The sequence below is a fragment of the Pinus tabuliformis genome, chromosome 7 (genome assembly GCF_031772625.1).
Source record: "Pinus tabuliformis cultivar Carrire ecotype Pingquan chromosome 7, CPIR1, whole genome shotgun sequence".
Lineage (NCBI taxonomy): Eukaryota > Viridiplantae > Streptophyta > Pinopsida > Pinales > Pinaceae > Pinus > Pinus tabuliformis.
The window spans coordinates 673,930,479-674,002,567 of NC_142293.1; positions in this window are offsets into that span (position 1 = coordinate 673,930,479).

Sequence of the window (72,089 nt, forward strand, 5' to 3'; positions counted from 1 at the left end):
ATATGCATGCAGTAAGTGTCGACACAGAAACTGGGATCGATAGATCCGGTTAATTTCTTCCAAGCAGAGTGCAGAAGCACTCACGGTGTCTTGATATTGAATGATCTTCATTTTGGTGAGTCTGTAATGTCTAGCAGGTTATGTACATGATGTAGTGTTAGATTTGGTTGCGCTGACCTTGTTTTAGGAGTCAAAGTTAGCTGGAATGATAGGCGAGCTTCGTGGTGAAGCACCTTCATGTAGGCCTTCACCAATAAGGGACATTGGAGGATAATAGTATGCCACCATGGATCTTGTTGAATGGGTTGAATCGACCATTAACAGAATAAAAAATTTGGCACTAGCAAAGTTCATAGAGGAGGCAAAGCTGGAACTGTTTTCTATTCTGAAATAGAAGTCAACTCTGTTTGATCACTCTTTGAACCCAACAATGTGGGGAGAACATGAAATCAAAATGGGTTCAGATAGTCACAAGATTTAATCAGTAATATGGCCTCTGTTGATAAATGACGGATTCATGTAAAAAGGTAAGACGCTCCTCTGATATTCACAATGGATTAAATGAACTCGTTGTAAAATTTCTAGAGCATTTTTTGTTTTTAAAAGCTAGGTGTGCTCGCAGATGAATATGGGTTCTATGATTTAAAAAAAAAAGAGTCTTTTAGTATAGTTGTTCATGTTGAGATTATGGAATCTAAAAGTTTTACTGAGCAAAATTTACAATATGCCAACAGTTAGCCCTTGAGGCTGCGAAAATATACTTGGAATAATCTGTGATAGAAGAACATTTTAAAAATTGTAAGGTGCATGGTTGTTTTGGATTTGATGACCCAAGGATGACCATTGGCCTTTTGTTTAGAAAAACATTGGGATTTTATTGTATAGCTCTCATACTAAGGAAACTTACCAGCTTCAGCAAACACAATAATTGTGTAACCTTATTGCAGGATCATATCATTTTATTTGCTGCAACCGGAACAAACATTTGATGTATGTTTGCATTATATAGTAAATACATTGTATTTGATGATGTTGTCAGCAATTCGCTCATAAAACGTGACATAATAATTATAATTTCCATTGTGACTCTATGAAGAGTTGTCAATACTTAGTGATGAGCGTGGGCTACTTATCATAATAAAAAGGCCATTGTTGATATGTGTTATAATGGTCACAATAATTCATTGTCGAAATGACCCATATGTGTTATAACGATAATTTATCGATAGTCGAAGGAATGTCAAGCCTTGTAAGCTTAGACATTGCATCTATTGCAGTAGGACAATATCTAGAACAAAGGAACTCTTTCGACCAGAAGCACACAAATGATTTATGATAATAATGATTTTGAATTTTTTTGAATTGAAAATATATACATAATTGTTTACAATTTCCGATCCAAGTGAAAGTTTAGCTTTCAAATAGAGACATGTTCATATATATATAAATAAATAAAATAAATAAATAAAAATTAAGAATAAAGGAAGAAGTCTATTGAGCATTTATTCCAAAGCTACTCGACAACTTCAAAAGAAAATTCCATACTGGTCTCTCCATAACGCAGCATTAACTTCGTGAACATCTCCTTTTTTTTGAAGCACGAGATTAAGTTGCGATAAAGAGAAACAAAAAATTATGAAGTATAGTTGCACAAGTAAGCAATTGCAATCTGAAAAAGAAGGTCTCGGTATTAAAACATTAACCAAGGTATGGTCAAGCATGTAAAACATGAAGAATTTGTTTCTAAAAATGTTTGCTTTGTAAGGAAATTTTTTTGCATAAAGCTCGATGAATGAATTAATTAATTGTTTAATGGTATATCACAATTTAGAATTGTTGAGGTACGTGCAACATAGATGTGAAAACTATTTTGGCAAGACTAGGAAATCCTACATGGAAAAAGTAGTTTGCACGATCTTACGAAAATAACTGCTTATTTGGAATTGCATAGAGGAGTTAAATCCTTATGTGTAATGATTTCTGTATATAAGCAAAGGCAGTTTTCTACGTGCAATTCTAGTTTATTTGAGTGGGTTGATCTTTTCATATAAATCTCCAAATTAGTCATGCTTGAGCATGTGCAGATTGTGGTTTTGGAAGTGAAGGTAAAATACATATATATGCATGATAGCAACTATATGTACATAAGGAAAACTTGGGCAAATTTGGTATTATGAATGATGAAGAAAAATTAGAAAGTTTTGCTTAAAACCTTTAACACAATTTCTACCATTGGGTCAACATCCCAAACCGTGACATGAACCGGTTGATGAACCGTGTGGAAAACTATATTGGAATTGATTGTTGCAATAGGTAAGAGATTTAAATGGTGATTGGTACAATTGCGGTATAGATGCATGGCTAAATAAAATCACCTAACCCTGGAAAAGAAGATTAAATAATAAAGAAAAACCATGGTTGTATCATTGTTGTATTGTTGTGTAATGATACATATACCCATGCATTGTCATGAATTGTATGTGTTACCATAGTCTGGCTGAGTGGTCATTCAGATAAAAATGTTTTAAAAAGGATCATGCTTAATATCCATGCATAGTAATGAGTCATATGAATCTTCCATGTAAGCACTTCCTGATGAATTCTGGTATTGATGGTCTCTTACATGTTGAAAGAAAGTAAAAGTCATTTCTCAACAATCATAAAGATGTTGGTTACACCAATGCCTATTAAGGGGGAGTATGTTTTGTAGAAGGAAAGAGCGTGATTGACCTAATGATTATATTGGTAAAGTAGTGTGGAGTTGTTGTTGTGTTGTGATAGACTGTATGTTTTGTTGCTTAGATGTTGGGCATAGTTGTGACTTGTAGAATCAATGTTAGACTGCTATCAATGCTTACAAATATGCATAGCATGTAGAAATTTGGTTTTTTCCTCCATGCAGGGGATTTGAGTTGCTTGAACTATATTGAAATTATATTTTGTTAGCATACATGCTTGGGCTATTATGTGCCAATAGTAAATAGGCAAAGTATGCATGACTATGTTTAAGAGTCAAGCTGGACAAGGAAACAGAAGGTTATTAGTATTACTGATAGGAAAAAAAATCTTTTAAATAAAGTTGTTATAACATGCAATAGGGAGCAAATGCCTTAAAAGTAATGTTGTTCGATTTTGTTTAAGATTAATAACAAGTAATGCACATGGGAGGAAGATATCATTACTTGAGTGGCACACTTACATATGTTGCCTTCATGAATGCAAGAATCACAATTCTCATAAAACTAGACTATGATTCTGGTCAGAGATTAAACTATGGTCATCATGCTATAAAAACAACTTATAAATGGTATAATTGCTATGAAAGTATTATACCAAGGTAAAGGATGGTGAGAACATGTTATAGTACAAGACTATATAACCTGTACAAATTGTCATTCAAATTAATCCTTTGATTAATGCATCTACATACAATGTGATTTGTTCTTCGGATGGAAGAAAGTATGGTTAAGGGGAAATTTTAACTTAAATAGATTTCCAGGACATATGCATCTTTCGATGGATATGCATAATAGAACCTATAAGTATCCTTGAGTGAAAACCATAGTAATTGATGAAGTAGCACAAATGGTATGGACCACTGGGTCAATTAAATGATATCTAACAATCTATTTAAATAGATTGATATCATAATTTGTACCAAGCAATTTTGAGAGGTTCTCTTATTGGATTGCATTGATAATGTGTCTAGACAACATAAGAAATGTTGCGTAATTCAAACAAGAATTCATAAAATAGATAACTCATCCTTTGGTTAAGGGTGATTTAATGTTAAAGAGGAGCTAACATGTAAGTACCCTAAGATCATAAACACTTACAACTAAAAGGGGTGTAGAATTGAAAGTAGTAAAAACTTTCAGGTATAACTACACTAAATTATGCATGCCCAACAAGTTGTTGAGGCATACAAAGGGCAATAGTAAATCATATGGGATGAATTATGATCTGATAATCTGTGAGCTAATAGTATGCTTTAGGACATTAAGCAGAAGGTATGATGAAAATATGCATGAATACAATACTATACTACTGATATTGTAACCAAATGAAATCTGGAAATGATCTGCACTTGACAAAACTTTCTTTGATTACAAAAATGAACCATACTCATACAAATTTCTTGTCAACTGAGCACAGTTGTTTTAATTTCTAGAAAAAGAGAAAAGAATGTTTGGTATGATACTAACATGGTAGGAAAATATGTGGACAAAGTTTTGTCATGCAGGTGATACCATGGGAATGGTATGATGGGTAGTAGCACAGATGGTACTATGTACAACAGTACATACGGTACCCGTATGACTACATGTATTACATGATTGGAATATGAGATGTATATCAGTGTGTATAATACACATTTGTGCAGATATGTATGAAGACATTAGATAAATGTCTGGCAAGGCAACCGACCTAGAGGTTACACAAAAAAAGGAAAGTAAGATTGGTATAACTAACCATGGTTAATTGCAGTTTGGCATACATACAATCACAATGAATATATATGATGGATATATATTGTTATGTGAACTAATCTGTTATGACCTTGCAGGCATATTAATGTGGAAAATATGCTAACTGATGTATTGTATGCAGAGAGACTGCAAGAAGCAGGTGTTCGACAAGAACACAAAGGCTGGAAAAGAATGCAAGCAAAGAACATGCATTCTTCATATAAAATAAATGATAAGCAATAGCTGCTTTAATAATATTAAGTAACAGATTATGATATATATATCATAGTTAAAATTATGCATTTATAAATTCTCACAAATGGTTTGAAACAATGTTACAGGTAGATATAAAAGGAGGAGCACTCCTGTAGTGACCTCCTTGTGACCGATGTACATTGGAAAAATTGCATCAGATGACAGAGCCATGAGAGCTATTGATTCAAAAACTAGCTACCTATGAACGAGGACATGATGCAGTGATACACCGAGGACGGTGTAAAATTTAAGGGGGGGAGTATGTAACACCCCTCCCTTGTGTGCTAAATTATTGTAAACCTAAGTTGAGTTAAAGCTAGGTGTGATAAGATTGTAAACCTAAGCTGAGGACAACTAGATTTGATACCCTCCTTTGTGGGTTAAACTATTCTAAACCTAAGCTAAGGAAAGCTAGGTGATATGTAATATGAAAAGAAAATGTGTTATTAAATAAATTAATAAAATAAATCACTTGGAGGGTGGAGCACCAAGAGAGAGGAGATTCTTGCCAAATCCCACAAGGAATGGGATAGAGATGAATCTTTCATGGTAAAGCTTCTAGATGTGATTATAGATAAGCTTGGATGGATTGGAGATCCATCAGATGGATGGGAGATAAAGATCCATCAAACATAAAAGATTTGCGGGAGATAAAGGCAAGCTTTTATGAGGAAAAGCCTTGTGGGAGATAAAGACGAGATTTTCTGAAAAAGACCTAGGCAAATGGAAAAATCCATAAAAGTGGGATGCCATTAATGGTAACTAAATCATGAAAGAGGGTATTAAATACCCAGTGCATTGATCAATTGAGGACAATTGATCCTTGGCAAGATCTTTGGCTTGGGGGGAATCAGAGGTGATTCATGGCTGGGTGGTGGTGCTCCTCCCTCCAAGTGAGGTTTTAGTTGGTGTCAGATGTGTGGAATGTTTTGTATGATGATCTGGGTGGTGGTGCTCCTCCCTTCAAGTGAGGTTTTAGTTGGTGTCAGATGTGTGGAATGTTTTGTATGATGATTCTTACTCTCTCCCTGTTATAGTTCCAGTTTTTTTATGAGAATATTTCTTAAGTTTCTTCGCCATGAGAATGTTGCGTGAATTACATATGCTTATGTATTAATAGATTTAATGGTGTTTCCCTCTATTCTGATGAGATTCACTTGCATGGTATGGGTTTTATATTAATCCTTACTTGTTATGAAGTTAAATCATTTAGCTCAGATATGCTGATGGTTGATTTCTTATCTCTATATTTATTTCCTATTGTTAGAATGGTTAAATCATTCAACTCGAGAGTATAGAAGTTGTGTTTTTGTATCTATGAAAATGATTGTATGCATGTAACTTTTATTTCACTCTAGATAGTAATGAAGTAGTTTTTGAATCTAATATTGGACCTTATTAAAGGTGCTCAAGGAAAATAGAGTGTCTCTAACTTATGTGATATTATTTATACATTAAGACTTTGGTGCATGTGAACAATTATGGAGTAATGTTGTTAGTTGTATAACAATGTAGTATTGTCTATGCCCTGCATGAGCTATATCAATAATCTCCTTCATAAGTATATTAGATGCAATAGACCCAAAGCAATATCCTATTACGTGTTATTGAGGGGGTTGTCAAAGAGTTTAATGGTTGTATGTTATGATTTGTCTTTTTCCTACCAAATGTAAAGGGTTAATTTGACTTATAAACTCTCACAACTAGATCTAAATGTTCTCACCCTGGTATTGGTGGGTGGACAATGTAGGTATTCTTGCATGTGCATAATAGACAAGACAATAGTAGCTTTGCATGCCCATGGTAGCAGAAATAGATGTAAGAAAATGTTCCATTATTGTTGCATGGAATATTGCATGAGGACATTAAAGTTATTGTAAGGGTTACATTTCAAGAGAGCATGTGATATTACACCTAGGGTACATGAATCTCTACCTTGATATTTCACACTAGTTATGATCCTTGGTTCACTGAACTCGAGACAACTGTGAAATCTTAACTGTAACTAAGACAAAAAATTTATATTTATGGGGCCTAAAGGCTATTTTCCTGGGTAGGCTAAGGAGGTTTGTTACATCCATCCCCCAACCTTCCCTTCTATGCTACACAGTCCCTCAGGCAATCCGGTCACCCCCTTTCATGAAGTCACTCACCTTCCAAGTTCCCTGGCATCCCCTATCCCAGGTGATCCATACCTTGGCAAGGCTTCCTTGCTTTGGAAGGTCCAAAAACCAAGGCATATCCCTGCCTCAAAACCATCATACCGGTCATAGCATGCTCATGAAAATCTGTCGACACTATTGGGTAATAATGTCCCACAATGGCCCTGCTCCTGAAGTGCTTTACCAACATATTGTTACTTGTTCCAATTCCTTTCACTGAGGTTGTTAACGTTCTTGCAGTCAATTCCAACCACCCCAAACAGATCATTTTCATGCTTTCATGTACCAAGCACATAATTTTCATTAGACAAAAGGAATTGAAATAAATTCAAATCATACCTCATTGGTGGTCCGTCAATAAGGTACACTTGCAATTTCACATTCGGTTAGCTCAACCCGCAATCATCATAAATCATTATCATAGTTCACATGCATAATTAAAACTGAAATAAAAAATCATACTTATCTTTCAAATAGTTCTTTACTTCTGCCTTTGGTCTTTGTCCTTTTTGTACACACACTGGATCGATTTCCAAACCCGACAAGCACCCAATTCCTTCTCTTTAAGCAATAAGGAAATCCGGAGACTAGACCGCTTCATCTCTCAATATCAGCAACAAGTGTATCCCGAGACTAAACTGCCTCAACCCTCAATAGTAACACAAGGGCCCAAAAAATCCAATTCCTGCATGTCTCATCACAATGTACAACACATACACATACACAGTGTACAACACAACACATACACCAACACCCAGTGTACAACACGACACATACACCTACACCCGATGTACAACATGACACATACACGTATGCCCTATGTACAACATAATACGTATACGTACACACCGTACAATACCACGAATACACATGTCGTGATACAATGACTACACAATACCTGTAACACCATACCAGATATACACAACACAACATGTGTGACGTGTACACCATACCTCATGTACACAACGCCACCGGTACAACGTGTACACAACACCCAATGTACATAGCACCACCTGCACAACATGTACACAACACCGAATGTACACAACACTACCTGCACAATGTGTACATAACACCACATGCACACAACGCCACATGTACAACATGTATACAACACCACATGTACAACATGTAGACAACACCACATGTACATAGCACCGCATATCCACATGCCCACGGCACCATATGTACACAACGCCGCATATCCAACATGCCCACAGAACCATATGTCCGCAAACCACATATACAACATGTACACAACACCCTATGTACATATCACCACATATACAACATGTACACAACACCATATGTACATAGCGCCACATATGCAACACATACACAACACCATATGTACATAACATTGCATATACAACACATACACAACACCATATGTACACAATACCATATATGCAACATGCACGCAACACTATATGTACATCGTGCCACATATGCAATAGGCACATAACACTATATATGCAACATGCACACAACACCATAGGTACATCATGTACAAAAGATACACAACAATAGTATTGCACATCCAAAGACCACACTATCTCTACCATACAACCTTAAAGACCACACTATCTCTACCATACAACCTTACTTCTAGTGTTTTTCCCGTGCTTGTCCAACATGCCACAAATGTTATGTGGACTTATCCCTCTTGCGAACAAGAGCGATCTCCATATACTCCAAAGAAATATAGTAACAAACAACCATGAATCGCTACCTTTCTCTAGACTATGATTGACTGAAACAAATACTATGATGGAGGCCACTTACCATTTAAACAAAATGATTGATGAAGTCCCCTTCCAAACTTTCAACCATCTGCTCCTCCTCGCTGCTTTAGAGATACTCTCGTCGCTTCCCACAACTTCTCCATGATGTCCTGAAAGATATCTACATAGATGGAAACAAACACAAGATCAAATCATCCAATATATAACATAAGAGATAAATGGACTAATTAACTCAACCATGTATCTTAAACTAATCAATATGCAATCACAATCTATGTAGGTGATCAAAGAATCCTACAATTTGTATCAACAAATATATAATTGAGAAATAACAATTGCCTTTATATTAATAAAATGGAGAATAGCCTTATAGCCATGAAGCCTTGATGTTGCAAATCCCTTCCCACAATCTCCAACCCTCTCCTTGAATGAATAGCCTTCCAACCTTATTCTTGCAACATAATCCTACTTCCAAGAGTCCTTCTCAATCCTCAGGCCTGGGTTAGCTTTATAGGTCAAGAGCGGGAAGTTTAGGATCCATTTTCCAAGGTATGATATCCACTAATGGTGGGATAGGGATTCCACAAAGAGAGGGAGTTGCTCCATAATGGGAGGGATCAAGACTTAATAGGCAACCATTCAAAGCTTGTTGGTTGGGATAGATGCGACCAACAATGCTTCTAGACTTTACTTTTTTACTTTTACATGCGTTAAGTCATGTTCACAGGTCACAGTGTAAGACAATGCGTACTTATGCGTAGTTCCTAATGGACTCTTCTCCGTATGCGCAGAAATTGACTAGGGAACTACGCAGGAAGCCAAAAACAAGGTTTTGAACCTTAGCATCTACGAATTCCACTTTATTTGGGATAATTTAGATTCTAACTTTGCAGGGGAATGCTCTGGGACACATTTGTGGATAGTGAAAGGTCCAAACCGATGGTCATTTGCCTAATGCAACAAAATGACTTGTAACAATAGATCACACTGCTTTCATTCGACTGATGTATCCCTCATCATTACCTTCAATATCATAAACATAGACATAGTGAAAGCGCACAATACCAAATCATATCCACATGATACTAACCTCATAAATCTGCCAGGGCTACTCTTCCCACTTGATTCCTGATAAGTCAGGAACCTCTTCATTCCATTCACCTGCATAATCACTCATTCCTCCACAAGAATGATCCCTGATGACCTTGTCAGACAACGACATACAGATATACATATAATCATCAACATAAAACAATCATGATCCCTGTCAACCCTGTTAAACAACAACATACTTATATACATATACATGTAATCATCAACATAATCATGATCACCATATAATTACCATATATCATAAGATCAAGGTTAATGGAACTCCCTTTATCCATGCATCACATGCAAAACATCGAGAACACGAGTTCCCAACATAGCCAAGGCATATATTACCTTAAGCCCATTTACTTTACCTTTCCTGCTACTTTTCTCATGAATGTTTTGCCATCGTCCATTTACCTCAATGGACCCAACCAACTCCATTAATTGTCATACTCTTGCCTTCAACTACCCTTACACATGCACCAAGCTTCATCCAGGTCTTACACTACCTATTAGGTTTCACCAAACTCTTCCCGGACTCCATTAACTTTCCTCCTTCCCAACCAATTCCCATGACCCTCAAAACATAAAAGGCAAGAAAAAAATAAAATAATAAAAAAATCTTGAAAACCAATACCACTATGACATCACAAACAAAGTGGCATGGCCATGCACTAGACGCAATCAAGGCCACAAATCAAGTGCAACAAATAAAAAAATACGAAAAGCACAAGAGTAGCAACAAACACCATGACTCAATCCCCATGGGTTCCCCATGCTCCCAAGGGAAGCTCAACACGAGCCTTCTTCAAGATTCATGGAAATCTCTTTGCCATGTTATTCCTTGTATCATACTGCCATAAACATATAACTGTGAGTGTATAAACAAATATAACAACATACTAGTTATCTTACCTTGTTGTGCCAATCACATTGCCTTGTAACTAAACACACATGTCAGCCACATGTTCCAAATATCAAGACAACATATCTATAAATTTGAAATCAACCTTTACCAAGACTAACAAACATATCATAATCAATTCACAATCATAAGACATAATGCTACAACTATCACCTACTTATACTCAAATACATGTGTGTTGTTCTCAACACATATGTGTTAGTGCAACCATCTTAAAACAAGATCATTCCTTCATGCAATCTTATAGATAGAAACTATATCATGCAACTAGTCAAACATTCAAACAACATATAGACCACGTAATAGACACCAAACACTCAAATACCAAATAGACGACATAATCAAACATTCAAGCATTAAGTAGATGACATAAGCAAACTCATACCTTAATGTATCTCAGGGGAGGTTATCTTATCTGCACAATCAATCTAGATTAGCACGATATAACTTCACAACGTATCAAATCAAACATAATTAAGGTCATGATATCCACAAAAATAACTAGCTAACATGTTCACATCATCATAAACAATTGTCATGCATGCATAACAATCACATATGCACATTCAGTCTACATTATTATGACACAATATCACAAGCATATCAACTCATACCTGAATGTCATAACCCTAACCATATGCATAGGCCAATCCAAATTAACACGATACATATAACATCAATATCCTAATTACAATGACCATAACCATCATTCATACTACCACAATGCATGTAACAACAAGTTACTATCCTTCATGAGTAACCGACACAAGTACATATGATCACACTAATTAACTAACATCTATCATACATGTAACTGCAACAACCAAAGACTGATAGACATGTACATTACCCTAATGCTCATAACAATCATTAACCAACATACCTACATGCCCAACATACAAACTTGTATGACGATCTACCCTTACTTTGTAGTCTAGTGCTACAACCTTACTTTGATGATCTACAACTCCTACTCTACCTCAACCAACACATCAACATCATAACATAACAATAACATCATAATGAAATAACCTTCATACCATAACCTCGTGCATGAAACCTTAACCATGACAATGCATGCATAACAACATGCATCCAGTCCATCTAGTCCAAGTATTTGAACCATGCTATGATACCACCCTGTAACTACCTCCTCCCACATTTACCCACTTTCACTCGCTCGCCCATGGTAAGCATGAGCTTAGGGTCACTATGATAAGACTCAACCTCCTATATGACCTTAAGGAAATGGAGTCAACAACTTGAGACCTTACTGACTTCCCTCAGGTTCTATAGGACCGCCAGGAGCAACCCAACCCCTCTAGGTGTCAAACCCCTGAGATGACTCTCTTTTTCACTGACCTAGAGCCCTAGTGGATCCCTTGCCAATCCCTCCAAGATACTGAGAGCCACTAGTCGCTCTCATGAGCTTGCCTGAGTGTGACTATAGCCTTTTTCTATGAGTGCTATGCCAGCGACTACGAGATTTAAGGCTATTTTCTAGGGCTAGGACCTAGTCTCTAGCCAGAACTCATAAAAGGCATAGAAACAATGCTTGTAAACTAAAACTGAAACTAGGACTTGACCTGACCTTCCCCAACCGGGACTGACATTCTATCAAACACTTGGTAAACCTGCAACCTACAAGTCATGAATGCAAGTTTGAACATAAGGAGCTGAAAACTTATTTGAGGTTTAACAAGAAGGATCATTTCCTTCTCACATTAGCTGTCATAACATCAATTAGGTCTTGCATTCATTATTCATTAAGTTACAAATAAAAACATGGAAATAACCATGACTAAGAACTGTCAAATAACCATTATTATAACTAGATAAATAACAATGAGAGAACAACCATTAAAGCCACATAATAACAAGTACATTTACTCATCAAAAGCAAGAGAAACTTAGCTCTTATTAAACATAGGCAAAATCCAACCATGTTCGGGACTTCCACGTACCACCTGACCATAGATTGGTTGAACCAAATCTTTATTTCATCCAATCACCCCCGTGCCATATTCCAATCATGAACGTGGAATCTCATGGGATAAACCAATCCATAAACAACCAAGGCAATCCAGAGGTTAAACCACCTGCACCCTCACCATACCGTGACCTCACCTAAACCGGTGCCGAGATCACAAACCGAACTTGGATGCCTCAAAATTTCTTCTCCAATACCTCGAGGAATTTTCTCATCTCCACCCTCAGGCTTTATCGTGTATCCCACCATTACTGGTTAAGGGATTCCTAGACCTTTGGGAATTTTATTTAGACCACCTCACCCAGATCCAAAATCTTTTAGCAATCCAAAGCTCAAACCGGGAAAAGTCCCATCACACCATCATTACGAAAATGGCGAGGTTAGGATTAAATACGCTGTCTAAACCCGACAAAATCCATGCCAATGATAACAAAATAACCAAATACTAACATGCACATACCGTGCATGTCAAAACTAGCTAGGAATTCATACATGCAAGTATTCCTACTGAAGTTGTTTGATCCAACTTTTCCTTGCTTGATCCTTACTTTCCTTTGCTTGCTTTCTTCCCTTCTCCTCTTGGTACTCTTTTCCTCTCTAAAAGCTAATTCCAAAATTGAACTGAGAAAAGGCTACTAACTGATGCTCTGATGTCTTTTTATTATTCATGCCTCTAATTTCTTCATTTTCCTTTATTTTCCTTCATTTTCCTCCTCACATGCAACCTATGACCCTTCACCTTCCTTTTCTCCTATTTTCCTTTATTTTCATAACTAAATGCCAATTAATGTCTGTTTTCCTTTTCAAAGAATTTTTCATTGCCTTTGTCAATTTCCCTTAGACATAAACACAATAAGTGGTGCCCACTAGGACATTTTTCCCAACATTGAGCTTAGAATAAGTGTCCCATGACCTTGGTCTTATTTTTCCTTTATTAACTTTTATTACATGAACTTTTAACCCATGATTGTTACATTCCTCCTTAGTGTGAAGTTGTTCATATATTGTTGTTAATGTGATTCAATATAAGTTTCATTTAGCTCACATTGAAAGCAATGTTATCCTTTTCTTGAATGTCGCTTGATAGAGGTCCTAAGTTCCATTCTTGAATTCTCGTTTTTCTCGTGAATGTGTTATGCTTGCAATAACATTGATTAGATTACAACTTCTTGAAAAAAAAATACCATTTCAAAATCTAAAATCAAGACTTACGAAAACCATGGAAAGGGTGTTAATTTTTCTTAGGGATATATTATTCTTTGCTGTGATAATTGCATTTTTTCATTAACACATTACATTCACCCCATAAAATCATAACATTAATGATCCAGGAATTCTTTTGCTTATAGATGTATGAAAATAATCACACGTAAAAATTGCAGCTTAACACAGAAATGTAATGTGTACATAAGAAAAGAAGAAGGAAACACATAAAGGCACAATAAGAAGACAACAAGACTTGATAACATAGTTCATCCAACTCGGACTACGTCTCCGGGCCCTACTCGATCAATGGGGAGGCCTTCATATATTAAATGGCATGAAAAGAAGAGAATTACAATCATCATGTGCATAAAAAGAGACTATACCTCCATTCTGGACAATGGGTGTGAAATAGAGACCTCAGATGGAGAAATGGACAACACCAATGCGTTCATGGCATTGAAAGGGGCTGAAAACATATACAATTTGTCCAAAATCAGACAAAATACACTATCGGCCCTCCTGAAAACTCTCCTCCCTCGAATTGCGTGTTGAAAATCCTTCCCCCAGTGCTTTCTTCATTCATCGGGCTTTATAGCACAAAGCTGCTTGCAAATCGAGGTCTGTTCATTCAGAATAGAAGCTGTTTAGGTAGAAGGGTCGGTGGGCACAACTAACCCTTTAAAATAGCCTTTTTCCACTCAAGCGATATAAGCAAAAACATTGAAAAACATTGAAAAATCTGAAAGGCCAGACCTCAAAATATATCAAAGTGGACCTATATATCCATCAGGTCTGGTTCCCCAATCACAATCGGCATATCACTAGTGCACTGGTCCTGTTAATGGGGCTTTGCTGACTGCCGATCGTCGATCTCCGATCTACCGATCGCTGATATCAGCGTTGGCCGATCGCATTGGCATATGCAACAGCCCGGGGTCTTGGAATTTCGTTCTTCCGATCGCTGATGCCGATCCCGCCGATCCGATTGCTCCCACCGATTCGATCGCTCCCACCGATATGATCACTAATCACAAGTCTTAGTCCTAATATCGTAATCGCTAATCGCTTGCCCCTGACTTCGATTTAATCGGAGATCGCTGATCGTGGGTTCCGCTGCTACTCCTTAAGTTCGCCCCTTTGGACCCTCCGATTGTGATTTTTCATTTTAAAGGCTTAAGGCCATTTTTATAAGAAAAATGCCTCATTTTCAAAGGAACTAAGGCAAACTCTTTCTGCCACAACTTCATCATCCGGACTCGGATTGGAGTGCCGTTCGCACCGTTGGAATCAGGGAGATGAGCACTTTGATCTGATGTCAGGATACTTGCTTTTCTGCCACTTTTAATTTGATATTTTCCATGCCATTGTATCTGAAGATCCACCTGGATCAATCCTCCCCATTGAGGAGCTTTTGGACCGCCAAAAGCTTTCATTAGTCAATTGGCAAGTAAGGGAATTGTTCCCTCACCCTTTACTTCTCCAGCCATTTGGCCTTGCTGGGGTGCATTCCCTTGAAACCAAATTGAAGGTATTCCACATCTCCTCACCGTGAAGTCCTAGTCCTTCTGTCAAGGATGATGTCTTCTGGTAACTCATCGAGATATTCTGGAGCAAAATCATCAACTGTAGGAACTATGCCCATCTCATCGGTGTCCATGATCAATGGAGGTTCATACAGCTTTAGGTTCTCTACATTCACTACTGAGTACATCTGCATATATATCAGCAAATCAAGATGAAAGGCATTGTTTCAAATCTTCTCCAATATGGTGAATGGACCATACCAGATGGGTCACAACTTCTTCCCTTCTCCATTCATCTTGTCCTTGCTGATGTGGAACCACATTTTGTCACCCACTTGGAATTGGTGGTCGACTCGGTGTTTGTCATGTCGAGCCTTGTAATGGGCTTGACTTTTCTCCAACTGCTCTTGTACTACTTGGTGAATCAATTGGATTGACTGAATGAACTACTGAGCTTTGTCCCTATCATTACGTCCACTGGAGCCATCTTCCCTTCCAAAGACCATATCAAAAGGGTCCTTTGGTAGGTAACCGAAGCATATCTCAAATGGTGAACGCTGCGTAGATGAATGCACTGCTTAGTTGTAGGAATGTTGTACATATGGGAGATGCTCATCCCACAACTTGGGATGTTTCCCATAATAGCCTCGTAACAAGTGCACCATAGTACAATTGACAACCTCTGTCTCTTCATCAGTTTGCGGATGAAATGTCATGCTTCTTTTCAGCTTGGTGTCAATCATCTTCCACAAGCTGGTCCAAAACTCTTCGAGAAAGCGAGAGTCCCAATTTGACACAATAGATGTGGGTAATCCAAAATGGACCCAAACATGTTGAAAGAAAAGAGGAGGAGTATGCTCTACAGTGATATGATTTTTACAAGGCATAAGAATACACATCTTGCTAAAACGGTCAACGACAACATACAAATAGTCGTGACTCTTCTTAGACAAAGGAAAACCTCCTACAAAGTCCATTGATACACTTTCCCATGGACAACTCGGAATAGGGAGTGGTGTGTAGAGCCTGAGTTTCTATTAGAGGGCTTTGAAACAGAACACATCACACAACCCTTTACATAGCGAGTCATAATGTTTTTCATATGAGATGAAAAAAAAAATCTTTGTACATGACATAAAGTATTTTCGACACCAAAGTGTCCAGACACAAGAGAGGTGCGAGCCTCTCGAATTACATGTACTCTTTCCCCTATGGGAATACACAATTTACCAAGGTGATACAACAGTTTCCCCTGCAAGTGATAGCTGTCCACTTGTGAACCATGGGTTAGTTTTGCATAAATCTCTTTAAATTCATCATCATTAGCATATTGTTCAGCATAACTCTCAAAAGACAAAAAAGCATTATGCAAAATAACAGAAGCAGAAATAGAAGGGTGAGATAGCATATCGGCCACTTTATTGCTAGTGCCCTTCTTATACTTTATTACCAGATGAAACTGTTGAAGAAAATCCATCCACCTGAAATGACGAGATTGCTGCAACTTGGTTTGTGACTAAAGGTACTGCAAGGGCTGATGATCTATATGGATGATAGTCTCCTTGCTGATTAGGTAGTGTTTCCACTTTTTCACACTCTGCACCAAGGCATAAAGCTCCTTGTCATAAGTGGGATAGTTTATCACAGCTTGAGAAAACTTCTCAGAATGGTAACAAATTGGCTTCTTTTGCTGCATCAGTACAACTCCCGTGGCATAACTGCTAGCATCGGTTTCTATCTCAAATGGCTATTGGAGATCGGGTAAGGCTAAGACTGGCACGGTGCTGATCTTTTCCTTCAATGTTTCAAAGGACTTCTGTTGTCTTCCTCCCCATTCGAAGACCTGTTTTACACTTTTCAATGTGTGCAAAGGTGCTACAATAACATGGAAATTAGTAATAAATCTCCTCCAATACTGGACTGCACCTAAAAAGCTATGGACCTCGGTTACACTAGTAGGCTTAGGCCAATTTACAATTGCTTCAACTTTAGAAGGATCAATCTTTAACTGACCATGACCAACAATATGACCTAGGTAACCCAAAGAGGTTTTCCCAAACTCACACTTTGACAATTTTACAAAGAGTTTTTCTTTTTTTAGTACATCAAGCACTTTCTTTACATGACACACATGTTCAACCCAACTCTTACTAAAGACAAGTATATCATCTAAATATACAAGAACAAATTCATCAATGAAAGGCCAAAAGAGATCATTCATAACCCTCATAAAAGTGGCTGGAGCATTGCAAAGTCTGAATGGCATCACCATCCATTCGAACAACCCTTGTTTGGTCTTGAAGGCAGTTTTACACACGTCCTTCTCTGCAATTTGAACCTAGCGATAACCATTGCGCAAATCCAATTTGGTGAAATAAACAACATTCTTTAACTGATCCAATAAGTCATCAATGCGTGGAAGAGGGTAGCGATTTTTCACCGTGATCTTGTTTAGTGCACGGTAATCCACGCACATCCTCCATGTGCCATCTTTCTTTGGGACTAAGACAATTGGTGAGCCACACGGAGAAGTGCTCGGCCTGATGACCCCTTGGTCCAGCAATTCCTGCACTTGTTTCTTGATTTCATCCATCTCAATGGCCAACATCCTGTACATGCCAATATTTGGTAAAGGAGCGTCATGCTGCAAATGGATCTCATGTTGGATTTCCCTCTTCGGAGGTAATCCCTTCGATTCCTGAAACAGCTCATCATAATTAGAAATTAATTCAAATAATTCTTCTTTATGCTCCTGATCACAACCCTGGAGAGCATAAGCTAATTCTGCCTCTTTTTCCCTTACAACCATAAGCATGCAACCCTTACTGGAATTCAGCAGTCTTTTCATATGTCCAACGCTTACAAGGCTGGCATTGATTTTATTTTGATGAGCCCTTATTATATATTCTACCCCATCTTTTGTGAAATGGTATTTATTCTCATGACGGAAAAAGAATTCCTTTCTATCATATAGATACAGACTCCCCAACACCATGCCACATATATCCAATGGGATTACATCCAGTTCTACTTCATCTACTAGCTTAGAAGCGATACAAATTTTTACTCTACACTGCTTGGTTACATTCAATTTTGATTTATCATGTATCCATCCAAGCGGGTAAGGTTTTAGGCGTGGTTTTGTTTCTAAGCCGAGTTTCTTTACCAGGGATTCTGCGATTAAATTTGCTTGGGATCTAGTATCAAACAGAGTTTCAACTTTAGTATGATTTACAACAACTCTGATATGAAATAGTTCATTTCACTTTCGGTCATTAGGAAGGGACTCATTTACAGAACTAGTGCCTTCATGCGATTCAGGATTAACATGAGGTGTAAGTGTACCTTTTGTTCCCGCTGCTGTGATCAACGCTTCATCTCCCGAATCCGATCCAAGGTCTTGCTGCGCAGTTGCCATAGTCTTCTACTTCCCTTTTCCTCCATACTTCTTTGGACGCTTTTCTGGGTGTTGTTTCCAACAGTGATCGTCATCGTGGCCTTCCTTTTTGCAGTGATTGCAATACGACCTCTCTCCTTCTTTGGCTGTTGCCGTCTTCTTCTCCTTTCCTTTCCATTTCGCTTTGGATTTGCCATTGGGAATGGTGGTTTTCGGGAATGATCATCTCTTTCATTTTTGCCCCTGTTCTCAATATGAATTGCCTTCATGCTAGCTATGTCAAGAGTGGTTGGTTCAAACAACAACAATGAATGCCTAATGTAGCTATGCAATGAGCCAATATACTTAGTTACAACTTCAGGTGTATCAAGTGCAATGCACAAATTCAGTGCTTGCTTTCTAAACTCCTTTGTAAAACTCTGAACATGCTGACCTTTGCCTTGTCTTAAATACTACCAATTCATTAAAGATTTTTGCTTGTATCCTAGAGGATAAAACTGTTCCTTTAATGCAAAAATAAATTCAGGCCATGAGGAAAAGAGGTTACCCACATTCTTACTGCGCTGCAATTTGCTCTCCCACCAAACGAGAGCGGTGCTGCTCAGCCATAGAGAGGCTAGCTAAATATTTGCCTTCTCCTCCATGATCTACTGAATCCTGCAGTAGACCTCAATCTATTTAATCCAATTATTATGCTTTTCTGCATTTCTTTCACCATTAAACATGGGAAGATCAAATTTAACATCTAATTTAAAGAAAGGTTTCTTAGATGCATCCTTTGAATTTCTACGATTATGGTGGTGAGAGGAAGGAGAACCTTCACTCTCGGAAGGAGAAGGAGGGGTTTCTTCTCCACCATTCCCATGTGCTCAACCTTGTCCTTTTGGGTTTCTCTCCTTTACTTTTTCCAACCTTAAAACCAGCTGACTGATATTTTCTGCCATTGAATAGAAAGTCTTGCGGAAATTGCGCTCCTCTTCAAGATGAGCATCATCTTCTGCCTTGTTTCTCCTTCACTGTGCACACCCCGCTTCAGGATTGAAAGGCTCTAATTCCCCTTCGCCTCTTTGGAGTCTGTCTCTTGTTAGCATACAAACATGCAATTCACATCTAAAAATCCCTGCTCTGGTACCACTTGATCCAAGAATTCTTTTGCTTATAGATGTATGAAAAGAATCACACAATTGCAGCTTAACACAAAAATGTATTGTGCACACAAGAAAAGAAGAAGGAAACACATAAATGCATAAGAAGAAGACAACAAGACTTGATAACGGAGTTTGTCCAACTCAGACTATGTTTCCGGGCCCTGCTCGATCAATGGGGAGGCCTTCATATATTAAATGGCATGAAAAAAAGAGAATTACAATCATCAATTGCATAAAAAGAGGCTATACCTCCATTCTAGACAATGGATGTGAAATGGAGACCTTATATGGAGAAATGGATAGCACCAACACGTTCGTGGTGATGAAAGGGGCTGAAAACATATACAGTTTGTCCAAAATCAGACAAAATACACTATCGGCCCTCTTGAAAACTCTCCTACCTCGAACTGCGTGCTGAAAATCCTTCCGCCCCCGTGCTTTCTTCATTCATCGGGCTTTATAGCACAAAGCCGCTTGAAAATCAAGGTTTGTTCGTTCAGAATAGAAGCTGTTTAGGTAGAAGGGTCGGTGGGCACAACTAACCCTTTAAAATAGCCTTTTTCCGCTCAAGCGATATACACAAAAAACATTGAAAAAATTGAAAAATCCGAAAGGTCGGACCTCAAAATATATCAAATCGGACCTATAAATCCATCAGGTCCAGTTCCCCAATCGCAATTGGCATATTGTTGGTGCACTGGTCTTGTTAACGGGGCTTTGCCGACCATTGATCGCCAATCTCCGATCTACTAATCGTTGATATAGGCATTGGCCGATCGCATTGGCATATGCAATGGCCCGGGGTCCTGGACTTTCGTTCTTCTGATAGCAGATGTCGATCACTCCCGCCGATCCGATCGCTCTTGCCGATCTGATCGCTAATCAGAATTCTTAGTCCCGATATCGCAATCGCTAATCGCTTGCCCCCGACTCCGATTTAATCGGAGATCGCTGATCAGGGGTTCCGCTGCTGCTCCTTAAGTCCGCCCCTTTGGAACCTTCGATTGCGATTTTTCCTTTTAAAGGCTTAAAGCCATTTTTATAAGAAAAATGCCTCATTTTCAAAGGAACTAAGGAAAACTGTTTCTGCCACAACTTCATCATCCGGAATCGGATTGGAGTGTTGTTCGCACCATTGGAATCAGGGCGACGAGCTCTTCGATTTGATGTCAAGATACTTGCTTTTCTGCCACTTTGATTTTTGAGATTTTCCATGCCATTGTATCTGAAGATCCACCTGGATCAATTTTTCAAATTTACATCATTATTCAACAACATATGCAACTATGTATAAAGAACAATATCATCATCATCAATGCAGCAAAACATAAAGGAACAATAGAAGAAAATCATTCACACATAGAGACACCAAGATTGGGCGGAGACCACAGCAAACTCTACTATGGGGAAAACCCTTTCAAATTCTTCTTTTTATTAGATTGTCATCAAGTGATTAAAAAAAGAGAGAGAACAATGATCCATATATTCATCTATGCAATTATCCATAAAAAACAACTACGACATTCATGAAATGAACCCAACAATGCTTATACTCAAAATTAAATTTTTTAAGCGTGTAATGAACTGTCACTGTCTGAAGTCAACTGCCAAACACTGCGGTCACTGAGCGAAATATTTGGACAACTAAAATTCCATAATTTAGGTCCAGGTCGCATGGAGGAGGAGTCATGCGTACAACTGGGAAGCTTCTAGTTTCTCTCTGGATCCTACAGCGAGCAACTGTAGTTTGCAACCGAACTTCTGAAACCCTAGTGCCACACTTTTCATATTCCTTTTCTCTAACTACCATCATCCCTGTCGAAAGGAAACAATCAAAGACCAAAACTTCTTCTAACCATGGGAACGATTGTTCACTCAGAACCAAACAAAATGAAGTTTCTTTAGGCATACTCGAGGGTTAGAGACCAATTGCAGCAAGTAGGGTGGCTTCAATTCTTTGAAAAATTTGACGGGCATGAGACAAAGGTTACCAAATATTTTGCTCGAGCTTTTGATGGGGTCAAAGCAGAAATTGGAGACATCAAGCTTATCCTAACAGATTCCATTGTGGCAGAAGCTATGGGATTACCCAGAAATGGAGAAAGTTGGTTCAAAAATAGAAAAATAAAAGAGAATGACTGGATACATTTCCTCAGAGAACCAGGTATGGATATATCCATCTTTAAAAAGGGAATTCTAGTCACTGCATTAAAAGGGAAATGGAGAAATCTATTATTGGTTATTCAAAAGTTTGTAACTTGTGAAGGTAGATTTGGAACTATGTTTTTCTACCATGCTCGACTCTTGATGCATTTTATCGACGGAAATGAAATCAATTTTCCTTACTTCTTGCTCCAAAGTCTTAGAAAAATGGCATCTAGTATACAGAGAGAGTCTAGGTCCATTGATAATTCCCTCTATCATCATAGACTCATCAAAATCCTTATAGAGGCACATTTGGAAGCTAAGGGAGATAATTGGCAAGATTTATTAGTTAGAAATCATTTTGTAGAAGTCCAGGAGGAGGAAACAAGCAGTAGGGTTAAGCAGAGTCAACGAAAGTCAGTACCAAACCCTAACCCTGAAAAGGAGAAAATTGAAGAAGAAATTCAAGAACATAATGAGATAGAGGTACCAGAAGAACCATTTGAGGATGATACTCCACTTTCCCAGTATTTTAAGAAATATAAACAAAGTCTTAGAAGGAAGAAAGTTAGCTCAAGCTCTAAGTTATGTGAAGAAAGTAGAGAAAGTAGAGGAAACAAAACAAGAGGATAGTAAAATAAAAATACAAGACAACACTGAAGGATCAGGAGTAACATTGAGAAGAAGCAATAGAATTTCAAAACTTTCAAGTACACAGTCTCTATAAACAATTGATCTTGAAGAAGAAGGGTACAAAACACCACCTCATGCATTCATCCCTACAAGAAAAATTGCAGATATTAACCCAGTCCAACAATAAATTTATGATTACGTATAATATTTGGAACAAAGGGCACAATAGAATTCAAATCTCTCTCAATATCAAAAGAATGAAATTGGTGAAACTTCCTTGACAAAACCAACTTAAGAACAAGAACGAAGAGTTGAAGATGCTTCGAACTTGGACATATATGAGGTAGAGGTTCTAAATAAACACCTGATAAAGGAAAAGAAAGCAACAAAAGTTCAAAATGAGATACTTAGAACTGAGAATGATAATTTACTTCTACATCTCTGCCATTATTAGAAGAAAAATAAGAAACTTAATGCTAATCACAGGTTTCTTAAGAATAGAATCAGGGGTTTGTTGAGTAAAATTTTGATGAAGAGACCAAGGACCACCTTCAACATTAAAAAGAAAAAGGAAAGCACTAGTCTGGATGTGCTTGCACAGTCTTTAGAAATCATACATTGAAGGAGAAAAGAAGAACCAATTTTGAATTTTTGATGCATGAGGACATGTAATACCTTTGGTGTGAGGGAATGTTGAAGTCCGAAATTGTTTCCTTTTCTACTACCCTTTTACCGTCTCCTTTCACCTTTTTGTCACTATTTTTATAGTAGTCTCAGCATGCTCAAGGTCAAATTCAACTTATAAAAAGGTATTTATCATCCATGTTTAAAATCTATGTTTCTTTATGAATTATAATGAAAGCATTCTTACAATAACCGAATCATAAACATTATGCAACTAATGTTGAATTCTGCAATGATATTCATGGCTAGATAGGTTGCAGTGCTTTAGTAAAAGGATGAAGAGTATATGGAGATGACAAATGTTCACCACGTGGATGACCACCTATCAGCATGACTTGGTAGGCTATGAGGATTAAGAGATCTAAGAGTCAAACTCTAAGAATGACAATGCAATGGTCAAGTAAAGGCAACATGAGAATAGAATGACATCAAGCAAGCGTGAAGAAGAGTTGTTCAACCACATGATATGATCTAAGAAGTATTCCTCATGATTTTATCTTTCAATAGTAAATCATGAGGAAATAAAGTCTTAGTTTAATTCCATTTCCTATATGGCAAAGTAGTTTCATTTCATATCGGAAGAAAACTATTGAAGCTGTTTGATAAAAACTTGTATAAAAAGTCATAAGGTGAGACCAAACACTCAATTCGATTATTAAAGTTTATTGTGGTTTATTGCGATACTTTGTTTCAAGTAAATACAAGCCTTTGTTCTTAAATTCGTGACTAAGAAATCCTCCGATCGATAACAAACTTAAGCTCACGGGAGGGCCCCCTGTTGAGTTGTGAATTTTTTTTTTCTTTTTTTTTTTACTTGCTTATAGCAAAATAATATTTTACAGTTTCTTTCCTCCTAAGATAGTTTCATTACAGTTCTAATATGATCATTTGTTGTTCTAGTTCCAGAGCGCTCGTAAACAAAAATTACCAAAAAGATTTAATTTACATATGCATTTCCTTTCAGGTTTCACTACTTGGTTAATTCTGTAGATGACAAAAGAGATGTCTTTTAGAATTAATCACGCACATCGGCAATCATTTAGAGTTGCAAGTTCTCACTTTATTTTTATTTCTGTCAGTTTTTTTTTTTTTTCTATAATTAGTTTTTCTTATGCAATTAGTGTAGAATTTCCTTTCTACAATATAGTGTTGTAGTGTTTTCAATTATGCAAATAACATTAGAATCTTTTTCTTGCAATTTAGTATTGGCATTTCCTTTTTCTGTAAGTAGAGATAATTTTTGAATTCTGCAAGCAATAGATTTCAATTCAGTTAAGTAATTGGTTTTGATGTAACTTTAAATAAAAATAACTTGTGCGTGTTTACTCTCTAAATCTCATTCAACATTTGTTCATACTTAGAACAATTGAATCCATAGATAAGACTCCTAACATATATAGTGCACATTCATCTCATAAGTACACGAACCTTGGTTGAAAATTAATGAAGTAATTTAAGAACAATTAAATTACCCAACAATTTCCTTAGGAAGAAATCTGAAGTCTTTGACAGGTTTAAAGAATTTAAGGCTTTACTGGAAAATAAGACAAAGAAGAAGATCAAGGTCTTGAGGACGGATAATGGTGGAGAGTTATGCAAGAAGGAATTTGAAGAGTTTTGTAAGAAGTGTGGTATATCACGATAGAAGACTATTCCATACACACCTCAGCAAAATGGAGTTGAAAAAAGAATGAACAAGACATTGATGGAAAAGGTAAGAAGCATGTTCAGTGTCGTCGAGTTAGGACAAGAATTTTAGGCAGAGGCGGTGGAGATTTTATGTTACCAGGTTAACAAATCACCTTCATCAATGTTGGAGGATAAGACTCCACATGAGGTATGGATTGGTAAATAACCCTCTCTTTCACATTTGAAGGTATTTGGTTGTGATACATATGTACATGTTCCAAAGGAGAAAATAACCAAGTTGGGTAGTAAATATGAAAGGTGCATCTTTATTGGGTATAAGGATGGTTTAAAAGTTTATAAGCTTTGAAACCCATAAACAAGGAAGGTTGTGTATAATCGAGATGTGGTGTTTAGAAATGTGAAAGATGTTATTAAACATGAATTTCCCAAATGAACCTGATAAGATAGAGTTTGCGCTAAAGGAGGATGAATCAGACTCTACAACAAAACATGAATCAGAAGAGGAAGAACCACAAAATCCAGTTTTGAGAATATCAGTTTAAGAGAGAAGGCAACCATAAAGGTATAGTTCATCTACTTTCTGTTCAAATTTTACTTTATCTATTACTGATGATGATCCCAAAATTGTTTGGGAGGCAGTAGATTCATAGGATGGAAAACTTTGGAAAGAGGCCATGGTTGGCGAAATGGCATCTTTGGACAAAAATGAGGCTTGGGATCTAGTGGAGTTGTCAGCTGAAAGGAAACCCAATTGGAAGAAAATGGGTGTTTAAGAAGAAGATGAATGCAGAAGGAAAGGTAGAGAAATTCAAAGCTCGGTTGGTAGAAAAAGGTTAGTCCCAAGTGTCAGGAAATGATTTTGGTGATAATTTTTCTCTTGTTGCCAAGTTAGTGTATATTAGATTACTTTTATCTATTGATGTTGCTTTTCATTTTGAGGTAGAATAGATGGATGTGAGAGAAAATTTCTTCATGCGGATCTAGAAGAAGAGATCTACATGAAGCAACCTGAAGGCTTTGTAGTGAAGGGTAAGAAAGAAATGGTATGCAATTTAAAAAGTATTTGTATGGGTTAAAATAATCACCAATGATGTGGTATCAAAATTTTGATACATATATACGAGGACTTGGCTTCCCCATAACTAAAGCAGATCCGTATGTGTATTTTAAATTAATTGGTGACGTGTGTTGAGTCTTGAAAATGTCATTCATTTCCATTACAATTTCACTATTATGTCCATTATATCACCTCCATTTCACCTCCATTTCACTACTATGTCACCACATTCATCCCACTTTCATTATCATTGGGCCACCTTTATGTTTTCCCAATCTTTATTATTTCTAAGCCTTTTAAGTGAATTTGTGGTTAAAAATTAGAAAATAATGTGCATATGCTTATACCTAACAAATGGGTTGAGATTGTTGACATGTGTAGGTTGAAAGGAGGCTTCTAGAAGACCCTTATGTGGCACTCTAAGGCCAAATTCGAATTTGAGTGGAAAGAATCATGGGATCATGAAGATATGTGTCACATCTCCTAATTGTATTGTAACTCTAAGAAGACATGTGTCTTATCAGTTCCTATTTTGATTAGGACTCTAGAGGTAGAGGGAGAGATTCATGGACTCTCATTAATGAGATGGCTTCTCATATTTTTGTATAAATAGGAGATCTCTCTCCTTCATTTGTTAGCTTAGAGTTTGGAGTTCTTAAGTCTTTTTAGCTTGTGAGTTTGTAGTTCTTCCTTGATGGCTTTTGAAAGCTTTGGAGAGCTTTGTTGTACTTTGTAATTTTGAAGAATTTGAATAAAGCTTTGATGTTCTCAACATGGAAGGAGATGTGAAGTAGATGTCATGGAGCACATTAGAATGTAAGGTAGAGTAGATTTCATTTTGTAATTTTGCTTTGATTTCATTATGTCATTTGATTGCTTCCAAGTTGGTAGATTAGATTTTTCATTCATGCAATTTTAATTCATGCAAGTGTGTTCAACCGGTTGATTGTAGGTTAATAATGCACATAGCTTTTTAATGACTAATGACATGACGGAATCATCTTGTCCTTCTGCTGATTTTTTTTTTTTGAGTTCTAATTCCAACATTGTTATTTCTTTCAGTTTTGTTTTGCTCATTTACTTTCATGCAATTTAGATATCATATTACTCAACTTGTTCATGATTGCTTCCCATAAGGTAGATTGAGCTGAAGGGTAAAGGATCAGAAGAGTTGAAGTAGTGTGATTAGTTTCCTTTATTCAATTTAGATATCATATTGCTTAACTTGTTCATGATTGCTTCCCATAAGGTAGATTGAGCTGAAGGGTAAAGGATCAGAAGAGTTGAAGTAGTGTGATTAGTTTCCTTTATGCAATTTAGATATCATATTGCTTAACTTGTTCATGATTGCTTCCCATAAGGTAGATTGAGCTGAAGGGTAAAGGATCAGAAGAGTTGAAGTAGTGTGAATTAGTTGCTTTGCTTTCAGTCTTTGAGTTGCTTTAAGTTCAGTTTTTACTTTCTTCAGTTTTCTTTTTATACAACAGCAAGGATACTGGGTTTCATAGTCACTAGCTCATTGATTGGTTATTGCATTCTATTTTGATTGAAGTAGCTACATATTTACACTTTTGTTTAAGTACCAATTCCATCAATAACATGTTTTAAGATCTTTTGAAGTGCTAAGTTTTGGAAGTTACCATTAGGGACATAGGCCTTGTCTTGAAATCTCTATCCATACTTGTCCTTTAAAAGTATTCTTAAGACCTTAGAATAGGATTTCCATTTGCATTAGACACTTTAGGAAACCAACAAAAACAAAAACCCAAAACAAAATAAAATCTATAAAACAACGAAGTAAGAAAAAGGTTAACTAAGCACATATGGTGCACCACACTTCATCAGTTTACGATACCTGGATTGATAATTTATGTAGAGCAATTTAAGACGTTAAATTGACTAGACAACGTGCTATTTATTTGGTCTTGTATGTGGATGATATGTCATTGATTGGAAATGACAAAGAAATTATCTAGGATTTGAGGAGCCAATTGTCCTCCAAATTCGACATGAAGGATCTTGGCACTGTAAACTATATTGTGGGCATGGAAATTAAAAGAGATCAGATAAAGAGGAATCTATGGTTAATTAGAGGAATTATGTCGAGACGATATTGCAGAGGTTTAATATGCAGAATAGTAAACTGATGAAGGTTCCTATTCCTGTAGGTGTAAATTTATCTACTGAATAATGTCCCAAGACACAAGAAGATGAAGAGGACATGTCCCGCGTTCCATATGCGAGTGTAGTTGGTAGCCTGATGTATGGAATGGTTTGCACCAGACAAAACATTACACATGCAGTGGGAGTATTGAGCAGATTTATGTCAAAACCAGGGAAGGAGCATTGGATAACAGTGAAGTGGGTTTTCAGGTATTTGCGTGGAACTAATGATTATGGTTTGTGCTACCAAGGAAGACTAGGATTGGATAGAGTTTTGGACATTCGTGGCTTTCTTGATGCAGACTTAGTTGGCGATCTGGATCAAAGAAGACCTACAAGTGGGTGTGTTTTTAACCTATTTAGAGGAGCGGTTTGTTGCATGAGCAAGAGGCAATTTGTAGTGGAACTTTCAACTACATAGGTTGAATACATGGCAGCCACTCTTGCAAGTAAGGAAGTAGTTTGGTTGCAGTTATTGCTTTCAAGTATGGGGTTGGTACAACGAGCTATAAGGATAGACTGTGACAGCCAAAGTACAATTTTCTTGGCTAAGAACCTTGTCATTCGAAGACAAAGCACATTGATGTTCAATATCACCTTGTGAGGGATATGGTTGAGGACAAAAAGGTGTTGCTAGTAAAGGTGTAAACTTTGAAGAATGTTACAAATGCATTGACGAAGCCTATCAACACTAAGAAGTTTTCTTGGTGTAGAGAAACAATGGGTGTTGTAGGGCTAAACCAATGAATAAACTCTCATGTGACTCCCTGTGTGGAAAGAAAACAACAAGTGGGAGAATAATGGGTGTGTGTTATATTCTTTCCACGACTAGCAAGAGACATGGACCCAAGGATGGTGGACAAACCCAAATATGGTGGGTGGACCTACCCATGGTTTTGTACATGGGTTTTTTCACATGGTTTTGGGCATGATGGTTTTCTTCCCATGGTATTTTGTAGATCCAGTCAATGGAACTACGGTTATGTTCTAATCTAGCGTTAATGGATTGGGGTTTATGGATGCTTCAACATGTATATATATGTATGGTAACATTGAAAGGAATATAATGAAAAATCAATCTGGTAGTCAATTTGTAAATCTCTTTGTATAAAGTAAGAACCAACATACAAATTTCATAGGTACCAACCTACAAGAGATTTCATTCCCCTAGCTAAGCACCAACCTACACGAGACAACAATCCCCCCCATCTGAGCACCAACATAGCAAACTGTAGGCACCAACCTACATCTTTATGTTGTTCCTTGTATATGTTATCAATAACTTCTAGTACTTGATAAAATCTTTAGTGAGTTGTCATCTAATTATGCAACATTTAGGTTTGTGCCTTCAAGCTTGATCACATCCACTTGACCTATACACCTTAACTTTGTGCTCTTCAAGTAGGCATATCACCTTGTCTCTTTATACTTATCCTACATGTCATTTCTCTTAATTTGATCGAAAAGAGGTATGCCCATATTGCACTTCAACTTCCTCAACCCTTGTTGTTCATTTTTCAACTATCACTACTTAGGTTTATTATATGTTCAAAGAGAAGGTTTTCCCACCTAGCAACTTGTACTCAACACTATAGATTTATTTCTATTACATATGGTTTTGCAACACACTTGGAACCGAATAGGAATTTACAACCTTGAAGGCATGCTTCCTATGGCCTATCAAACTTTGCACCAAATACTCACCTTATGCAGCCCACAAGCCTACCACAAAAATTGACCACGATAGCCCTGTTCTTATTATAAATTTATCCATAGTAGGGCTCGACCTTATCATCACTTTAACATCATAACTACTTCAGCTAACAAATCCCTTAACATTGCCTCCAAAGATCCCTGCATCAATTCTCTAATGAAGCTCGACTACCTAAAAGACTAGACCAAAACTTGGCCTATAACAAGATTTTAAATTCAGCCAAAAACTAGACTTGAACTTGACCTTGAAAACACCACAAACAATCCTTCAAACTAGACTTGAACTTGGCGTTAAATGCACCAGAACTTGGCCCTCAAACCAAACCTGAATTCGCCCTTTAATGGACAAGAATTTGGCCCTCAAAACTAGACATAATTTCAGCCTTCAAAACTATAGGAGATGGCCTTCAAAAACCAAAATTTGGCCCCCATAACAGACCTAAAACTCAACCTCAATAGGGCTGAAGTTCATCCTTCGATTGGGCTAAAACTCACCTTTGATAAGGCTGAAACTCAGCCTCTAGAAAAAATATGTAACTCACCTTCTAACTAGGACCAAAAACCTTTGTAAAGAGTGACAAAAACCTGTCCCAAATAAAACCGCTCCAACTGATATTCACTTCACTTGGTTCATGAGGTATGAACCTCAAAATTTCTCCTTCGCTTGCTTAGACAAGCTCAAACTTTCTTGAGCAAGTAAGTCTTAGCTTCCTCCACATAATGACTATATATAGTGCGAATTGTAAAATGAATATCCAAAATATAATTTCTCATCAACTGTGAGGAGCTAGAGGGAGTGCCATATACCATTGGAAAGGTCTCCAAATAAGCTTTCAAACCATGTATATTATGTCCCAATTTAAGCCAAGTAATTGGAGTGAGAATGCATTCAAAGATAGGGTATATAAATGGGGCATAAAAATTTTAAAACAATATTTCCAAAAGGCTTGCCATATAGTATTGGAAAGGTCTTGAAATATGCTCTTTGAATATATAACTTTCTCTTTCATCTGGACAACATTTGATATCAGTAAAAACCATTTTCAACACTCATACCCACTCCCAAACATGTTCTTACAAAGAGGAATGTAATATTTATGGAGGTAAATATTGACATGTTTCTAGACATCATAATGCTTCAATTAAGTCAAAGGTTATTGCATTGACTGACATGAAAACTAGAGGGATGAATGGTAACTCTATTTCTGACTTGGTAATCCCAACTTTGTATTCCTTTCCAATGGGATAGCCTAGTATACAAAATATGCTAGCTTATCAAAAGGTTCATCGTTCCTAAACACTACTAATTGTTTTGGTCAAAGCGCTAAAAGTGAATACTATGGTCAATCTAGTTTAGTAGATTGGTGCTTGGTGAAGACATCAAGTGCATTAGGTGGTTGATCCGGGGGATCAATAAAGTGCTCAAAACCTGTACTAGAGTGTAGATCTCGACGACCTGAATCCAACACAACTTGAATCGCTCAAAACCGATACCGTATGCTCCTGATATCGCATTCTGATTGTTTTCCCAAACAGGTAAAAAATTTGCAGGTTGGATGCAGGACTGCTAACTAGGAAGTCCATACAATGACTAGGTAGGATGATTGTACATTTTGGGCCAATGGCAGGTTGACAAGTCTCTTATTATGATTGGTTTGAATTTGGTTGATTTTGATTGATGGTTGAATTTGTGAGTTGGACCAATGGTGGGATGCCATGTGGCCCAATCTTGGGCTGCCAAGTGGCACCTCGGGGTTCACTAAAATTTGTTATCGACCAAACTGCCTCTTGGAGAGTCAAACACAAGACCTCTAATCCAACAGTGTAGCACCTCACTGCTAGGGTGCATGGTGGTTATTAATAGTTATGGTGGCGTGTTTATATTTAAACTTAATGTGTTATGTATTGGGGGATGGGGTCGGGCTAAGCCTTGGCCCCTATCACACCATGCCCACGAGACTGCAGGAAGGGGATCTAAGGGCTCAGGCTTAGCCCCAAACCATGATTTCAACACCAGCAAATAGCACCCGTCGGACCACATACCAAACAACGTGGAGCGCCAATAATTAAGGGCAGTTTGGGGATGAGCCTCAGTCACATTATCGCATATAGCCACACACCACACAACATAGGGCTAAGTGTGGAGTTTGGAGTTCAGATGCGAAGTTTTTAGCATAAGCCTTGGTCTTATTGCAGCATGGAACTGAAAGTTGTAGATTTGGGGGCTATGCCGACAAGGGTGGGCAGTTAGCCCCAGGCCCCAGGCGCATGACCCCATGTGGCCCTCGTTTTCCGCCACAAGGCCTTACTGGCCATTTAAACTAAGCAACATTTTGCTCCTATTTAGGCATGAATCTCGCTGGCACCGGGAAAAATTGTCACTCGACGCGCCGTAGAAAGGAAAAGTTCGTAGGATGGTTAGCAGTCCAGTACAGTTTGTAGATCTGTTAGCAGGGTAAAGTTGGAGAGAGCATGACTCCTTTAGTTTTTGGCCAAATTGAGCCCAAAAAAATCTTAACTAGGGTTTTTTTTTACTGTTTTGAGGTCATTGGAGACATTATATTTGCATTATGAACATTATAAATCCATATAAACACAAATTTGAGCACTTAATGAAAAAGGCCCAACACTGGAAGTTGGACCAGGAGATGTAGCCCAGGAGAGGGGTGAACTCCTTTATCATTTTTTTTTTTTGTGTTACTGATAAGGTATTGTCTCTATTTATGTTGTTAACTAAGTTTAAAATCCATTATTTTATGTGTTTTGCAAAGTGATCCATTTCCTACAATACATAAAATTTTACTTGCAGTTTTTCCATCACCTTCGAGTTTGCATTACAGATTAGTCGTTGAAATTACAAATCAAGCCTTCATTAGGCAATTATTTGGATGCAAATTGTAAAACAAACCACTAAAAGAACGAGTGTAATTTTTTTTTTGAAGCATCAGAAGGTACTCTTGAGTGGTTAAAGAGGTCTCCAAGTTGACCTAAGAAAATTAAAATTAAAATTTATATTTTGGAGCATCAAGTTGGACCATGAAGTCAAGTTGACCTATGAAGGTGAAGGTACATGTCCCTTGAGACATTTCACCCATTCAACTTGTATAAATAGGAATTGTGATGCCTTATTTGAGCATCATCGAGGAAAGCAAGTTTGAGCAGTAAAATTTGGTTTTGGAGATAATCTTTTTCTTTCTCTCTTGGCCGCGCTTGTGGAGGAGCAGTTGAATGAGTTATTTTTCTATTTGACCAAGTTAAATGGGCATTAACTGAATATTTTTATCTCAAATTTGACCATATTTGACTAAGGGTTTGATTGCATACTTGACCACAGTCCGCAAATGTGGGTTTGACCTTAGTCTGTGAACCTGTAGGTCCACAAGTGTTGGTTGACCATAGGGCCGAGGTTCATTGTAAGCTACAGTTTGACCAATGTTGATTTTGACTAGTGTTTTCTTGTTGGAATTTGACAGGGTTTGACTAGTATCTTTGACTTGGATGTGACAAACCCTAGTTGAATTTCCATGTAAAAAAATATAAGACCAAGGTCATGGGACAAGGTTCCTAGAGCCTTGGTTTGACAAATGCTTTAGAAGCTTTAGAACAACTTGGGTTGAGTTACTAGTCCTGGAAGCCTCGGTTGGACAAACGCTCAGGAGCCCTTGGAAGGTTGAGTTACTAGTCCTGGAGCTTTGCTTGGAAAAATGATTTGGAGCCCTGCAACAGCTATGGGTTTAGTTACTAGTCCTAGAGCCAAGTTGGAACAAACTCTTTAGAGCCCTAGGCATCTTGGGTAGAGACTGATTTGGTGACGGTTAGTGATGTCTGACTGTGAGGTGGAATCACTGGTTGAGGGTTGTGGTGGTATGGCCTCTGGAAACCCTGGGTTGGTTTGTTTTGGTTATTCCATGAGATCACACATTCATGCTTAGAATATGGCGCGAAGGTGATTACTTGAAAGAAATATTTGGTTCAGCCCAATCTATGGTCGGGTGGTACATGGAAGTCCCTAACTTGGTTGAACTTTCATATGTTAATAAGAGCTCTTTCCCTCTTGTATTTCCATGAGTAATTATACTTGTTATTATTTGGTTTTGGTGGTTGTTTTTATCATGATGTATATGTTGTTCATTTGTGGGTTATATGTTGGTTATATGATGTATAGTGGCTATGGATCTCGATGTGTTTGATTTGTTTATGAATGGTTAATGAACACATGAGATCATAGATGTTATTGTAGCTCATATGAGAGGGCATTAAACCTTCTTTGTGATTCTCAGATAAGTATCATACCCCTATGTTTAGATATGCATTCACTACCAATAGATTACATGTTCGCCATGTGTTTGACGAAATGTCTATCATGGTTAAACCAAGTATTTGATCAAGTTTTATGTTAAAGACTTTGTCTTTGTGTCATTTATTGTTTTGGAAAGTCTCATCAAGTTCTAAACAGTGGTATGGAGACTAGATTTGAAAAATTGGCTCAGATCTCGCGGTCATACGCACAAAACTAGGATATTTAGATTACAGTCATTGGGAGGAAGGACCACCCATGTGACTAGAGAGTAACAATCAAGTTTTGGCAGTGTTATGCCTCTATCTGGGAATCTAGGTCGTTTAAAAGAACTTTAACTCAGGGTTTGGGCACCTGAAAGGGAAGTCAATAAATTTTTTGGTGTGTCGATTTCGCTTCCTTAACTTCACTTATGGGTTGAATCATGTCATACTATCCCTCAGCTCGTGTTTACCCTGGCAGGTCAATGAAAGTTGGTAGATATGGGAAGGGTGGTGACAGAGTGGTATCAGAGCTCCCAGGTTCAACACTTGGACTGGATGGGCAGAATGTGTTGTTCATGCATGCATGTTAGTTTTACATGTGATTTTTAGGCATGCATTTTGATAGTCATTGTCGCAGTTTGTGTCATCATGATGCTGATGTGTTGGCTGAGATAGAGTAGTAGAAGCAAATTATCAAGGCGAGGTTATGAAACTAGACCTCGAGGTAATAGCAGGTCGTCATACAAGTTTGTATGTTGGGCATGCAGGTATGTTGGTTAATGGTTGTTATAAGCATTATGGTTATGTACATGCATGTCATTCTATTGTTTTTGTGATTACATGCATGATAGATGTTAGTTAATTAGTGCGATCGTATGCACATTCATTGGATAATCATGAATGGTAGTAAATTGTTGTTATATTTATTACAGTCACATACATGATGATTATTGTTATTATGTTAAGATCTTGATGCTATATGTATCGTTCTAAACTGGATTGGCTTGTGAAGATGGTTATGGTTTTGATATCCAAGTATAAGTCGATATACTCGTGATATTGTGTTGTACTAATATGGACTGACTGTGCATATGTCATAGCCTCCCTTGAGATACATTGAGGTATGGGTTTATTATGTTGTCTATTTGGGTTATCTAACATGGTATGTTTATAGGTTGTTTGAATGTCTGATTAATTGCATGATATGGGTATGTGTCTATAAGATTGGATGAAGGAATGATCTTGGTTTAAGATGGTTGTACTAACACATTATGTGTTGATACAACTGATATGCACTTGAGTATAAGTGGGTGCTAGTTGTAGTATTATGACTAATGATTGTTAGTTAATTATGACATGGCTATTAGTCATGGTAAAGGTTAATTTCAAATTAATAGATATAATGTCTTGATCTTTGGAACATGTGGCTGGCATGTGCGAACAACTACAGGGCAACATGTTTGGTATTAGTGTAACAAGGTAATAATTGATTTGTTTATATATCTAACACTTTGGTGATGTGATAACACATAATAAGACTTAATTGCATCAAGGTAAAAGGTAAATTTTGGAAACCACAATTCCAAATTAATTATTGCTTTACATGAATACATGAAGTATCCTTAACCTTGATTTTTCTAGATTCATGAACATGTATTTCACAGCTGTTAAAATATGCAACTACGGTGAAATTCCACTTTGGACTACTCATTTTATGGATATGATGATTTCATTGAATTCCTCTTTTCGAGAGTACCAAAATCAACCTAAAGATCACCTCATTTGGACAAGTGGAAGTTGAGTTATGAATTATTTTATTCATACATATATATTGGATTAGGTCAGCCCTATGCATATGTACAAATGGACAGGTCAGGTGGACCCTCATGGAAGCCTATAAATAGAAGAAACCTCAATCTCATTTGGACACATGGATCAATCTCTCTTCTCCTTTTCTATTTTGTCTTGGCTCACACAAGTTTGACGGAGGAAGCTTGCACGAGGGTTTGAAGCTATAGGGTGAAGCTTGCACTAAGCTAGGGTTTTCTGACTCCTAATCGCTAGCACAAAATTGAGCATTTGAGTCCTTGGAAACTAGCACACAATGGTCATGAAAGCGACCAGGGACCCTTGGATGCTGGCACAGAGTTTTCATGAGAGCGACCGGGAGTCTAGGTCAGTTTGGTCCTTGGTCGCCCACACAGAATGGTATGGGAGTGACCAAGCTACTATAGTCGCTATCATGCAGTTCACAGAGAGTGACCAGGTCTGCCATAGTCGCTTGTACAAATCCTCCTCCCTGCATCCGAGAGTCCAAGATGAGATTTCAATGTTCCGAAGATTTCACTTAGTGACAAAAGTGTTCGACAACAGGCTATAGCCAGTGGCAATACATTACAGTTATCTGAATTAGAGTTTTGTTGCTTAGATGCATTTCATGGATATTCTAGTTTTTGTGAATATATGGATCATTGTACTCTCTTTCACTGAATCATTTGATGAAAATCTATTAGAAGAAGATTTGCAAGGGTTTTCCCCATAGTGGGTTTTTCCCTGGTCTCCGACCAATCCTGGTGTCTCTATGTGTGCATGCTTTTCTTCTATTGTTCCTTTATGTTCCATTGCATTGATGATGATGTTATTGTTCTTTCTACATAGTTGCATATGTTGATGAATAATGATGTTAATATGAATAATGTTATGATGCTATGGGGTGAACTTAATGTGTTAATAGATAAATGCAATTATCAAAGCAAAGAATGATATAGGCCTATGAAAAATCAGCATGGTATCAGAGTTGGGCTGAAGAAAATCCATGGAGATCACCCCCATGGAAACACTTTTGATGGAAGCAAGAAGAGGATGGTGGAGACATAAAAGAATCATAGGGTATGAAGGAAACCCTAGGTAGTTAGAGCATTAGGATTTGATGGTTAGGTTTTGAGAGAAACCTTGGTTTATGACAAATATTTGAGATTTGATGTATGATACTATAACATGATCTATGCGAAGATGTTCAAGCACTTGGGACAGATTTGATGAAGCCCTAATGACTTGGATGTTGATAAATTTGATTAGAGGCAACATTCTTATTTGGACTATGGATAGTGATGACTCTTGAAGGCTAGTTCAAGAGGGAGAGGATCACCTCTCATTAAAGATAAGTACCCATTGACTTATAATGTTTCTTTGTGTCTTTACTCTTGTTTAGACTTATGGATATGATTATTATGATTATTATTTTGATTATTTCTTATACTTCCTGCATGTATTTGAGTATATGGATGTATCTAACCTCCTTGATGAGATATGATAATTGGATCACTCTTAAGGATCATTTGAGACATAGGAAATAAAAACTAGATTTGGAAAGAGGTAAAGAGGCACTTGAACAAAAGGTGACAAGCACTACAAGTTGCCTATGAGAAGGTGCATAGGTATTTGAGCACTACAAGGAATGAAAGGTATATTGTTTCAATGTTATGTTTTAGTTATAACATTGGATGACAAGGTAAGCCTTATGGTATGTTGAGAATGTCTCCTTCGCAAATTACTCATGCTTTCATATGAAAGCGATTTGGATTTATGTTTCCTATGATGAAATGGTGCACCTGGTATTGAATATTTTGATCATGATGATCTTCTTGATTCTATGAGGTTACTTATTGCTGATCTTGGATATAGTGGCATAACTTGATGTTTGGGTAACATCTATTGTTCTTGGAGATCCTGATTCTGTGAAGAAGGCTAGTACCTTGACTCTAGTAACTAATACTCTTGACACTTGACATACATAAGACATGATGAATCTCTTATAGAAGGTTACCTCATTGATACTGATAATTCTTGTGAAAAGTATTGATGATAGTATGCCGACACTCTTGTTGTTTTGGTAAAAAATTATTGAGTGACCTGACTTGGTCCTATGGTAACCTTGATGATAGAACTATGAGTTTGATATTCTTGATCTCTTATTAACTGTGATCATGTCTTTGATAGTGATAATCACACATGGTAAATATCGATTCCCTAACTTGATGGATTGACTTCATATTCTGTTCATGATGTGATGATGTAGTAGTTGATATGACAATGATGGATATATGTTTGATTCCATGATCTAACAGATCTGATGTTGCGTGAATCTAGTAAAGACATGTTGATGACATGAAAGAAGTTGAAAGAAGTAGATTCCCAATCATAGGGAGAATCTCTTCTCAAGATTCTTACTCTTATTACTATTTGCATTCTCTATTGTTGAAATATGATTTATGTGCATCTGACATTGATATTTTTTAAAATAGCAACAAGAAATGCTAAAAATAACATTGCTATAGGTAGCATTTCAGGATATATTCCAATTTTAATTTGTCCTTGAATTAAAATTCGAATTTAGTCTCAGTAGTTGTTTGAAAAATAATTAATTAATTCATCTTGAGTTAATTAGTTGGAGAAAATCAAACATGAAGTCTTTGTGAAGACATGCAACAGTTATCCCTTTGATTGAGGAAGTTACCCCTTAATTAAGGAGATAAGGATGAGTTGTATTTGAGTTGTAATTAGTTAGCTCAGTTAACTGAGTTAAGTCCAGTTAGATTAGTTCCAAACAGTTTGTGGAACTGATTGTGAGTTCAGTTAGTTAATGCATGCATGCATGCAACTAGTGTTCTCCAGATAACTAAATATTCTCTCATAAATAACTCAGGCATGTCAGTTCAGACAGAGACACAGTTGAGATTAAAGGAAGGGATAGTGTACTATTAGTTGCTAGAATATTCCCATGTGAATATCTCTTCCATGCAGAAGGAATTCATTCCTTGAGGAATGCGCAACTACTTCAGAGGTCAGAGCAGTGTGTGAGGTGAGAATCACACAGGTGGCAGCTGGAGGACCCAGGAGAAACTGCGCAAGGAAATAGGAGACTTGGAGGACTGAAGGAAGGCATATGTGTTGTCTATTCTGTCTGTGAGCAGAAGTGAGGGATTGTACTGAGAGCTGGATAGCTTGAGAGATAAAGCTTTATGTAATCCTGAGATATTTCTACTTGTATGATAATATAGATAGCTGGGTTTTTAGCTAAGGCTTCCCCCAGAGTATTCTTCTATTTTTCATGTGTGATTGAATCTTCTTCTCTGTTATATGTGTTCTGTTTGATCTTGCTCAAAATCGATTAAGCTTTCGCAAGTTTGATTGTAGAATTAGATTAAGTATTTTGATTTAGCACATTGCATAATCAGATTAATCTATAGTGAGAATTTCTACATGGTATCAAAGCAAAGGTGTTCAAAGCAGAGAACAATATACAAATAAGGGAGAAGTTCGAAGTTTGAAGTTCTTGATTGTAGGTACAAAATCAATTTCTTATCACATCTCAAAGTTCACCAATGGCATTCAATGGCTTGAGACTTGAGTATGCCCTGGATGGCAGCTTGAATTACCTCGCCTGGAAGGATCTCATGGAAGCGGTATTAGAGGATAATGGTTTGAAGGACTTCATTGATCAAGAAGTCCCCAAGTTAGCAACAACTAATGCTCAAGAATTGGTAGAATGGAAGAAATGTGTGGTGAGAGCGAGGAGGATTCTTCTGGAAAGAGTTCGAGACCATATTGTCTCGAGTCTCCATGGGAAGGAGACACTGTTTTCAATGTGGAAGACATTGTAGGATCTATATCAGAACAACAACGACCAGAGGAAGTTGGCGCTGAAGGATAAGCTTCGAAAAATCAAGTGTGAAAAGGGTGACATGATCTCTACATATCTGAACAAGCTCACCACCTGTAGAGATGAGCATGGAAGTGTAGTAATCATGACAGCCGATCATGACATGGTGAGTCTTGCTCTCCTTGGTCTTCCTAAGTGCTGGCATAACTACCAAGACTCAGTGAATGGAAGAGAGAAATTGCCAGATTGGGAATGACTGTGGTCGAATCTGATGTAGGAGGAGATCAGGAGAAGCACCAGAGATGGTTCTTCATCAAAGCATGATGATGAAGAAAATCTAGCCTTAGTAAGTAAGGTGCAGAAAGGGAAAGGGAAGGCTTCCCATTCCAAATCGAGTTCTTCCCATGGTGGGAAGAAGATTGACAAATCTAAAGTGCGATGCTTTAATTGTCATGAGGTGGGCCATTATGCAACAAATTGTCCATAGAAGAAATCCAAGAAGGGATCCTTGAAAGGATCAGATGGTGAGGCACTAGCCTCACAGTTCGAATTGGATTTTACCCTCATTGAATGCATGGTTTCATCGATGGTGGGTTGTGTTTGGTACCTGGATAGTGGAGCCTCATTCCACATGACCGACGATAAGATTTTATTCAGTACCTTAGAGGAGAAGGACCTCCAGATGCGCATAGACATGGGCGATGATGGAAAGTACCGTGTTTCAGGTGAAGGTGCAATTGCGTTTTAGAGGGAGCATGGAGCTCCTCTCACCCTGACTGATGCAAGGTATGTGCCTAGACTGAAGAAAAACTTGGTATCAGTCGCGATGTTGGAAGACAGAGGTTATGATGTAGTCTTCAGTAAAGGAAAGGCATTCCTGAGACACATAGCCACGGGTCAGACCAAGAGGATTGGGATTCAAGTGAAGAATCTCTACAAGCTAGAGGTAGATGATTGTGCTGCATTAAGTTCCAAAGAAGAATTGGTGCAAAGCCAAGATATTGGCGAGTTATGGCATAGAAGGTTGGGCCACTTGCATCATGGGGCCTTGAAGATAATGCAGCAGATTTCTACCGGACTTCCCAAAGGTAAACTTGAGCAAGTGGACACATGCAAAGGTTGTACCTTGGGTAAGTATGCAAAATCTTCCTTTCAGGATCGAGACAATTGACCTGAAGCAATCTTGGAGCGAGTTCATACAGATGTGTGTGGACCATTCTCGACAGCCTCCACCGCTAAACAAAGGTACTATGTTATTTTCATTGATGATTTTTCTCGTAGATGCTAGATCTATTTCATGCAGAAGAAGGATCAAACCTTCTCAAGGTTTTGTGAGTTCAAAGCCTTGGTTGAGAAAGAATCAGGCCCTTGCGAAGCGACAATGGTGGAGAGTATGTCTCTCAAGAGTTTAAGGACTTCTGTGCTGCAGAAGGAATTAAACGGGAATTGACGACACTCCATAACCCATAGTAGAATGGGGTGGCTAAAAGGAAGAATAGAACGATTATGGGAGCAGCTTGGGCGATGCTGCATGACTAAGGCCTACCACTTCATTTGTGGGCTGAGGCATGCAACACAACAATTTACTTGCAGAATAGAAGCCGCATTGCATACTTGGGATGAAGACACCAGAGGAAGCTTTCTCTAGGAAGAGACCAGATGTGAGTCACTTCAGGATCTTTGGCTCATCGGTTTATTTCCATGTGACCAAGGATTCCTGGAAGAAGTTAGAGCCGACAACAGAGTTGGGGATACTTGTGGGGTACACTGATACTCCTCACAACTATCAGGTGTATTTGCCTACCAGTTAGAGGACAGTCGTTCACAAAGATCTTAAGTTCGATGAGCTGAAGGCCATGCGAGTTTCCCTTGAGAGGGAGCTCAAGATGCATGCAGAGGAGGAACTTTTGGTTCCTAAGGAGGAGTAGCCTCAGACTGATGCGGAGTAGCCGCATGTAGAGGTTCCAGGAGTGGAGACATCCACTCATGCAGAGTCTTCCAGAGATGGGCGGAAACGCACAAGGGAGGCTGACATATTGTTGACGGATGTGAGAGAGAATGTGGGAGAGCCATCTTCTCAGCGTAGACAGAGGAGGTCTGAGCGGTACACTGGTTACATGGCCCTTGTTGGGGAATGTGTAGAGACCGTACCATCTTCCTTTGAGGAAGCAGTGCAGCAACCAGTTTGGGTTGATGATATGGTGGAGGAGTATGACTCCATAGTTCAGAACAATGTTTGGGATGTTGTTCCAAGACCGGAGAACAAGTCAGTCGTGAGTTCTTGTTGACTTTATAAGGTAGAGAATGCTATTGATGGTAGTGTGGAGAAACATAAGGCAAGGTTTGTTGCCCGTGGTTTCTCACAGGTCGATGGGATCGACTATGATGATACTTTTGCTCCTGTAGCAAGGTACTCATCTATCAGATTGATGTTGGCACTATCAGCACAGATGGGTTGGAAGATCCATCAGATGGATGTGAAGACTGCATTCCTCAATGGCAAGATTGAGGAAGAGGTGTGCATAGAGTAGCTGGAAGGATTTGAGACCTTCGATTGTGAGTCGCATGTGTGCTGACTCAAGAGAGCTTTGTGCGGGTTGAAGCAAGCACCTCGTGCTTGGTACACCAGGATCGACAACTACTTCATTGGGTTGGTCTTCACAAAGAGTGAAGTGGATGTGAATTTATACCACATCATGGTGGAAGGTAAGCAGTTGATCATTGTTCTTTATGTTGATGATCTGATATTGACAAGTGATGATCAATTCATCATGTCTTGCAAGGAGGACCTTGCAAGAGAGTTCGATATGAAAGACATGGGTCTCATGCACTACTTTCTAGGCATAGAAGTGTGGCAGAAGGATGGAGAAGTGTTTGTGTCTCAAGGCAAGTATGCCAATGAGATACTCAGGAGATTCCACATGGAGAATTGCAAACCCTTGCAGACTCCTCTAGCAGGTAACTGGAGGAAGGAGGATGCTACCTCAGGTGAGGTAGTAGAGGCTACTGTGTATTGATAGCTTGTGGGTTCATTGATGTATTTAGTGAACACACGACTAGATTTGTGCTTTGCGGTGAACCAGCTGAGTCAAGCTATGGTTCAACCTACCAAGCTGTTTTGGAAGGCAACGAAGCATGTTTTGAGATACCTCAGAGGCACATCTCAGTATGGATTATGGTACAGACGATCAGAGGGAGTGAAGTTATAGGGCTTCACAGATGTAGATTGGGCAGGGAGTCCATCAGATCGGAAGAGCACATCAAGAGGAATTTTCAACCTTGGTTCAACTACAGTTTCTTAATACAACAGGAAACAAAGGTCAGTTGAACTTAGCTCAGCAGAGGCTGAATACATGGTTGCAAGTCAAGCAGCATGTGAGGCCATTTGGATGCAGAAAATTCTAGTTGGTTTGTTTGATCAGAGGATGGATCCAATTTCGATCTATTGCGATAATCAGAGTTGTATCAAACTCTCTGAGAATCCAGTATTTCATGACAGGTCCAAGCACATAGACATTCTGTATCATCATCTTAGAGACTGTGTGGCGAGGAGGATCATGTTGTTATAGTATGTTTCGACCGAGGAGCAAGATGCTGACAATTTGACTAAGGCATTGTCAAAGTGTAAATTCGAGTTCCACAGAGACAGGATCGGGGTGACAGATAATCCCTTTCTTGTTGAGAGGGAGTGTTGAAAATAACAACAAGAAATGCTAAAAATAGAAATGCTAAAAATAACATTGCTATAGATAGCATTTCAGGATATATTCCAATTTTAATTTGTCCTTGAATTAAAACTGAGAATTAAAATTTGAATCTAGCCTCACTAGTTGTTTGGAAAATAATTAATTAATTCATCTTGAGTTAATTAGTTGGTGAAAATCAAACATGAAGTCTTTGTGAAGACATGCAACAATTATCCCTTTGATTGAGGAAGTTATCCCTTAATTAAGGAGATAAGGATGAGTTGTATTTGAGTTGTAATTAGTTAGCTCAATTAACTGAGTTAAGTCCAGTTAAATTAGTTCCAAACAGGTTGTGGAACTAATTGTGAGTTCAGTGAGTTAATGCATGCATCCATGCAACTAGTGTTCTCTAGATAACTGAATATTCTCTCATAAATAAGTCATGCATGTCAGTTCAGACAGAGACCCAGTTGAGATTAGATGGAGGGAGAGTGTACTATCAGTTGCTAGAATATTCCCATGTGAATATCTCTTGCATGCAGAAGGAATTCATTCCTTGAGGATTGCATAGTTATTTTAAAGGTCAGAGCAGTGTGAGGTGAGAATCACACAGGTGGTAGCTAGAGGACCCAGGAGAAACTGTGCAAGGAAATAGGAGGCTTTGAGGACTGAAGGAAGGCATATGTGTTGTCTATTTTGTCTATGAGCAATAGTGAGGGATTGTACTGAGAGCTGGATAGCTTGAGAGCTAAATCTTTGTGTAATCCTGCAATATTTCCACTTTTATGATAATACAGATAGCGTGGTTTTTAGCTGAGGCTTTCCCCAAAGTATTCTTTAGTGTTTCATGTGTATTGATTCTTCTTCTTTGTTATATGTGTTCTATTTGATCTTGCTCAAAATCGATTAGGCTTCCACAAGTTTGATTGTAGAAGTAGATTAAGTATTTTGCTTTAGTACATTTCATAATCAGTTTAATCTATAGTGAGAATTTCTACATCATTTTTAGGTGGGCATGGAGTACTAGGAAATGGAAACTCAACGACATTTTTTTGAGGCTTCTTCTTGGCCATAGTCCTAATAACTCTCCTAGTAATGATTGGTATTATAGGGGCAGGTTGTCGATGTCCCTTCTTTACAAGTTTTCTTTTAGAACTCTCTCCATGGGTAGCAAAGGCTTCAACTTCATGGAGATTGCAGTCTTTAATATCATTTTTATGCTCAGGAACAACATTCATTTCATGGGGTATCTCCCCATGTGTGATCTGAATTGGATCATTATATTGTTTGTCATCCATATCGATGCATTTGGAGTGGAAAAAGTGGAGGAATTAGCTCACTACATCGTTTTTACCGGTGGGACCTAGTTTGGTGAAATGGGGTCTAAAACCTTCTGGGAGTGTTTTGAGGCATCAAATGATGTTTTTTGGGGGTAAAAATTTCAAGCCTAAGCGTATCACCTTTTCATGCTATTCTATAGAAATAGATCTTTCCAATGGCATGAGAATCACGTCAACCAGAGTCCGTATGCAAAAGTTATGCCACTTAGAAGTTGACCTTCTTGTTTTCACACCTATAGTTCGGGAGGATGCCGCATCAGCCCCCATTATTCATGGAAAAGAGGCTAGACACGTGTTTTTTTATGTAGAAGACTCTAGAGAAGTCTATTTTGTAACTCTAGTTAAGAGTTGATGTAGTCAAACTTAACCACTAGTAGGCTATCAAGTTGTGTTATAACCATGCCACTAGGAGGTATAGGCATTCCATTCTTTCAAGAGAATTTATTTCCATTGTTGAGAAAAGATAGCCAGGAGAGATATGAGGTAGATCACACAAAGAGGATCTATGCACTATAGTGGCCCATGGGCCACAAATATTACTTCTTTGTATTTGCAACCATATTTCTAGACAGAGAAAGAGAGCGAAGCGACCTCACCTTCTAGCTGGGTTTTCTCCTGAAAGGGTTTCCCAGAGAGAATATTTTGTGTATTATATGTGTGTGAGCTTATTTTGTCATTCTCTATTTTTCTTCTTGATTTAATTTTACATGCATGCACTAATTACAGTTAATTTTACAGATCTAGAAATTAAATAGAACTGTAATAGTGTAGAATCTCATATTTTTAACATAATATTATCATATATGTTGTGACGAAATGTCCAGTGGAATATCCACGACAATTGACGGATAAATGTGTAACAAACGCATAAAAAAAAATACATTATGGATTAAAAATGTGTCCCAAACATCACCTCTCTTATGTAATTATTCCATGATTAATATTTTAATTAAACCACAATGATACAAGTTGGGACTAGAATTTCTAAGAATCTATCATATGTGTTTTTCTATTTTACCCAAGATTTTGCATAAATAAAATGGAATATTCAAGTAATGATTGGCTTCAAAATGAAATTAAATATGGATATGGTAAGGAAGGTGATACAAACCTTCCTTCTCATATGACATACTTCTACAACAAAACCAACAAATTCCTCCACTTCTCCATGATCCATGCCCTAGGTACGTCCCAACCCTTATTCAAGCTTTATTCTATTGAGTAATAAATCATGTCCACACCCTTTGTTCAACCTATTTATTCTTAAACTATCTTTGTCTCATTTGAGGTAGTCTAGTGGCCTGAGCCACTAATTCTTTTGACACAACCATCACCAAATCACCTACATGAGCAACTTGACCATTAAACCCTTCTACAAAAATCTTTGTAATGAAGTTGTTGTGCCTTTGAAACTTATTAAGGAACTTAAGCCACCCTACATCTCTGAGTATTGGTTTACTAGTGTTATACTCAAGGTAAGCTACCAAAACTTTCAATGACCATGGCTCTTTCTTGACTAGACCAAGTTCACCATGACACTATGATTTCTCTGCATTTGGGATTATGAATAGACACTCTTTTTCAAGAAATTACCATTTCCAGGGAATAAGGTAAGGGTTTCAGGAATGGCGGTCAAAGTTTGAGCAATAGAATCATGTGGAATACTAAAGATGATTCAAAATCAGAGGAATTATATTGATGAGAGGTCAAAAAATCATGGATGAATGCAAGTCGTAAATATTATAATGAATTTGCATGTTGTTTGATTGGTGATTTTATGGGGTGTCGAAGAGATAGGAGAGTGGTAATGATGATGGTGGGTTGATTGTATAACAACAATGGAGTAAAAATATAAAAGGAAGAATGTTGGAGTAAGGTTATAGGAATAAGTTCATATACACATAAAAATGAGCCCGAAGGTTTATTGTTTGATAGCCTTCCATGTTTTCAATGAACTAGAATAATTTTAGAGTTCATTTGTTACCTCAAGTTTACCCTAATGGAACCTTTATGAAGTTATGCATGCTGAAATTAATGAATGGGGTGTTGCTGGTGCTGGACTTGCCAACGTTCAGGGGATCTCCCCAATATGAAGTCCCAACTAGACCTCACATCATTTGGAGTAGGAGTCCCAACAGTGGGTGGTAGTGTAATTCCTTGACCACGGTTGCGCGCAAAGGAAAGTATGATCACTTTGGGTGAGAGCAAGTGTGTGACCCTATGGAGAGTCTAGTGCGATGCATGAAGGTTCTAACACATGGAGGGGAAAAGGAAGTGTTCCCCTTAGAAGCAGGTAACAATACACATCTTGAAAGAAACACATGAGCGGAAGGACACCACAAGATAAAATGCAGAATAGTCCAAAAATTAAAGCGACGAGTTAATCTAACAACACACATTCAAATATATTCGTAAAAATGCATACAAAGTATTTCATAAGCATATCCATAAGTTAAATAACATACATTGCTAAAGCAACCAGAATAGTCCAACTACATTAACAACATATGCATGAAAGTGTGTTCGCTTTGATATTATTATTAGAAGTGAAAGTTCCATCCATACATACACCATTGACGATGACTAGCGCCAATAATGGAACATTATAGTCAAGAACACATGCTCCTCCAAATAAGTATACTCACTCTATGCTATGGAGAAGCCAAGACTCTTCACAATAATCCCAAGCCTTTTCTAAGCCTAGCAAAAACCTTGGATCCCAAAAGCCTCTTCTATGAGTTATGAGGTTCTATTTATAACAAAGGGTGGGGTGATACTTGACATTCCCCTTTGTGACTCTTTGACTTCCTTCATGACTCTTCAAATTCTTTACAAGTAACTCACTACATAACATGATGAATTTTCACATTCCACTAATGACACTTGGAATTTCACTTATGTTGGCATTATGATGGATGTGTTGTACTTGATGGCAACCCACTCGTAGAAGAACAACTCACTTATATATAACTAGATGAATCTACAAAAGAGATATCAGATGTGACAGAATACATGGGATGCAGGACAGCTTAAAGGAATCAGATGACAATTCTCAGTACGACAAGTTAGCTTTGCCATCAAGTCCAAAGGGGGAGATTGTTGGCATTATGATACAAGTGTTTTCCTTGATGGCAACTCACACAGATGACAGATCATAGTGCAGCAGGTCAATAGCAAAGAGTTGATGATCAGACTACAAAGAATGAAGAAAGAAGAGTATATACGCAGGTTCACTATATACCAAGTCGTGTACATATGCAGGTTATACGCAGGTTCACTATGTACCAAGTCGCGTATATACACAGGTTCGATATATACCAAGTAGGGTCCACATGCAGGTTCACTATATACAAAGGCGCGTATACACGCGAGATTGCTGATCAAAAGTCGCATATGCGTATGCACGCACTTTCATGCACAGAAAAGTGCGTACATGTGGGAAAGCTTATTTTTGGGTTCTTGGTATTTAGACCTATGGTTTTGGTCCTTGGTATTGCGTTCGAAGTATTGAACCCAGGTATTGGGTCCCTATTATTGGTTCTCAATGGTTTTGGACCATGGTATTGAGTAAGGCCAAAGACTATAAAAGGAGAAGAAGATCATTAGGCAAATGCATTGAGAAAGTCTTGAATATCTGATGAAGTATGAGATCTAGTATGCAGGTTATGGGTTCATGATGCTTTGCTTGATCTGAGCTAAGGAGGAATCTCAGCGGTTGATGGAGAACAAGATCTAAGGATAGATCGGGATCTAATGGCTTGGAATGAATCATCTCTATATGGTTTGATCATGTTTATTCTAGATCTGTATACTAACACATGTAATGTTCTGATCTGGGTATAACTTAAGTTTGAAATAGCTGCAACTCATGAATGAATATTTATAGATGTATACGCTGGTTGACTATGATAGAAGCGCGTACATACATAGGTTATATATATCTAAGTAGCGTATACCATATGATCTATGATGTTTGAGGTTACAAGTGTTTCTGGTTGTTGATGAGTTCTGATGAGTGTTTACTGGTGTCAGTATTCTTCATATTCAGATTGGTTGATTATGTTTAGCTTCAGTATTGATGGATGGGATCTATAATGGATCAGGATCAGAATGACTTATCTTGATGTGAGCTGATGAACTAGATCTGGTTGCTAAACTACGTATTATCTTTGTATATGTAATGATTTGGGTATGTCTGAAGTCAGGAAGTGCAGCGAAGTTATGAATAAGTAATTAATGACATATACGCTGGTTCGTGGTGAAGTTGCGTATACACGCTAGTTCGACACTTCCATGTAGCGTATGCACTTTGATGCATGATTTTTGATGATACAGTTGGTTCTGAATATTGTTGCAAAGTTCAGTGTTCTGCTCTGTTGTTAGGCCCCTATACTACTAGTGTAACCCCTTATTGTTATTAGTACAACCCACTTATTATATTGATGTACTCATGTAGTTCCCATATTGTTACTAATGTGCCCCATAGAAGCCCACTATTGTTATTATTGTGCCCTTACATTATTATTGTTATGTCGGCTCTAGTTATGTTATGACCCCTTAGACTCCTATATATAGAAAGGAGGTCTTTTCATTTGTATCATCCAAGAATTGTTCATTTATGTAATGTAAAGGAGGTTTCCCCCTCGAAGAGGCTGAATTCTAAGGCGTTGATCTATCTTTTCTATCTTTTCTTGAGCTGGTTTCATAACATTTGGTATCAGAGATTTGGATTCTAGGGTTTCGCTGCTCCAAACAGGTCATCATGGCATTTTCGCTATAACTTTTTTTCTGTGACGTTTCAGAAGTCGCAAAAAAAAACCCATTTGAGAAGAAATCGCGCTGAACCTTGGCTCCGAATTTCAGAGCTTTTCGCACGATATTTGCGGAGATATGATCTGAGGAAGTTGGTCTTTTTTCAGACTCCTGAATTACATTCAAAACAAGTGACCTGGGGAAAATAGTCATAACTTTCTCTCTAAGCATTGGATTGAAATTTCGTAAGAAGGTACAGAAAGAGGACAAACTGTATTCTCTTGTATGAATTTTTCAGATCCATAGGTCGAAAAATTGACACGTGGCACTTCATACAAGTTTGCTCTTCTGGAAAGGTCTATAATCAGGTCATCCTGGGAGATTGTGCATAACTCTTTTTTGGGGAATCCAATTTGGATCAGACTGGTGGCATTGGAAAGAGGACACAGAGGGCTACTACAGGTAGCAATTTCAGAACTTAAATATCCGCAAGTATAGAGTTATAGTCGTTTCAAGTTCGAGGTCCTAAAATCAAGAAAAAGCAAGATGAGGAAGTTTGATGGCAAGGATCCGGTAAATTGGATACTTCAGATGGAGCAATATTTTGATCTACATGGTGTACTACTATTACAAAAGGTATATATTGCATCTTCATATTTAGAACTGGATCAATATTTATGGTATAAAGGGCTTTGTTCTTGTAAAAAACTTGTTACGTGGTCAATTCTCACGGAGGAAATGATAGCACATTATGAGGATACAAAGAGCAACACCTTCTTTAGAGCAACACCACAACAATTGGAAAGAGTAAAAGGGCTTTGTGACATATTTGAAAGTAAAATTATGGAAACAAGGAAGTCTACCCCTCACAACTATAAAGATGGACGTGTTGTTCCTCCTAGCCTTCCACAACCTACAAGGGTTACACCACAACAATTGGAAGAAAAAAGAGAAAAAGGGCTTTGTTACAATTGTGATAGCAAATGCACTAAAGGTCCTAAGTGTGCTGAGAAGAAATTATTTTACATAGAGTATGAAGAGGAGGAAGAAAAGGATCAAGAAACATCAAAAGAAGAGGATATATGCCAGGACCCAACCCCAGAGAAAGAAGAAATGAATCAGAACATATCTTGTAAACTATTGGCAAGAATGACCACTCCTCAAACTCTCACGATAGAAGGAAATATCAAGAAGAAAAAGGTGCAAGAAGTGAAAGATCACATCAAGAAAGAAGAAATGAATCCAACCATATCTTGTAATTCATTGGTCGGAATTACCACTCCTCAAACTAGCGAGACAAAAGACATATCAAGAAGAAAAATGTTCAAGAAGTGAAAGATCACATCGAGCGTCAAGAAATGAATCCGACCATATCTTGTAAAGGATTGGAAGAAATTACCACTCCTCAAAATCTAAATATAGAAGGACATATCAAGAAGAAAAAGGTTCAAGCAGTGAAAGATCACATCGAGCATCAACAACAAGTTCTCCAACTTTTAAAGGATAGCGCCACTTCGGTGCAAAATCAAATGAAACAACAGGTAGATCAACATCATAGTGAAAAATGTTTTGATGTAGGCGATTGGGTATTTTCACTGCTACATCTAAAGCAAACTATTTATGAGAAGGAAACGTTGGCAATACTACATGCACTTAAAAAATGGCGACCTTACCGAATGGGAATACTCTTCAAGGATGAGGATGTGGAAGCATTGTTTTGTGCTATTTCTATTATCCAACCAGATTGGATAAACGAAGCAAGGGATGAATGGAAGAAGGACAAAGAATTATGGCCACTTATTCAAAACTTGCAAAAGATCCCAATTCAAACAATATTGCCAGATATTGAAAAGGAAGGAAAAATCATATTGGAACCTGGAGCAGTCATAGAAACAAGAACCCGACAGCTACGAAATCGATCAATTTCAGAGTATCTCATCAAGTGGAAGAACTTACCCGCTGAAGATTCCACATGGGAGGACAAGAATTTTATACAGAAGCATCAAGAACTACTCAAGCGTTGAGGACAACACTTTTTGAAGGAGAGGGGCATGTTAGGCCCCTATACTACTAGTGTAACCCCTTATTGTTATTAGTACAACCCACTTATTATATTGATGTACCCATGTAGTGCCCATATTGTTACTAATGTGCCCCATATAAGTCCACTATTGTTATTATTGTGCCCTTACATTATTATTGTTATGTCGGCTCTGGTTATGTTATGACCCCTTAGACTCCTATATATAGAAAGGAGGTCTTTTCATTTGTATCATCCAAGAATTGTTCATTTATGTAATATAAAGGAGGTTGCCCCCTCGAAGAGGCTGAATTCTAAGGCGTTGATCTATCTTTTCTATCTTTTCTTAAGCTGGTTTCATAACATCTGTGTTCTGGTGACTGCATTTTGTTGACAGGGTTTCAGTGATTTAGTATTGGGTGATTCAAAGATTGATGATGCTAGTGTTGATTGATTGTGTGCTTTAATGATACTAATGAGCCCAGTATGAAAATTGGATGAAACGTGGCCTTCAAATTATGGTATTGTGCTTCAGGAGTATCCAGTCTGAAAATTTATGAAACGTGGTACCTGGAGGAAGAAAGAGAAGGTTGTAGCCTTCTGTAGCCCGGCACCTATGTACTAGTAAATGGATCAGCTAGTACAAGAGCTAAGGAGGTTGTAGCTCCCTTCCAGGAGAGTCTGGAGAACGAGAGAATGTTGTAGCCTTCTGCAGGTAGAAGCCTGCGTACTGGTATAAGACTGCACCAGTACAGAACCATTGTAAAAAAAGCTTCTTATTAAAAAGAAGATTGAGACGACTTGCAGCAGGTGGTTTTCACCCACATTGGGTTTCCACCTTACATCATGGTGTTCATGTGTGCTTCTTGTGTGTGATGATCTATTCTATTTTACTGTTCCTGTTTACTGTTCATATGGTTAATAATGTTCTGATGCACTCATTAAGGATCAACTAACTGAATCATAAGTTTACTGGATATACACTTGTTGCATTACACACAATTGCGTATACACGCGGTTTTCCTTAACTGAAGTAGTGTATATGAATCTTAATATGGAAATGAAAAAGTTATATTGATTTAATAATACTGATTCACCCCCCCTCTCAGTATTATTTCCAACAATTGGTATCAGAGCAGGTCCTTTGGTAGAAGCTTGATCACTTGAAGGAGATCTGTAGATCAATGGGAAAGAAGCTTAAGAATAAAGTGCCTAAGAAGAAGAAGACATCTCAGAAGAGCTATGACAGTGGGAGAATCGATTGGGGAATATGTGGAAGAAGCACCTCAGATTCAGAATCACTTCAGAATGAAGATGAACAAGCAAAAGAACTAGCAGGTATGAATTTGTTATACTCTGGTGATACATTTATCCATCCATTTGAAGATGATGAAAGTGATAGCGAAACAACTGAATTTGCTCTTATGGGTGAGCAAGAAAGATATCAAATAGAGGCAGAATTTAAAAGGCTTACAGACAAAATTAGAGATCAACAAGATCTATTGAACAAAAGGGAATGTGCCTTCAAAGAAGAAGCTACCAAACTAAAAGATCAACTAGAGGAAGGAAACAAGGTAAGGAAGTTATTCAAGGACAAGGAAGATCAATGTCAAAAGTTGCAAGATGAAGTAACATCATTAAGAAATGAAGTCAATGAAAGGAGCACAACAATCAAGAAACTCAGAGATAGATCCAGTTACTATGAAAGTCTTGAAGCTACAATCCTCTCGCTAAAAGAAGATCTTGAAGAATTAAGTAAGCAGAATAAAGAACTACTCCAAGCTCTTGAAAAACAAGAAAACAAAGTTCTTGAACTAAGACATTAGTTGGAAGAAGGAAGAAAAGCTGAAGAAAACATGAAGAAGCAGTATCATGAAAAGGAGGAGCAACATCAGGTTGAGGTAAATATTCTTAAAGATAACTTAGAAGAAAAGGATAAGCTCTTACGATTTCAAGATAGTACTAAGATCTTGGATGATATTCTTAGTAGTCAAAGGTCTCCTACTATCAAAACTGGCCTTGGTTTTTATGAATCTGTTGAAGATGAATCTAGCTCACAAGGAGAGGCAAGGAACTCTAATGTAAAATCTAAAATAATCAACAAGGAGATGAGAGGACAACCCCATCAACAGCCAAGGAAAGAAATTCTTCAAAGAAAATATTTTACTCCTCCAATGAATAATGTTGAATGTTATGTATGTCATAATCTTGGACATGTTGCAGCCAAATGCAGAAGAAGAATGGTTCAAGACCATCACATAGAAAGATCATCACGTTCCAGGTACTTTAAGGGATATTGTTTTTCTTGCAATATGTTTGGTCACAGAGCTGTTGATTGCTACAGAAAGAATATGAAATATATGAGATGTTATGCATGTAACAAGCTTAGACATATAGCTAAGGAATACAGGAACAAAGTATGGGCACCATATCGAAAGGAGAAAATGTCATCACACTTGAAGATATGGAAGAAGAAGGAAGTACAGTCAGGAAAATGTGGCACAACACAATGTACAGACATAACAGACTCAGAGGGAGCTGAAAGTGTAAAACTTCAATATCCTAAATCTCATACGCAAGTTTCATAAAGGGAAGTTGTGTATATACGCGAGTTAGACACTGCACAGTCGCGTATATGTTAGTTTGAGGAAAAGCAGTGGGACAGACTCAGGAAAAAGGGTCTAATATGATTCAGTCCATTATTTGCTCTGTTTGATAATGGTTACAATCTGCTGATGATGTGTGAAAATGTCTTGATACTTGTTAGATGTTTTAAAAGTGTTTTGATCCTAAACTAATGATGATGATGCCTTGATACTTCTTGCTGATATATGCATGATCAGATTTGACAGTAAGCAAGATGGCACAGGTTCAGGGGGAGCATATGCTTTTAATAATGCATTGTTGGCATTATGGTTAGTAGTCCTTGGTGATGATGCTTATATGATATATCTTGCTATGATATGAGTGTCCATGACAAAATCTCATATGATTCTTGGGGTTACATAGTTGATGTTCAGATCAGATTTGTGGTTGATTCTCTGATGATGCATATATGGTGTTTACATGGTGATCTTCATAAGGATAAGGAGAAGTACAAAGCTTGAATACACATCTTCATTACTTGATGATGATTCACTCATATGCTGCTGTCGTCATATGCATAAAGATCATATAATACAGTTATGATGTAGGATTCCTATAGTTCTTGGCGCTCATGTGGATGAGGATTGTTGTTGTTGGTCTCTGTTATAAATGTCATATCAAGACTCATGATGTAATAGTTTGTCTCTATCTATTGTAGTCATTTGATGAATCCCTTTTGGTCATATGATGTAATTTGTACCCCCACTATGCATGGGAAGGATGATGTAATATTTCAATCATGTACAAACATTTGGCGTATCCCCACTTGGGTGGATGAGTCAATATTGGTATATCCCCACTGGGTTGGGAGATGGATGTATGTATGAGTCCTTGGTGATAGGAAGGTCATTTATGATAGAGTCATGCTCTTCTTGTAGAACATCTTTTTGCAGACCTTGTTTACAGTCAGGGGGAGCATGAACAACACACTTCAGCAGAGCAGAGATTTCAGCATGTACTTAGAGGGAGCATGGACAGATTGGTACACCTTGGCATATACAAAGGGGTAGCTCATTCAGAGATTTCAGCAGGTACTCAGGGGGAGTATGGACAGCGGAATGTTTATCAAGGAAAGAGAATATCTTGGTCCGCCCTTTGCCCTTGATGTCAAAGGGGGAGAGTGATTTGGTGTTGTTGCCATCAAGTCCAAAGGGGGAGATTGTTGGCATTATGATGCATGTGTTGTACTTGATGGCAACCCACTCGTAGAAGAACAACTCACTTATATATAACTAGATGAATCTACAGAAGATATATCAGATGTGACAGAATACATGGGATGATGGACAACTCAAAGGAATTAGATGACAGTTCTCAGTACGAAAAGTTAGCTTTGCCATCAAGTCCAAAGGGAGAGATTGTTGGCATTATGATACAAGTGTTTTCCTTGATGGCAACTCACACAGATGACAGATCATAGTGCAGCAGGTCAATAGAAAAGAGTTGATGATCAGACTACAAAGAATGAAGAAAGAAGAGTATATACGCAGGTTCACTATATACCAAGTCGTGTACATATGCAGGTTATACGCAGATTCAATATGTACCAAGTCACGTATATACGCAAGTTCACTATATACCAAGTAGGGTATACACGCAGGTTCACTATATACAAAGGCACGTATACACGTGAGATTGGTCAAAAGTCACGTATGCGTATGCACGCACTTTCATTCACGGAAAATCACGTACATCTGGGAAAGCTTATTTTTGGGTCCGTGGTATTTAGACCTATGGTTTTGGTCCTTGGTATTTCATCCGAAGTATTGAACCCAGGTATTGGGTACCTAGTATTGGTTCTCAATGGTTTTGGACCATAGTATTGAGTAAGGCCTAAGACTATAAAAGGAGAAGAAGATCATTAGGCAAATGCATTTTTGAGAAAGTCTTGAATATCTGATGTAGTATGAGATCTAGTATGCAAATTATGGGTTCATGATGCTTTGCTTGATCTGAGCTAAGGAGGAATCTCAGCGGTTGATGGAGAACAAGATCTAAGGATAGATCGGGATCTAATGGCTTGGAATGAATCATCTCTATATGGTTTGATCATGTTTATTCTAGATCTGTATACTGACACATGTAATGTTCTGATCTGGGTATAACTTAAGTTTGAAATAGCTGCAACTCATGAATGAATATTTATAGATGTATACGCTGGTTGACTATGATAGAAGCGTGTACATATGCAGGTTAGATATATCTAAGTAGCGTATACCATATGAGCTATGATGTTTGAAGTTACAGGTGTTTCTGGTTGTTGATGAGTTCTGATGACTGTTTACTAGCATCAGTGTTCTGCATATTCAAATTGGTTGATTATGTTTAGCTTCAGTATTGATGGATGGGATCTATAATGGATCAGGATCAGAATGACTTATCTTTATGTGATCTAATGAACTAGATCTGGTTTCTAACATACGTATTATCTTTGTATATGTAATGATCTGGGTATGTCTGAAGTCAGGAAGTGCAACGAAGTTATGAATAAGTAATTAATGACATATACGCTAGTTCACTTTGGTGAAGTTGCGTATACACGCTGGTTCGGCACTTCCAAGTAGCATATGCACTCTGATGCATGATTTTTGATGATACAGTTGGTTCTGAATATTGTTGCAGAGTTCAATGTTCTGCTCTGTGTTCTGGTGACTGCATTTTGTTGACAGGGTTTCAGTGATTTAGTATTGGGTGATTCAGAGATTGATGATGCTAGTGTTGATTGATTGTGTGCTTCAATGATATTAATGGGTCCAGTATGAAAATTGGATGAAACGTGGCCTTCAAATTATGGTGTTGTGCTTCAGGAGTATCCAGTCTGAAAATTTATGAAACGTGGTACCTGGAGGAAGAAAGAGAAGGTTGTAGCCTTCTGTAGGCCGGCACCTACGTACTAGTAAATGGATCGGCTAGTACAAGAGCTAAGGGGGTTGTAGCTCCCTTCTACGAGAGTCTGCAAAACGAGAGAAGGTTGTAGCCTTCTATAGGTAGAAGCCTGCGTACTGGTATAAGACTGCACCAGTACAAAACCATTGTAAAAGAAGTTTCTTATTAAAAAGAAGATTGAGACGACTTGCAGCAGGTGGTTTTCACCCACATTGGGTTTCCACCTTACATCATGGTGTTCATGTGTGCTTCTTGTGTGTGATGATCTATTCTATTTTACTGCTCCTGTTTACTGTTCATATGGTTAATAATGTTCTGATGCACTCATTAAGGATCAACTAACTGAATCATAAGTTTATTGGATATACGCTTGTTGCATTACACACAGTTGCGTATACACGCGGTTTTCCTTAACTGAAGTAGTGTATATGAATCTTCATATGGAAATGAAAAAGTTATATTGATTTAATAATACTGATTCACCCCCCCCCCCTTCTCAGTATTATTTCCAACTTACAACATATTTACAAATAATATTGCATTTTCCTCATGTACCCATATAAGACAAAATAGGCTAAAGACAACCTGACAAGACACAACACAATGACTCTGGAGTTTGTGGAAAGTCAATCTCAACAATATCCACTTGATGTTTCTCGGTCACATATCGGTGCCAAGCTTGGTATTGCGTGATGGTGTCCCCAATCTATTTGATGGCGTCTTTCTGGAAGTGGACTCTTGCTTCATGGCATCTAGGTATATGGTCTTGGAACCTGTATCCAACTTGTTCTGAAGCATGGGCAACATGGTGTTGACCTTGATAGGACCAATGATGTACTTCTTCATGTTGTGTGCATTCAACTCCAAGTCTTCCTTGGTGGCCTCTCATCTTAGCTGCTCCATGTACTCATCGATCTCTAGCTGGATTGTTTCATGGGTTTAGAAATGGTGAGGGAACCGTTTGATGGGAACTTGTTCTTCCTCACTATGACATCCAAACTATTGTACAACCACACACATGAGGCCTGTATGTTGCTGATGAATGGGGCAAGTTGCTTGTAGTTCTGGATCAACATTCCAACCTTTGCTTTCTCCAACTCTGCCTGTGGATTCATCTTTTTTACTAAGTGTTGTGCTGTTCAACAACCCCCCCCCCCCCCACATTTATTGATTTAATAGTTAATATTCTATTAATAAATGGGGACCCTTTATTAAAAATCCTCCAAAAAACCTAGCACCTAAAGGCTTTCTTTTTGAATTATTAGAAATGAATTGCTAAATAAAGTAAGATATCAAGTCAAATCCCTTTAAGACTAGCAATTCTTGCTTTATCACATATCGCTAGATCATGTGTGTTAACGGTTAATTGGCAAACCAGGATTTGCGAATAGCGATAGGAAGAGATCACCGTAATAAACTTAGGATGTCATTGAGCTTTCCATTTAAAACTAAGACTTAAGGTATTCCTTGTAAAATAAATAGCCTATCGCAATCGCATATCGCCATTCACGAAAAGCACAACTAAAAAATCCTTTGGAATATGTGAATTGCGATATTGCAGTATAACAAACCAACACTCATCGCATCACGGTGCTTTACTCAAAGGCCAATCTTGTGAACTACGAAATTTTGCAAAACGCGATGCGACCCAAACCTGATGAAAGTATGCGATAAATGTTATAAACCGTAGTTAAGTCCGATGCTTTGTAAAAGATCACTTCACACTTTAAATATTTGTTTAAGAAAAATGTACTTTTAATGATAAAAGGTATGCCGCTCACCTCGCATGTCACAGAATTTTAAACAACTCCGAAAAACGTGCAATCGAAAATGTGATATTGCGATAATCTTATCGCAATCACATAATCGACATTTTGCACTTTAAACCTGCCACCTTAAAGTTTTTCCTTTCGCTTTTGTGATGTGATAACTTAAATGAGTAATACAGGCCATGATAAAAGATCTAAGTGCATATTTAATAAGTTTTAAAGGCATTTATATTAAAAATGGCTCGACTTGATTTGAGATCTTTCATCTGCATTTGCAAATAGAAACTCATTTCTTATCACCTTTCGGGGTTAACTATATCATTTAATTCTCACTGTCATTTTCGCCTTGTGTTTATCCGATAATTTCCATTGCTCCATTTCAGGAAACCTCCGAAGAAAACAACGTTGGAAAGAATGGCGAAGAAGGGAAAAGCTACTGCATCTGAGAAATCAGACATGATACCACTTTTCTCTGATACCACCTGCAGCAAAGATGGAGGAACCACATCCTGGGAAGCCATGTATAACTTGCTTGAAGAAGAGAATCCCAGACCACTGGTAACAAAGGCAACAACTAATGCCCAGGAATCATCTGATGCCTCCTATTTTGAAACAACATGTTCATTCTTGCACCGAATAGCTGCGAGACCAAAGATATTACCATACACAGATATGGTAAAATGGGTAATTGATGATGTAGATGTCTTGGACAGGACTTTCAGGAATAAAAGACAAGAGGTCATGGGGTCTTTCTCACCAGACAATCTACGACTAATGTACCAGCTACCAGAGCCTCAAAAGCTCTATAAAAAAGAGTTCCTTGAGCATTTTGCTAAAGAGAACGAGGACCCATTGGACGTTACACAGACCTGGAGGTTAGGTGGAGGAAAATTCAAACGGGATAAATCTGGTATGTACTCGATAGCATCCCTCTCTGCCCCTCATAATTTCACAGTAGCAATGATGTGTAGGTTATTTGGTAAACCCGATAACACCAAATTTTCTATGGAGTGGCTCCCATTAATTGATGCAGCAGTTAATGCAACAATTATGAACTGGAGTCAGATTTTATCAGACAATTTAGCAAAGGCCATTATGGAATATAGACAAAAGAGAAGCGTTTCTTCAAGGATTTTTCCCCTTTCTTTATGACTGATTTTGTTATGGATGCATTTTGTTTTTGTTCTCAGTTTCTAAACATGGGATGGAAGTGGACTGTATAGAACCCACTCCCCATTCATATATAGCATAAAATTTTGTGGGAATCTAAATTCCATCCCCATTTTTACAAAATCTTCCAGGGTTTTATGCTGCCTATTCATAAACTCGTTTTTGATAGAATAACCCCTAGTTTTTCTAAAGAGGCCAAAGTAGATATCTTGCCAGTGGCTAGATGGTTCGGTGAAGAGACGTTCACTTACATCAGAGTTTTTGGGAGCATTTCTTCTTCGCATGTCCTCCCATATTACGTCCCAGACAAGCTATTGGCTAGAGAAATAGCTTACCTGATAGCAAGGGAGGGCAGTTTAACCAAAAGCTCGAGGGAACAGAAGAAAGCCATTTGGCCAACCTTCCGATTGCAATGTGGTGCTTTCGCACTACATGAATATGGGCACGCGGTAAAGAAGCAGAGATTATTTTGTGTCTGAAATTGGCCACAGTTCCAGGGAGATAGTATGACCCAAATCAAGTTGCTAAATAATTTACCACTATGGTGAAAGCCAAATATTTCTCTCATGAAGAGGATGCCTTTGATGACCTCTTTCAAGAAGCAAAAACATTTGCACAAGTCCTACATTTGGCATCATTAGAGTTGAGCCCAAAATATATTAATGATTTTCATGTGTATAGGAATAAGAGACTATTAAAGGTCCCATTGGACCTATTACAGATTGAACCAATAAGAGAACCAACTCCTAGCGTAAGCTTGGAGGGAATTTCAAAAGAAAATTCTGAAGAAGAAACCCAAGAGAAGTCAACTCATGAGTCAGAACACTCAGAACAACAATCTCAAAATGGAGGAGGAAACACAAATAAATATTTTGAGAAAGATACAGCTAGAAGTACTGAGGAAACGACCAAACAAGCCTTGGCAAAGAAGCAGGTAGAGGTTGCTTCCACTTCAGTTCAATCAGGAAAGGTGCCAGTCATTGACCTTGACAAGGAATGGGAGCAATTCAATAAGAAGCTCCAAACAAGTATTGAGGAAACATCTAATTTTCAGACCCCCAAACAGACTCAACACAAAGCAAATCTAGAAACAACAGAGCAAGGGGCTACAGGTACTTAGGATATTGAGGTTATTCCTGCTTTTCCTACTTCCGAAATTGTCTTGAGAATTGAAGAGATACCTCCATTAGATATATTCTACAATCCTACTCATAAGGTTGTAGTTAAAAGACAAAGGAAGAAAAGGAAACTAGACACCACGACTGTTACAACTCTAGAAAATGAACCAATGGATGTTGTGTGGAAGGACACCCCTGTTGACCCATCAGAGAATATCATGAAGCTGTCACAGTTTTTAGGAGCTTATGCCACAACAACCGTCGAAAAGGAAACATAATTCTGAATGTTGCTAAAGGAAAAAGAACAGAAAATTTTGCTACTTGAACAACAATTAGAACAAGAAAAAACTAATCAACAAGCAGAACAACAGGCAGCCCATATTTAGAGGGAATTCAAGCAGATGAGGTTACAACACGAGGCCATCTTATCAGAAAAGGATTCACAGATTTGTCAAATGCAAGCCATGGTGGATAAATTCAAAGATAACCCGCAAATTGACGAATTCATCAAAGAAGCGGTTAAGCTCAATTCCCTATTAATGCAACAAGAAGAAATGTTCTGCCAGAAAATCTCGCAGATTAATCCTTACTGTGAGACACATGATAAATTGAAAAACCAAGCAATTGATATGAGGTTTGAATATGAAGAGATCCACAAAAAGGTTTATGAATTTATCACCTAGCAAGAACTCGAGGAGGGAAGAAAGGCTGACCTACCAACAGTGGAAGAACCCCGCAAAGATATTATGTTTACAGATTGGGATTCATTGTTGAAATCGACAGAAAGGGCGACAACGATAGCAGTAGGAGAAACAAGCAGTATAATAGAAGTTGTTAATGAAAACCTCCATAGTGCTAACCTTGTCAAAGAATGCATACCAGGGTTTCTACCAAATGTTAAACAACTAGAGAAACAATGGAAATAGACAATGAAAGAAAAGGAAGAAGAAATTAAACAACTAACCAGACTGGATTGGGAGACATACTGGCAGTTTCTAGTAAAACCACACAGCCAGTGGATGACTCTGCGGTGTTTAACAACCTCTACACAAAAGATGGTGCCAGCTTTATCAGATGCCATATTTGTTGGGCAGTTAAAATCCGCAATCAACCAGCCACCTAAGCTCAAACCAATGATCGAAATTTGCAACCTCAGAGATAAAGTTAGTCGATTAAGTTATTTCAAGATCAAAGGAGCTAGTGATTAGTTTAATTCTATTTTTAGTTTTATTTTTTCCCACTCCGAGGAAGGTTGTTTGAAACCTCCTCAGCTATTTTTGTGATAATCTATTTTCGAGGCATGTATTTTAGTATTTAAACCCCTCTCATGCATTTAGAGAGGTGTCCATAATTTTATCAAAAACACTTTTCACGACATTACACTTCTGTATTTTTGGGAAGGTTATGATGAAATGAATGGAACAAGATCTATTTTTCTTTGAATATCAAGCATGCTCTACTGAAATTATACTTCTATACTCTTAGAGTGTATTGAATTGGATGAAATTGGGTCAATATTGCTAAAGCACATGAGCAGGACCCGTCATATATAGTACTTTTATCTATGATTATGTTTTATTTATGTATTAGCAATACTTTTTCTCTTGATTCTTTTATGTATGAAAGTTGAGTTATAGTTCGACATTATTACACTTTTGTATGATGTTTTAGCTCTGATTCCATTTTTAATACATAAATGATTTCCATATGAGATATAGTTTTCTCAATTGTTTTGTCTAACTATTTATCCAAAACAATTATCGTTAAATGATTTCATTTCTTTTGGCAGTTGAATGATCTTTATTACCAATTGCTTTAAGACATCATTGTAGATCGCATATCTTATTTTATTCCCAGGTATATTTATAGTTAGATAATGTTAGATTAAGATATATGCATGTGTTTATTATTTAGATTAGATTATACTTAGTTGAATCATTTCCCGTTACATCTTATATCATCCCATCAACATTATCAAATCAATCCTCTCTAGGAAACTGGTCCCATTATCCCCAGTCGGAGCCACTATACCAAACGGAAAAGGAGTTGCTTTCAAGGTCCGAACCGGGTGGTTATCCCCCATGTTGTCGCAACGAATTTCGAGGCTTCAACATTTTGGCGCTAGAAGGAGGGTCTGACTATGAATGGCAAGCAAATTTAAATCAAAAATCCATTCTAAGAGTAAAACTCCCTCACCATCACCTCCAACTTCTTGGTCACATTCCAAATCCCCAAATCCTAGATGTGAAGTTGCCAAGAAATCTTTACAATCCACTAGTGTTTTTTCAAAGAAATCAGATCAATCTTCTTCTACAGAAACTCTTGAAGTTCAGTCTTTAATTCATAAATTGCAAGGGGTTTCCCTGTCTCAAGAAGAATCTTAATTATCTCAATCTAGTGTTTCTTCTCATTTTCCTTCCTCTCAAAGGTTAACTAGATCACAAAGCGAAAAATTTGGGATCCCCCATTTGAATTTCCTCTACCTAACCCTCGAAGGAAAACTAAGAAAACACAATCTAAAACTCATAGTGAGATTCTCTCATCATCACCAGAAACAGTGTCATTCCTTACATCATCTTCATCACAAAATCAATCATCCAACTCACCACTCCAGATCGTGATTTACAGTAGTACTGGAGCACAATCCTCCTCTACCCAATCACCTTCAACCATAGGAACATCTTCCTCTACATAGATACCCACGATGGCTCAAAGCCCATGGAAAAATCTAAGAGTCATTCGAATGGCAGGACCATTACATCCACTACCTATGCATCCAGAAAAATGGTTGCCAAAATTCAACCCTGATGATGGTCTCCCTGCTGAAGAACACATAAATAACTTCATGTTGTCCATAAATCTGAATGCATTGGTAGAATAAGATGCAATTGTAAGATTATTCCCTTATACTTTACAAGGATCAGCATGATCATGGTATTTTTCATTGCCATCTGGTTCCATTAATAGTTGGGATGCCTTTCAAGAGTAGTTTCTAATCAAATTTGGAGGTGATCAATCAACAACTAATCTTCTCAATGATCTCTCCAACTTGAAAGCTGAACCTAGAGAACCAATTAAGGACTTCAATTCACGTTTTAATAAATTATTAATTAAAATGCCAATGACATCCAAACCCAATGATGAAGTTCAAAATGAATGGTATATTTCTTCTCTTCCCTCAAATGCAGCTATTTTTGTCGATAGGGTGGCCAAACTAACTTTGGAAGAAAACATGAAAGAAGCCATAGTTTTAGAAAAACACATTTTAGCTTTAGAAACGAAGAATGCGTTAGAATAAAGAAAGGTCCTTAAAACCATGTCCAATGAAATGGTCGACATTAAAAAGCAGGTAGCTGAGACTTCTTCAAGGAAAGCTTATAGACCTTACAAAATAAATCCTTCCTTTGATCCAAAACCTCTAAATACAACGTCAAATGTTGAAACGGATGTGGAGGATGAAGAAGTGTCAACGGCCGAAGAACAAACTTATGACGAAGAGATAGTTGAATTACAGGGAATGTGGGATTTCATTCTTCCTGTGTCAGATAATGAAGAATCACAAGAATCATTTCATGTCACAACCAGGAGCAGGATCATTGTTGATTTTCCACAAATGAATCAAAAACAAAAATCATCAACTCCAGCTCTCAAAGATAAAGCAATAGGTAAGAAATATTCTCCCAAATCCACTCAAATGACTCCTCCTCAATCAAATTCTTCACCTTCAACCAAAACCCTGCTAGTATTTGATGAAATGGAATACAACATCATCAAAGATATGAAAAAGACTAGAGATAATATTACATTCCATGAGCTTATCAAGTTAAAACATCAACATAAGTTATTGCTCAAAGAATTAAAAGTAGTCCCCACTTCTCCTCTTCCCGCTGCTGTAATCTCTCAGGCTACTCAAGAAATGGGTAGGCCTCCCAATACTTCATCAGACAAAATGAGTTCAACCGATATTTCTTTAATAGGTGGTAGATATAAATCCCATACACCTCCATTTCTTTTGACTTTTGAAGTCTTCAATAATAATTTGCACAATTGTTTAGTAAATTCTGGAGCTTCATCCAACATTCTACCAAAAAATGTTTGTGCAAAATTGAGTGCAGAAGCCCAAAAATCTGTTGTTTGCATTGTGCAGCTAGATCGATCTCAAGTCGAAGTTATAGGAGAAATCAATCAGGTCACCATTATACTCTCATCAAACCCGAAAGTATGTCAAGTAATTGACGTTCTTGTGGCCGATATCCCTGAATTCTACGGTTTGATCCTCAGTAGAGACTGGTCTGAAAAGCTTCATGGATATTTCACAATAGACTGGTCCCATATGTGGCTTCCTTATAATGGTAAGCCGAATCAAATAAGGGTCGACCGTGAAAAACATTTAAAGTATATCGTCATAGAACTAGCGGAAGAAAATGAACCCGTTGCATACAGTAGCAATATTATTGGAAATTATTTGGTCGAATCATTCTTAGGCAATTTTAATGCCCATACATCATCCTTTTTCGAAAATTATATTACATCACAAGTCGAAAAATATTCTCAAATAGATTCTTCTAAATGTATCAAGTTTGTAGATAAACCTATAGTTGAGTCTTTATTTTGGAAATTATTTTTTGATGTATATAAATCTAACAATGGAGCTAGAGCAGGTTGCATATTGGTTAGCCCCGAAGGGGAAAAACTATGTTAGCATGCAAACTTGAATTTGAATGCACAAATAACACTGCTGAATATGAAGCATTAGTTCAAGGGTTGTATAAAGCCATTGGCCTTGATATCAAATATCTTCAAGTATTTGGAGATTCAGAAATTGTAATTAAACAAGTGAGGAATACTATACATTGTCTCTCTGGACATTTGAAACATTATCAATCACTAGTCCGGGATCTCACCTTACTTTTCACATCATTCAACATTTCTCCAATTCCAAGACTTCAAAATTCAAGTGCTGATCTTTTAGCTAACATTGCATTCAAGCTCATTCCACCATGAGATTATAGTCCTGATCGCTTTTCTATAGAATTAACTTTTAGGTCTTCTATTCCCAATAATATCACCAATTGGCAAGTTTTTAATAATGATCCGGATATCATAAATTTTATAACATCCGATGGCTCTTATGATGACTAGATAATAGATGAAGATCAACATGATAGCCAGCTTAAGCAAGAAACAATTGCAAATTCAATACCTAAATCTGTGGTTAAGCTGGAATATTTATATGATCTTAAGGACAGGTTCAACAAACCTACTAACTCAAAGCTTCAAAGTTCAACTTTGAGGTTTGAATTAGTTAAAATTGGAAACTAACCTCAAACCTCAAAATATTATCTGGGACTTGGTCTTACATTTGATGAAAGACTAGCCTTTATTCATTTGTTAAAGAAATACAAAAATGTTTTTGCTTGGAATTATGAAGATCTTAAGATATATGAGACTTCCATCATTCAACATACTATTCCTCTGATATCCGATGAAAAGCTTGTAGAACAAAAGTTGAGGAAGATTCACCCGAATTTAGAAAATCAGATCAAGTCTGAATTGAATAAACTTCTCAAAGACAAAATAATTTTTCCTATCAAACATTCAAGGTGGGTTTCTAACTTAGCCCCAGTCAGGGAAAAGAATGGTGATATTCGAATATGTATATACTTTCACAATTTCAACAAAGCTTGTCAGAAGGACAAATTTCCATTGCCTCCTATGGAACAGATACTGCAATCAGTTGTGGGCTCAGAGTTAATGTCTTTTCTGGATGGATTTTCAGGTTATAACCAGATTCTCGTGCATCCAGATGATTGACTGAAGACCACATTTCGAACCAAATGGGGAACATATGCTTACCAAAAGATGCCATTTGGATTAATCAATGCTGGTGCAACATTTGAGAGAGCCATGGATATAGCTTTCAAAGGTTTGGTAAATAAAACAATGGTAATTTATTTAGATGACATAATTGTGTATTAAAAAAAGCGCAGTAATCATTTAAAGGATTTGAAACAAATATTTGAATGTTGTCAGAGATATGGAATTTCTCTAAATCCCAAGAAATATTTCTTTGCTTTAAGTGAAGGAAAAATTCTTGGATTTATTGTATCTAAAGATGGTATTCACATTGAACCTGATAGGGTAAGAAATTTCTAAAATCTCTTTGCCTCATAATAAAAATTCCATGCAATCTTTCCTAGGTGAGATAAATTTTGTCAAAAGATTTGTCCCTGAATTTTCACAAATTTTTTTACCCCTCCAATCTATAATTAAGAAAAAAATTGTTTTTAAATGGGGACATACTGAGCATGAAGCTTTTAACCTTATCAAACAAGCAATTATAAATACTCCCTCTCTAGCAACTCTGATTTTTTCTAATCATTTCATTTATATACCTTTGCTTCTGAGACATCATATGCAACTATATTAACATAGGTCAATGATGAGAAAGCCAAAGCACCAATTTATTTCTTTAGTTCCAATTTGCAGGGAGCTGAATTAAATTATTCAGATGTTGAAAAACATGATTTTGCTATTTTCAAATGAATAAAACATCTCAGACCCTTTCTTCTCAAAAATCACACTAAGGTAGTAGTTCCATTATCAACAGTGAGAAATTTACTAATGCAAAGAGAAGTAGGTGAGAAAAGAGCAAATTGGGTAACAACACTGCAAGAATATGACATTGAGATCACACTAGCTAAAATTGTTAGGGGTCAAGGTTTTTCTAGAATGTTAGCTGGAGCATCCAACTTACCAGCACTACAAGATTCAGGTGATGATATACAAATATGTGAGGTAAACCTCAAAGATACTGAATCTAAATATGCTGATATCATCCTTTATCTGAAGAATGGATATGCCCCTATGCAACTCAGTTACAAAAGAAAAAGGGCTTTGAGGTTAAAATCTAAGCAATATTAAATCATCAATGATGTTTTGTTTAGGAAGAATTATGATTTTGTTTTACTTGAATGCCTTGAAAAATCTGAGTCAGAAAAGCTTTTGCAGGAACTCCATGATGGACTAGCTGGTGGACATTTTGGAGGAGACACAACAACACATAAGATCCTGCATGTTGGCTATTATTGGCCAACCTTATTCAAAAATTCCCACAAATATGTAAGGAAATGCAAAATTTGTCAAACAACTGCTAGAAGACAGAGGAAACCTGCATTACCATTGCAACCAGTCAATACTGAACAACCATTTGAGCAATGGGGACTGGACATAATAGGTGAGATCGTTCCTCACTCTTCAAAGCAACATAGATATATCCTTACAACAACTGATTACTTCACTAAGTGGGTGGAACCAATTCCACTTAAGGTATCCAATTCTGAAAACATCATTGAATTTATTGATCAATTTATTATTACTAGATTTGGCCTACCAACTACCCTCATGTTTGATAATGCATCTTATTTCACAAGCAATGATATGACATAATTTTCTCTTAAAAGAGGTTTCAAACTTAAATATTTTGCTAACTATTATCCTTAAGGAAATGGTTTGGCCAAATCTACAAATAAAAATATCATAAGGATCATCAAACAAACTGTTGATCAATGTCAGAAAAATTGGCATAAATCTTTAACATTTGCTCATGGGCATATCGAATAACACATAAATCCTCAATAGACACTTCTCCTTTTAATTTGGTCTATGGGAAAGAGGTTGTTCTCCCTACAAATGTAGCTATTCCCTATTTAGCCCAGGTTTAATTCATTGAAGAAACCCCTTCCTCTTCTATGCAATTAAGGCAATCGCAAATACTCAAACTTGAAGAAGAAAGAGATAAAGCCAAGATCATACATGCACATCATCAATGGTTGGTCAAGTCTCCATTTGATGCAAATTCTATAATTCCTAAATCCTTCCAACTCGAAGACCTTGTATTGAAGTCAGATAAAGCACACGAGGAAAAAGGTACGCATACAATTTTCCAAAGAATGTGGCTTGGCCCATTTCAGATTGTGGAACATATTGGCCCATCAACTTTTCTATTGCAAGATTTATCAAGCAAAAGATATTCTTTGCCTATTAATGGGCAAATTTTGAAGAAATATTTTTCATAGAAGATAACCTCTTCTATCCCTTGTACACTATTTCCTTTACTTTCCTAGGAAAATAAAAGTTAAATAGTATTTACTTTTGGCCCTTCAATAAAAAATCTCTCTTTCATATTTTAATTTTTCACTTGTATAAGTAGAGATTGCTAAGAAGATAATTTTGAGATTTGAGACATAAGCTAAGTTCTATTTCTATGAAACTTTCTTGTTTTCCACCAAAATCATTTATCCTTTGTGAAACCTCAACTTTATAAAGAGACCTTTGTTCTATTATCAGTCAAGAAAAGTATCTTTAACAAAGCAAAGACTCTCTGCAGATAAGCACCTTTAACTCTATAATTGTCATCCAAAAACTCTTAAGGAGTCAATGATTCTCCCCATCTAGTAAACTTTTCTCTTTTTAGAGTGTAATTCTAAAATATACTAAAACTTAAAGGATAAGAGGTCTCATCGAGAGTTGACTTACCATGTTCATAAGGAAATAATAAACTGACATTACCAATACTGCATATCAAAACAGGGTAATGGATTGAGATTATTTTAATCAAAAGACAAGGGGTCTCATCATGAGCCAGCTTGTTCAGTTGAGTTACAACCAGTGAATGGCATTGTCACTTTTGGCCACCAAACCAAGACAATGACCTTTAAGTAGAAAAAAAGAAAAATTTTAGAAGAAAAAATAAGTTGTTTAAAAAAGAAAGAAAAGAGAATAAGTATTTGAGTTTGAATTTATTTTTAAAAATTTCACTCTTATCTTGATGAGATACTGAATCATTGATGGTTAAAAGGTAACCCTGTCGAGGCTATGGACGCCTGTTGGCAACAGAGTTTCTACCTGTGACAAATGAGTATATCTAAAAGACAATTTGCAAGAGCCCCCTAGTTTATCTTTAAACCAAGTAAAGATTGATATAGACAAAGAAATTTTCATTTTGAAGAGGATATCAAGTGGATGGTAATTAGGTGAATTTTGTTTTCTTACTCAAAGAAATGTCTTATCTTAGATTTCATGTAATTCCTATTTTTTGAACTATCTTTATTTTGGAAGTTTTAGAAGTTTCAAAAGACTATGAGAGATAACTGGTTCTTCAAGTGAATCACCAATTATTACGCTGTTGAACAACCCCCCATTTATTGATTTAATAGTTAATATTCTATTAATAAATGGGGACCCTTTATAAAAAATCCTCCAAAAAACTTAACACTTAAAGGCTTTCTTTTTGAATTATTAGAAATGAATTGCTAAATAATATAAGGTATCAAGTCAAATCCCTTTAAGACTAGCAATTCTCGCTTTATCGCATATCGCTGGATCATGTGTGTTAAAGGTTAATTGGCAAACCAGGATTTGCGAATTGCGATAGGAAGGGATCACCATAATAAACTTAGGATATCATTGAGCTTTCCATTTAAAACTAAGACTTAAGGTATTCCTTGTAAAATAAAGCGCCTATCGCAATCGCATATCGGCATTCACGAAAAGCACAACTAACAAAGCCTTTGGAATATGTGAATTGCGATATTGCGGCATAGCAAGCCAACACTCATCGCATCACGATGCTTTACTCAAAGGCCAATCTTGTGAACTATGAAAAGTTTGCGAAATGCGATGCGACCCAGACCCGATGAAAGTATGCGATAAATGTTATAAACCGTAGTTAAGTCTGGCGCTTCGTAAAATATCACTTTACGCTTTAAATATTCATTTAAGAAAAATGTGCTTTTAACGATAAAAGGTATGTCGCTCACCTTGCATCTCGCAGAATTTTAAACAACTTCGAAAAATGCACAATCGAAAATGTGATATTGCGATATTGCAATATTGCGATAATCTTATCACGATCGCATAATCGACATTTCGCACTTTAAACTCGCCACCTTAAATTTTTTCCTTTCCTGTTTGCGATGTGATAGCTTAAATGAGTAATAAAGGCCATGATAAAAGATCTTAGTGCGTATTTAATAAGTTTTAATGACATTTATGTTAAAAACGACTTGACGTGATTTGATATCTTTCATCTGCATTTGCGAATAAAATCTCCTTTCTTGTCACCTTTTGGGGTTAACTGTATCATTGAATTCCAACTGTCATTTTCATCTTGTGTTGATCTGATAATTTCCATTGCTCGATTTCAGGAAACCTCCAAAGAAAACAATGTTGGAAAGAATGGTGAAGAAGGGAAAATCTAATGCATATGAGAAATCAGACATGATACCACTTTTCTCAGATACCACCTACAGCAAATACGGAGGAACCACATCCTGGGAATCCATGTATAACCTGCTTGAAGAAGAGAATCCCAAGCCACTGGTAAAAAAGGAAACAACTGATGCCCAGGAATCATCTGACACCTCCTATTTTGAAACAACATGTTCATTCTTGCACCGAATAACTGCGAGACCAAAGATATTACTATACACAGATATGGTAAAATGGGTAATTGATGATGTAGATGTCTCGGGTAGGACTTTCAGGAACAAAAGACAAGAAGTCATGGGGTATTTCTCACCAGACAATCTACGAATAATGTACCAGCTACTAGAGCCTTAAAAGCTCTATAACAAAGAGTTACTTAAGCATTTTTCCAAAGAGAACGAGGACCTGTTGGACATTACATAGACCTGGAAGTTAGGTGGAGGAAAATTCAAACGAGATAAATTTGGTATGTACACGATAGCATCCCTCTCTGCCCCTCATAATTTCGCAGCAGCAATGATGTGTAGGTT